This window comes from Diabrotica undecimpunctata, chromosome 3, assembly GCF_040954645.1.
Source record: "Diabrotica undecimpunctata isolate CICGRU chromosome 3, icDiaUnde3, whole genome shotgun sequence".
Lineage (NCBI taxonomy): Eukaryota > Metazoa > Arthropoda > Insecta > Coleoptera > Chrysomelidae > Diabrotica > Diabrotica undecimpunctata.
In genome coordinates this window covers 101,339,762-101,397,641 of record NC_092805.1, presented here as the reverse complement: position 1 = coordinate 101,397,641, position 57,880 = coordinate 101,339,762, and the positions used below count along the sequence as shown (strand labels likewise).

At 32.8% G+C, this 57,880-nt stretch overlaps 1 long non-coding RNA gene across 1 annotated transcript; it reads left to right on the top strand.

Moving 5' to 3' along the window:
• The first annotated feature begins 9,643 nt into the window (after nucleotides 1–9,643).
• Nucleotides 9,644–44,888, top strand: LOC140435924 (uncharacterized). Its single transcript, XR_011950239.1, has 3 exons — nucleotides 9,644–9,685; nucleotides 26,257–26,298; nucleotides 44,766–44,888. It is a non-coding gene; the product is annotated as an uncharacterized lncRNA (long non-coding RNA).
• Nucleotides 44,889–57,880: the final 12,992 nt, after the last annotated feature.

Sequence of the window (57,880 nt, the reverse complement as noted above, 5' to 3'; positions counted from 1 at the left end):
TTCTCTAAATGACGGAACACCTACTAGAATCGTCCCGAGTGGAAATCATTCTGCCGTTGATTTGATCATCACCTCAGCTACATTAACAAATCGTATAAACTGGTCAGTATAACCCATGATACTATGACTAACAAGATAGGATCTTCCCGTAGCACAAAATCGGTCGTGTTCGCGCATGCCGTCATTGGAGATCAGATTTGAATTCTTGTTAAAGTTAAATGGGATTTTTATGCATTCTGTGATGAAATTATTTAATTAGCAAAATAATAATATTAAATAAAAGTTTAATAATTACAATAATCGTACACAAAATGATATCTCCAAACTATTTAATAAAGATTATTTATTGACACATACAAAAAACTGACATTACGAACGTGCAAGTCTCTAATTACGTCACGACTTATGCGCAATATCTTATCTTCTTAATCATAGTATCATGGTATAACCTAAAATTAATCCTTCTTCATTCCTAATTAATCCATCAACAAAATGGAACGATTGCGCGCTGACTGGAAGTAATTTCAGAAAGATTTATAGAAACAATAATTATCTACTTTTTTATCATCTAATAATCATTCTAACGATGAGAAGACAGCCCTACTCTTTCAGACTGTCTCTCTAGCTACTTCCAAATCCATACCCATAAAAAACCTTTTTCGCTTTCAACACTAAGACCTTATTGGTGGGATGAGGAATGTACATATAAAATAAAAACGATCAAAAGCCTTAAAAGTGTGTTGAATGCAAAGTAACCATAATAATTACATAAACTATAAAAATTTAGCAGCCCAAACCAGACGATTAATAAAAATAAAGAAAACAAGTAGTTGGATACATTTTTTAATAGTCTGAACAAAAGCACACCTCTCTTAAAAATATGGACAACCGACAGATCAATTTCCAATAACTATCAGTGTAACAAAAAAACCTCAACTTTCTGAAGATCTTATTAAACAGATACTATAAAGACCAACTTGCACCTTCATCTGCCTCTGGTAATGTTGTTGGTAGGAATAAAGGAATTTTTCGTTTTAATACTAGTATAGAATTCATGTCAAAACCTTTTACTCCTTTAGAACTAGATTTTGCACTAAAAAAAGTAGAAATACAGCCCCCGGTTTAGATGGTTTTACTTATAAGATATTGGACAAATTTCCGTCAAATGCCAAAGACGTTCTCTTACAAATTTTTTAAATGTTGGTGGTTGAAACAAGAATATTGCGATACTTTAAAAAATATTACCATATGCCCTTTACTCAAATTTAACTTAAACCCAGAACTTCCATCATCTTATAGACCCACTTCTTCATTATCATGTGTGACAAAATCCTTTGAAAGGCTAAGAAAATTTAGATTAGAACATTTTATTGAAAGTATTTCAGTTTTTCCCTACTCATAATATGAATTTAATAGAGGTCGAGCTATTATTGATGGTCTCATACAGTTAGTTACGGATATTCAACTCTGTTTCTCAAAAAACGAATTTATGCTGTTTGTTTCTAGATTTAAAGGGTGCATGACGTGGTTGATTTGAATATATTATATTCAAGAATGGTGGCGTGTGGTATTGATAAAAGATTATCTGTAAATATAATGAATTTGTATGTGAAGAGAAAAATATACTTACGAGACCATAGAAATGTATTACACGGTCCAAGAATATTATTTAACGGTCTCCCGCAAGGCTCAATTCCAAGTCCTTTATTATTTAATATTTATACTACAGATCTGCATGCAAAATTTGCCTAGGAGCTATGATGTCTTCACTAAACCAAGCTGTTCTAGCAGAAGCCCAAGAACCACATTTATCATACGTTGGCAAATGTTGGCCAACAAACGTCTAATAACATACAGATCGTTTAATATAACTATGGTTCGCAAATAGGTTTACTTTTGACAGAAAATTTAACAAATTCGTAATGGAAAATAAAAAATTTTCCTCCTCTTACAGAATATTTTATTGATACTAATGCATTTCAATCTTATATATTCCAGCTACCAAAATTTCCTTTTTACGAACAAGACCTTTAAGTTGTGATAGACAAACCAACCATTATGTTTTCCTCTTATTTAGACTTGCCAATTTTAACTAATCTGATATTTAAATCCATATTAAGCAAATTATGAAAAGATTTAACAATAATTTATACAAATGGATCAAAAACTGTTGAAAGTGATGGTTTCGCATTTTTTTTTTCAAACAGCAATTATGTTAAGAAATATCGAATTTCTGAATGTTGTTCTAGTTTTACAGCCGAGGCTGCTGCTATACAGAAAGCACTAACTTGGTGTGTTACTAATTATTGTGAGAACATCGTAATAGTATCAGATTCTTAGGCAGTATTACAAGCTATTCGTAGCCATCCATTGGATAGTTTTCAAAACTCCATTATACTTGATATCAAAAAATTATTACATGAACTAAAATTCATAAAAAAAGAGTTACTTTACTTTGGGTTAAAGGACACAATGGAGTAATTGGAAACAAATTAGTGGACAGTTTGACTTTTACTAATTTAACCCTTATCCGGGCAAGGTTTATCATAAACTGATAAAAAAAAGTTTATTGAATTTTATGCATCATTGAATTTGTTTACAAGTATGTTAACTGTTAATTTGATTACAGGTAATTAACCAGTCTTAACAATTTCATTAACCCTTATCCGGGCAAGGTGGGTCCAACGGGTCCGAGATGCCAATTCTTTTGTCATAAACTGATAAAAAATTTTTTATTGAATTTTATGCATCACTAAATTTGTTTAGAAATATGTTTCCTTCAACATAGTCATGAGCTATTCAAAATATTCATTATCATTTTTAAAATTATTGGGTCGAAAGAATTTTGTTACGTAAAGGGGAAACACGGGCTCGTCGGACCCTGTTTGTATTTTTACCTAAATTCTAAATCTTTGTTACAGAAGTTAATCTGGCAGTCAGGTAATATTTTTGAGGATTATCTAAACGACTTTTATGATTCCGGAAATCCAATAATAAAGTCTAAACGTGTAATAAACAATGTAAATATCTCTTTGATGTGAATATCAAAGAGATACTTACAATAGGTGTTATATCTATTCTAAATGAATTTTAAAAACTGATAAACATTGTTGGAATGCAATAATATTGTTAGGTAGGTACCTATATATTTTTTGAAATAAATAATGCATCTGCTATCAGTCGTTTGATATCGATGTTAGTGTCGACAACTAAGCTCCTAAAATTAGATTGAATTACAGTGAAAGTAGATAGTGCGAATAAGATATATGCGATATGTGCGAATAAGTCCCGAAAACCATTATCAGCTGCAGAAATGCAAGATATTGCTAATAATTTATGGGATTCCGAAGATGAAGAATCTCCTGAAGTAAGTGGCATTAAAAGTGACTCTAAAATTGAAGATCGTCTTTCAAAAGCAAGTGAAGCGGATGATCCACAAGTAGTATTTAGTGATAATGAAGAAGAATGTATAGCTACAAGTTCCCAGATTTCAGAGTGTGTAATTTTTGAAACTAAGGATGGAATTAGCTGGAAGAGTCAAACACAACCGACAGGACGTATGCGATCCTGTGACATAATAAAAACCAAATTAATTACTATTTAAATGGGAATAAGCCACAATTAAAGGTTAAAATACGTTTATTGACGTTTCAATTTCCACTTCAGAAATCGTTCTCAAAATACAAACATTAGTAAATTAAACAAATTTTGTTTTTTGTTACTTAGTGAAAAATCCTAAGATCCTAATAATTTAATTTTATCTGACTCATCTATATTGACAATTCAGACATACATTATACATTTTAAAGTAGACGACTTTAAAATGATATTGCCAATATTGTTGAGTTGCGTTCCTGGGACGACTTTACTTATAAGATAGTTCATTCGATTACATGAAATCAACTTTAACTTGAGAATATCCGTCAGGATCATAACATGTAATTCGTCTTTAAAAAGACAAATACATGCCATGATGACAGTAAAATTCTCCTGTTAGTGATTCCATAGTAAATTATGAGGGAAAAACCAGGAAAAAACCTTATAATACTATCCCGACATGGTAAGTATTTGATCGTGCATTTAGTTTACCTTCAATAAACACCAAATTCCGATTTTATATGTTTGTTATTTAAAAAATATAAATGATGTATTCTCTATATATTACTGACTTACCAATACTGGTATTTTCCTTTTAATAACTTCCTCTTTCAATATGGGTAACCAGATCCTACTACTATCCTACTAAAGTGCACAAAGTAATGTTAGCCCCTGGTCAAAGTGTAGATGATCCTGTTGATTCCTTTTGTTTGTTAAACGTTGTGAACGAAATGTGTACAAATAAAAAAGTCGAAAAAGTCCTGGGGTTAGAAAACTGGAAATATTGTGACTCTACAGAGCTGTATGCCTTTATTAGACTACTTCTAACTGCAGGGCACGTGAGTGCCAACATCCATAATGTAGATATACTTTGGAGTTAGTTTTATTGACCTACTATATTTGAAGCTGTCATGGGGTTAAAACGATTCAAAAATTTTGCTAAGATTTGTTCGATTTGACGATAAGGGTAAGAGATCTGGACGAAGAAGGAACGACAAATTAGCAGCAATACGCGATGTGTGGAATCAACTCCACTACAACTTCCAGAAATACTATTTACCAGGAAAAAATATAACGGTAGATGAGCAACTTGTTCCGTATCGAGGTAGGTGTCCTTTCAAGTAGTATATGCCTTCAAAACCAGATAAGTATAGCATGAAAATATGGTGGGCCTGTGACTTGGAAATATATTACCCTTTAGGTGGAATACTATATACAGAAAAAAACGGAAATACAGTAGCCAAAGGTTTTGCATCTCAAGTTGTAAAGCAACACGTTGAGCCTTATTATAATTCCAAGAGGAATGTGACTTGCGATAACTATTTCACTGATATTGCTCTTGCACATGAATTACTGACAAATTCACTAACTCTTGTGGCACAGTAAAAAAAAACTAATTTGTTCCTCGGGAATTTCTATTAAACAATAACTGTTTAGAGAAATCTTAAATTTTTCGGATGCACTCCAAAAGCATCTCTTGTTTCTTACGTTCCGAAAAAACAAAGAAGTGTCCTAGTGCTTTTTACCATGCATCACAGTGCTTACTGTACAGATTATGTTGTTAAAAAAACCAGATATGATACTCTATTATAACAGTACAAAATGTGGTGTCGATACGCTAAACCAAATGGTTCATAAATATATGTGCAAAAGACGAACTAACCGTTGGCATTTTGTATTTTTTATGAATATTTTATACGTGGCTGGGGTAGCCTCATTTATTACTTGGACAAATTTATATCCAAAATGGAACGAAAACAAAAATGAAAAGCGAAGATTGTTTCTTACAACGACAACAGAACAATTAGTGTTGCCTCAAATTTTGAAAAGAAAATCAAGGGGACTACAATGAGAAACAAAACAGTATATTGAAAAATGCTTACAGGAAGTTGAACCACATAATAAAAAGCAAAAATTAGAAACACCTCCAGTTTTAATAAGGAAAAGGTGTCACATGTGCACAACAAAAAAGGACAGGAAACAAAAACAAATTTGTGAAATATGCAGTAGAAATGTGTTTTTTTTATTTTTATTGTTTTTTTAACCTAATACTTAATATTAATTTAATTTGTCATATCAATTTGCTATTCTAGTTAGAAATAAGCTAATCTTGTGGCTTAGTCCCAACTAAAATAGTAAATTGATATGACAAAGTATTAATTTCTAAAATTCAAATAGTAGTAGTGTTTTTATTAGTCTAATTTATTGTTTTGATTTATTATTAAAGGTTCTATATTTATAACACTTACAAATTTATTAAAGTCTTACACTAATAATTATATAATTTATTATAATACGTGCGTTACATTTTAAAAAGCAACGCGATGTTCAAAAACTAACCGTTTTGTTTACAACAAAATTCCTCTTTAAATATAAAATCCTGTTATTCGAGAATGCGGCGATCCCCCATCGAACAGCCGAGAAAGTCACCCATGCTGGTTTTATTCGGCTTGCCTGGAAATTTCGAATCGTGGCTGACTCATCATAATTCAAGTAAACAAGTCTTTCAACTGAGCGCCGAAATAACTAGAATAGAAAAGATAGTAGTAAATATGTTTACACTTTTGAGTCATATGACACGTCATTATTTATCGTAACAATAGTCTTCTGACTTATGCGTTTTATTCATTTTGTAAAGATTTTTTTTATCGGAATTTTATTCATTAGCTGTTAATTACCATAATCCTTTCTCAGCATGGTTTTCACATTAAAAGGAAAGGCAACAATACCGTAATCTTTTTCCATGGTATGTGTAAACATCAAACACTCTTTTCAAATAAAATGGCCTGGTAGATTTACAAAAGTTCTTATTCATTTATTAATTAATTCTTTATTTGACTATAAATGTTTATTACTTGTGAATAAATATTTTTTCTACAAAAGTTTGCTTGCATTTCATTATTTTGTGCAAATCCTTCAGGTAGATCGCACGCTCGAGGTAGACCCCATACTATATTAGCACCTTTTTATAAATATAAAACAGTGTGTCTTCATTTAAGAACAGTGGTGGGCCCAACGGACCCGAGCTGCCCGGTTACGCAAGTAAAACGTGTTGTCCGGATAAGGGTTAAAGATATTTTTTCTATTATCAGGAGTATCGGCAGGGCATGGTAGATGTCAAAATATAAAGAGGCTCAGAAGACTTCAAGAAACCATTACTTTTCTATTCATCCATGCTTACCGAAGAATATTTCCCATTTTAATTTTAACTATAATAAAGTACATTCCTCGTTGATAACCCGGCGAAAATTTAACCATGGCCTCTGTCCAGAGCATCTGCATAGGATTGGAATTTATGAAATTCCCTTCTGTCCGTGTAATAACAAAATCTATTGGAAATTTAAACCACTTATTTTTCAATTATCCTAATCGTAGATTCAGGAACAGACTCGGAGCCTATATTTAGGCTTAATCGATCTCAACATTAGCCTCCCAGTTAACATCAGCAATCCGTTAACCTACGAGGTCTGGCTATTAAATAAGGAGACTGCGCGCGCAGAAGGCTTCTTAGAGGGGAAGAGTGGGAAACGAATGCAGCATTGGATAGCTGAAAGTCTACTCTTTCTTGAACTATCTACTAAATTGAACATGAAGAAAGTCTGTGCGAAGTTGGTCCCACAAAATTTGAAGCTCGACCAAAAGCTCGTCCGTCAACAGATCTGCTCAGATTTTCTTTAGAGGTTACATGAAGAGCCTGAATTAATGGAAAACATCATCACTTGCGATGAAACCTGTATATTCAAACACGATGTTGAAATTAAGCGACAATCGCAATGGAAAACTCCTGCATCGCCAAGAATAAAAAAGCAAGGATGTCGAAATCAAAATTTCAAGCCATGCTAATCGTTTTTTTTTTAACATTAACGGCATCTTGATAACTGAATGGGTTCCAGAGGGTCCAACTGTAAACCGAACATACTATTTGAAAGTTTTGGCAAGCTGCGAGAGCGAGTTCGTAAGAAACGGAAGTGGAAATACAAGCCATGGATTTTGCACTAGGACAACGCACCTGCCCATAACGCGCTGTCTGTGAAGCGTTATTTGGCCGCTAGAGGCATTTCAGTGCTCGAACACCCGGCTTACTCGCCTGATTTAGCACCCTGTGACTTTTTCCCGTTCCCGAGGATCAAGTCTGCCTTAAAAGGAATCCGGTTCGAGTCGATGGAAAAAATGAAGCGAAAAAACGGCGGAGCTCCTAAAAGCTCTAACAAAAATAGACTTCCAGCATTGTTTTGACCAATGGAAAAAACGAATAGAACGATGTGTGACACACACACACACAAACACACACACGCATACACGTACACACACACACACACACACAACCACACACACCCACACACGCACACACGCACACACACACCCACACACGCACACACGCACACACGCACACACGCACACACGCACACACACGCGCACACACACACACGCAAACGCACATACACATGCACACACACGCACACACACGCACACACGCACACACACACACGCACACACGCACACACACACACGCACACACACACACGCACACACGCACACACACACACACGCACACACAGAGAGAGAGAGAGAGAGAGAGAGAGAGAGAGAGAGAGAGAGAGAGAGAGAGAGAGAGAGAGAGAGAGAGAGAGAGAGAGAGAGAGAGAGAGAGAGAGAGAGAGAGAGAGAGAGAGAGAGAGAGAGAGAGAGAGAGAGAGAGAGAGAGAGAGAGAGAGAGAGAGAGAGAGAGAGAGAGAGAGAGAGAGGTCGCCCAAACGAAAAATTGTTGAAATTGTTAAATAATGTTTTTACACAAATTGTAAAAATCAATTTTTTGGCCCAGACAAATTTTTACGGAATTTAAAACTGAAAAAAAACGCACAATTGCGATTTTCAAATACAAGTAAAAAATATTATTTTTGAATTCATCAAGGACCTAAATACAATCAAACCTTGTTTTATGATTTCCCGATAAATATTTTGGGCTTAATTCATTTTAAAATATTATTTGTTAGTCGTTAATGAAGCGCTTATGCCATAGGCATTAATAATTATTAAAAACAATGTTTTGAAATAAGATAAGTCCAGAATTTTCAATAAGAGCTGATAGAAGAAGGCTTGAACTTGAATTTAGGCATTTAACAATTTCAAAAATAATATTTTTTACTTGTGTTTTTGATCATTAAAAACCGTCATTTTACGTTTTTTTTCAATTTTAAATTATTTACAACTCGAAAACGATCAACTTAGTAAACCTTCTTTGTTCATAATGATCCAGGAATATAAGAAATAGAGAAGATAATGATAAGAAACATTTTCCGGACCAAAAAATTAATTGTTACAATTTGTTTAAAAAAAAAATTGAACAACTTTTCGTCTAAACGACCTCTTGAACCTTATTTTTGAGTATCTCATGAAAGTGATTATGCAAAAAAATCTCATTGGGAATATTTTTCTGAACGCACCCGAGCTGTTCGCCTTGTCTATGTGTTAAATTATAGCTATCTATCATAACTAAAATATTAATGGTCAAAATAAATTTTTTATACTTTTATATAATAATTTTGTTAGAAAATATTTTGACACTATTATTTTCCATTATAAAATATGTAAAACTAAAGCTAATCAAATTTTATTTTATATATTTTATTTTATAAATATATAAATTTCACGTTTTTTAGTTTTTGTGTTAACTAAAATACTTTGATTGTAAGGATATACAAATATTTAGAGCTATATACAAACTAGATATTATGGAACTACTTCTTATGGAAATCAAGATTTGTCGATTTAAAAAAGTTAAACATTAACATTAACATAAAAGTTAAAACAAAAAGATATTTCTCAAAAAAAAAATGTCTGGTCCCATTAAGTCTCATTATATTAATCCATTAAGGTAAATATTTTTGATAAAAATAGATATCGCCTGATATTTAACCATTATTCATCGAATTAACGTTACTGCGATCAGCGATGAGATATTAACGAGCTATAATTATATTTAATATATTAACATTAATTACCTCTAATATAAAAAGATTATAGTTTTTACTTTCAAGTTATTTAGCTTCATAGACGATAACGAGCTTAAACCAACGAAGAAAGCTAGGTAAGAATAAATAAAAAATTGAGTATTTAAAATTGTCATTATTTTGTAATAGTTATTAATTATTTGTCGTTAATAATAATAATAGTTATTAATATTGATACAAGAATAATAACTTATGCCGAAATTAAATAAAGTGATACTTTTTTACACGAATGTGAAATCAAAATAGATAAAAGAAATCGAAAAATATATTTCTATATTTATCTCCAAAAACAAAATTGGAATAAATAATCGTTTATTAAAACATTATGAAAGATCAAGTAAGTCACGTATTTCGGTTATACATCGGTATTTTGCAATACGTTTGTTATTAAAAACAAAATTTTTTGGTTGAATATTATAAATTTTGGTTCCAATTAGGTTAGTTTTTTAGTCTAGTGCGTGTTCCTGTCTAATCGTTAATGTTTTTTAGTGACGGCAAATACTCCTTACAATTCCTCTGCGACTTTCGACTTTATTTTAATTTATGGGGTAAAGTATTTTGTATCAGAATTCTCTAAGAATATATCCTAGAAATATCTTTCTATTAATCTACTCTATTCTCTATTTAACACCGATTCGTTGGTGTTCATATCTGTCCAGAAAATTCGAAGTATTCTTCTATGAAACCATATTTAGAATGGTTCTAGACTGTTGACCGTATTAGCCTTTAGAGTTCAGGTCTCAGTTCCGTAAAATAATAAACTAAATATAACATTGGATTATCCTTTGACGCAATTAGAGGTGGATGTTCCTAGATGGTAGAAGGATCCTTTCATTATTAGAAACGTTCGAGCTGTTAATTCTGCACTTAATCTCTTTATTTAGATCTAGTTGTTTCGCGATATAAAATCACGATCAAGTTTGGTTGATCTACGATCTACCTCTAAGGAAGCACCAACGTGCGGTTCGTAGTTGAATACTATAAATGTTGACAATGTCGTCAGAATACAGAATAGTATTAATAAATTTGCCTATGATCCTTACTATAAGGTTTTTATCTTACCAAGCCTGATTGAATGATAGCGGATATATAATTCATTCCTGCCTGATGCCTCATTGAATATAGCATTGGTCGGTTAGTATTAAATCGATTCAAACCCCTGCTTTCTGCTTTTATAAGTTTTCTATGATACGCAAATTTGGCGCCAATGTGTAACAATCTAACGACCCATCAAAAAAAAAGGTCGCGCTAATGTGTAACCATTCGAACGATCCATCAGAAACGGTGAGCGTCAATGTGTAACAATTTAACTACTCTCTGAAAGTTACAAACAATAAAATGGGTTATATATCAGGCTACCAGAACCAGAGTGGTCCAAGTGATAGAAATAAAAACTAGAGATATGAGACAAAATAGTTTAGTGAAATTTTCGAGTTAATGTAGAAAATTAAGTAAATATTAAACACATTGCTTAGTTCTCAGCATAATACTTTAAAAATTACTAAGATTGTAATGGGCTATAACCTGTCTCTTCCATAGAGACTCCCATAGATAGGCTTAGTAACATTGTCTACAACATTCCATGTCTCTCTTGCAACAATTCCTACATCGGTCAAACATCTCAGTTATTGAAATCACGTATTACACTACACAAAAGTGATTCTCGACTTCACCTTGACCGTTGTGCATTAGCCAAACATGTCCATTCCACTGGTCATCTCATGGACTATACGAACACTACAATTCTCCACCGTGAGAACAATAAATCTAAAAGAGAGTTCATCGAAATGTCTTATATTTTCCTTAACGACTTCTCCATTAATGTTAAGAGTGACATTAAGAATCCAAGCGATATATACCACTTCTTACTTAAATCAGATACCAAGAACAATACAACATTACAGATAACTTACTTATACTGATATATCCATTAACAACTAACCTACCTTTATAATTAATTTTCATTAACTAAAAAAGATAACTTTTCCTTGCTTTTCTTAGATACATCTCAATAAGATATAATAATGCATGAACAATAGAATATAATTAAATAAAGAAAATCAAAATAATATTTTCCTGTACTGGGATTTAATTTCATTCGTTTTTTACCAATGAACCTTAACGACATAAAGATTCATAAGAACTACTGAATTTGTCAGCGCTTGCTTTCTGGCTAAAACAGAACCTCACTTTTAAACTTTCTAAAAATCAAAAATTTAGTTATTGCCGACAATTCAAAAAATTACCTTCTTTTAAATGAAGTTACATTGGGTTTTTCGATTAACCTTGGGTATACCTTTGCGTGTTAAGTTCAAAGCTACCATACATTTCAAACCTTAAAAAAAACTTTTTTTGCACATAGTTACAAAACTAGATACATAGTGACACCACTATGTACTACTACCATTGTTTAAATAGGACTAGTTAGCCAACGCAATGTGTAAATTTGTTTGATTCTAATTGAGACAGTCACTAGATGTCACCACTCTTTCTGTCTCAATAGATTTTAATATACCATTGTTTGTTTGATATACATTATACTAGATGGTGCTATGTGAAAAAGTTAAGGACTAAACTAAACGTCCATTTTTGATCCACTGAATTAAATTCACCAGCGTTGCAATATTTCACTGACATAGTAGCAACAGGTGTACTTACAAATGTTACAAAAAACAGACCTTGAATCACTTAAGATATTCATTTAAAATAGAGTTATTACTATCAACTAGTAAATATCGTGTCAACTAAAATTGTACATAAACGTACATAAATAAGTTTAAAGAATTTAAATATTTTATTTTATTTGGAAGTGTATTACAAAAATTTGGTCCGAGGTAAGTAAAACATTTTAATTATATGTGTTTAAAACATAAAAAAAACATTGTATGAGAAAACAAATTAGGTATTTAGAAATAAATAAATGGTTTTTTACAGATGGCCGGAAATATTTGTTGTTATTACAAATGTGGTTTATCACCATACAATATTCATGGATTAAGAATGTTCAGATTTCCGACAAAAATCCTTCGGCTTGTCAAAGATGGATATTACACTCTGGTAAGTAAATAGAAACTTTTTTTATATTCTTTTATTTTACACCGTTTCCGTTACGTAATTAACTTGAAAAAATGTTTAATTTTTTTTTTCATTCATCATTTTTTATTATCGCCAGGGTGCACGCGTCATATTCGAGATGCATTAATTTGAATTTTACGTTTTCGTTGGTATTATAATTATGATATAATAAACTTCGGAAAAACAAATTAGTGAATAAATATCAAGTTAATAAACAAACAAAGTATTAGATATTTAAATATGTATTTCTTTAGCTATTTTTAGTTATTGTATTGAAAAGTAGAAATAAGTTCATCTTTATCGGAGAACTAATTTATACAAAGGTCCATCTGGGAAAAAATTATTGGTTTCACGTAAAAATTTTATACAGATATTTGAAGGTTCTAAAAGATATATGAGGGTTAGTTAATAATAAATCTGTGAAGACATACAGGCGATTTTGGCTATAAATGTTTTTTATCCAGTTAGAGAAAAATAGTTAAAATAAAAATTGTAGATTCAAAAAGTTCTTCCATTTGTGAGTTTCTAAATTAAAATATATAAAGAATTCACCAAAATAGTTGCAAAAAACCCTTGATTTTGCAGAAATTTATAAATTTTAATAACTTTGTTTTTGCATAATGGTATGTAATGTAACTAATAAAAATAGTAAGGATTTGTTTATCGTAGAAAGCGATTATGTAAACAACTTTTTGTTGACCTATCCCAGTTTAAAAAAAAATTATGTTTTACGTGCCACAGAAGCCAAGATATTGCAAATTCTGCAATCGCGCTTCATTTTGAAAAAGTTCAAATCTAAAAAAAAACCGAGCTCAAATGGAGAACCATTCTACTTTTCCGAAGCGGAATTTTACGAATACCATCATTTTAACGGGTTATAAATTTTTACTTCTTTACCGCATATACCATTATGTAAGTTGGAACGCACAATTCAGATCTTCATTTAGGGTCCCTTCAATTTTCAGCTCTTACTGTTAATAGACAATGGAAGTATGATTTTAAGAATAAAATTCTTTTTTTTTAACCCTTAACTACTGACGTGGATGTTTCAGGACGTAGACTCTGACATGCGGTATGTCATACCGTTGCCTATTTTCCTTTGTTTTTAATATGAATTTATCTTATATCACTGTATTTGTTTTTTATATCAACTACGGAATGATTCTTCAAATTGCTGTAGCATAATATACTGCTACAAGTAAAATAAACTTTACTTTTTCAAGAATATTATGAATGCATGCATAATATTTAAAAAAAATGGTGGACGTTACTACAAAATCGTTTATAAACTAAATTACAAGAAAAATTGATTACTTGTGACTAACAAATGGTAAAATAATGTTAAAAGAAATAGACCAATGATTTAAATTTAATGAGAAACTAAAATACAAAATTCTGACTATAACCAAAAATTACAATAAAATAACTAGTCATTTTGCGCGCAAGGTCCGCAATTTTTCTTTGTACACTGTAAGCACCCTGGTTTTCCACAAGAAAAGCACACATAAAAAGTCTTTCGCTTTAATGCACTTAGGCATAAGTAACACGTCTTCTTTTTCTCTAGCCTTTCTTCAAAATCTGCTTCTTTTTGGCGTTTTTGTCCTAGTATTCGTTCAATACCACATAATAATTCTCTCGGGATTCTGGGATTTTCGAGTCTTCTTTGTAGATGAGGTAAAACTAATTGTTTCGCCAACTCCTTTGTGTAGTTTAGCCTTTCCATATTATCTTCTTGTAGTGATTGGTACACAACAAGCGAATTAACAGCAGCTATATCAATGATGCGGTAAAAAATAGTAAGTGGCCATCGGCGAGAACGACGTTTTACAGAATATTTGGCACACTTGGCATCTAAAGTATCGACACCTCCTTTTGTACGAATATAATGAGCTATAATTTCTGGTTTTCCAGTAATCTGATCCGTGCCTATTGAATGGTGCATCGAAGAAATAAGTAAAACAGCCCTCGATTTTTTTGGCACATGGGAAATTAGGGATAAACTTTTCGTAAATCCGTAAGTAGTTGAATTTACTTGCCTACATCGGTGTGGCTGGAATTCCGGAGGGATTTCCCGTTTATTTTTCTTAAGGGTTCCCACATACGTTAACTTCTTTACTTCTAACTGCTTTACTAATTCTATAGAACTAAACCAATTATCAGCTGTGATATTACGGTTAGTTCCATAAATAGGTTTAGCAAGCCAAAGAACAGATTGAGTTGGTTTATTCATCTTCTTTTCTTCCTCAGATAACCCAGTTCCGTCAGTGTCCTTGCCTCCATATATATAGGCATTGTATAAGTAACTTGTTCGTGCATCAGTCAGGCACATTATTTTAATGCCATATTTCACAGGCTTATTAGGCATATACATTTTAAACCTACACCTTCCCCTAAAGCCGACCAACATTTCATCAATACAAACACATGTGCCTACGGAATACAGTTTTTGACAATTTGATATGAATATATTAAATATGTTACTAATGACTGCTGTTGGATCTATCTTTTTTCTTTCTTCTCTATCCAGAGGGTTATCAAAACGTAAACATTTTAGAAATATTGCAAATCTTTCTTTTGACATAGCACATCTGAATATATCTCTACCAGTACCATCTGTAGCAAATATAGAATTTATATCTTCGTCATTGGATTTGAAAGCTGATGAGTATAAAAGCAATCCCAAAAAGGCTCTTAGTTCTATTTCATCAATTTCATTTAGTTCTGGTCTATTCATTCTTTTATAGTTTTCACGAATTGCACGTAATTTATTATTTGTCCATTTACGTATTTCTTGTATTATATCCTCAGAAATAAGAAAATTAAAAAAATATGATGAAGTTTCGTTTCTTACATCTCTGGACCGCACAGCTGGTACTTTTGTTACAAGGTTGTGTAACGGAGTTCTTACATTTTTTGAGGGTGCTGTAGTAGACCACTTAAAACGATTTTTGCCATAAAAATATGACTTACCATTATCATTTAAATGATATTCGTCTTCAGAACTTTCCGACTGCTCACTTCCGGTGTCGTGTGAACTTTCAATACATACTTCTTCGCTTACATCCTCAACATCACTATCACTAAAATATTCTAAATCACTAGGTACTTCGTCAGCCCATTGAAATAAAACAGCCTCAAAATCATCATCTGAAAGCTTTACAGTTTTGCGGCTAAATTTAGAACAACTGGATGAACTTGCTGCCATACTAACAGCAAAAGAATACACTACACTGCTTTTAACTATAGAAACGTAAATACTGACATGCGGTACTTGATACCGCAAGAAAACTTTATGTCAACGTAGCTCAAAGACTAAACGTGTACTAAAACTGCAGCAGTTGAGAGCAGGTACAAATAAACCAAACTTGAAGGTACACAGATGGTGTTCTAAGAATCTTTTATAAAACACGTTTTACAACAAAATATATTTTCGGCTCGGTATGGCATACCGCATGTCAGTGGTTAAAGGTTAAATATAAAATGCTCTCTTGCCTAGTAATGGTCATAGAAGATTCTGTTTTTTTTAGAAAGTGTGTTTTTCACCAGTTTTTCATAAGCCTCTAAATAAGTTTGTGGCATAAACGATATCAACGTTATTATAAATGTTTATAAACAGATTAAATAACCTATAAACTATTTGCTCTGATTGATATTTAGCGCACTTTAATAACTTATTAATTTCCATAATTTCAAGGAGCTATGTTACATGTCCTTGCCCAAAAAAGAGTTATTATAATTTATAAATAACTGCAAAAATAAGGTTTTTTTTTGCAACTATTTCGGTTAATAGTTTTATGTATTTTAATTTGGATACTCTCAAAAATTACATAACTTTTTATGATCTACAACTCTAAAAAAGCTGAAAAAATCTTAAACAGGTATAAGTCTCTAAAAGGTATATGAGGGGTAGCTGATGACCATTATGTGAAGACTTCAGCTAATTTTGCTTTGCTTTTTTATTAAACAATCGTAAAAAGTGAAAAAAGTTTATGCGCATAAAACGTTTCTTATTCATGTTAGAGATATATGGTTAAAATAAAAGTTATAGATCATAAAATGTTCTCTAATATTGATATTTTTATAATTAAAATACATAAAGAATTTACCGAGATAATTTAAAAACCCTTATTTTTAAAGTAAAATTTAAAAATGTTAATATAAATATAAATAATATAAATATAAATAACTTTCTTTTCTGCATAACGATATGTAATAACTATTTAAAATTATGGCAGTTAATGAGTTTTTAAAGTGTGCTAAATATCATACAGAACGACCATACAGTTTATGAGTTATTCAATTTAGACCGATTATTTAAACAACTGTACTTGACCAAACAGTCACTCTAGGGTTATTTTGTAAATAGATATCGATTTTTATGGCTTCGTTTTAAATTATTAAAAAAAAAACATCAAGATTATATTAAATTTGTTTTTAAAAATGAGTTTGAAGAATAACAAATTTTTAGCATATAAAAATTTCTAATAACTTTGACTTTTTTATGTCATACACTTGTATGTAGGCTCAATATAAAGCTAATAAAAAAAAAACATTTAAAAAAAAACCAAAACCTTCTATGGCCCAGAGGAAATCAAATAGCATTTTTTTTCTTATTTAAGAAATTGCCAATATTTTCATTGTTTATTAACATTAAGAGCTGAAAATTGAACACATTGTAAAATAATATCTAAATTTTATAATTCGATTTATAAATGGCATACACACTGAAGAAGTAAATTAGTTTTGAAACATTAAAATAATGGTACTCGTAAAATATCGCCACAGAAAAATGCAAGGGAGATCTGTCCGCTGCAATTTCTCAGCTTGTTTCTTGTTATTGGTTATGGAAATTTCTGTTTTTTTTTTAAAGTGCTTTTACACCAGCTTTTCATTGAGCCTACGTACAGCCGTATGACATGAAAAATATCAAAAGTAGTATAAATGTTTAGAAGCTAAAAAGCACTTTTTCAAACTGTTTTTTTTTAATAAAATGTTGAAGTTTATAAAATAAAGCTTCAAATAATCGATTCAAAAAACGTCAAATAACTGTCAAAGGTTAAACACCCTTTTTAAAGTTCCTCACGGATTTTAAAGATTTAAAAAGTGTTAAACAGATAAAGTAATTCATCGACGAGTTAACAATACGAAGCGAAGTTCTTTAATCACAATGTGATAAGAAAACGAGTATCAAATTTGGTTTTATATTTCAATAGTCGAATTTAATTGCGGCTATATTGGTGTAATTAAAGAAAACCAGTGAAAATCCCAAGAAATAGGTGAGATCCTTTTTTTCTTTCTTTCCAGTTTGGAAGAGGGTCCATTAGGTACTCACATTTAGGTATTGTGTTACGGTCTGGGTAACCAGGACTACACATCATGAACAGCAATTAAATATTTACATTTACAGAAAACAACTTCAATTCCAACCCAAAATCATATGTCGTTGACGCAGTCTCTAGACCTCCTTCCCGTTCGTTTTCTAAAAGGGAACAAGTTATTGTCATGCACTCCATTTTGAATACTGTTTTATTTAAATATATTAAAGAAATTGGTGAAATAGTTTATCCAAAAAATATTACTTTTACATCTCGCATTTCGAATAATCGAATCTGCATTTTCCTCACTTCTACCGCCATCGTTGATCAACTAATACACCGAACGTCATAATTAATTCCACCGTCATCTTTATCTGCAGGCTTCTTTCTGCGACCAAAAGAATCCCTATTTCAAATGTATCTCCTTTCATCCCGCATTCCTAATCGAGCAGTCCCTAAAAAATACGGAACATCAGATGATCAATAGGCATATATCATGAGTTTTCCTAGGGTAACATTTGAAATAGCTGACAAGGTGAACTTCGAAGTTCAATCTTCTGTGTTAATTAACCATGAAAATACATCCTTTAAAATATTTATATTCTCTGACAGACTATAGTGTTTTCTTTGTAAGCTTACGGGTCGTACCGTGGAGTCTGATTGCAAAGTCTCCAGTTGACCAGATCAGACACTCATTGCAGCTAATGCTCCTCCCTCTTCTTCATTTTCAGCTGACTCTAAGGAGTCCTTAATCCTGAATCCTTAACTTCATCAAAAGAATTTCTATCTTCGGAAATTGAGTCCATCTCCGTTAACTGCATACCCATCCTGGCTGCCATTATGGATTTATCCATCTCTCGTCGTACTAATTCAAAGCCCATGTTGGCAGTAGGACAAAAAAGGGGACACTTCAATGACAGTTCTCATGATACTCCTACCATCTATCTTCATCCGGTATTCTTGCTCTATTAAGTTCTTTTCCTCCTTCGACATTTTCAATGCCACCGAAACCAGCCAAAAAATGTCCAAATTTAATCTTTGATTGGATTACTCGATGAAACCTTATTATATTTCCGCTATAGAAATGATTTACAAAGATAATCCGACTAATTTTACACTCAATTCCACGCAACTTATTACATTTCTTGAGAACTCTTTTGTATGTATCACCCCACTACAAAAAGCTTAAAAATCCTCCAACATAGATGGTATTCAAAAGGACTTATTGCAGCTCTACATAGGTACAAGGAAAAGATCACTAAAAAACCGTATCACTAGAATCTTAAAAAAGTTAAAAGAACAGCCTATCTCCGACTTACAAGAGTATATATAAGTGCATCCTCTGATAAATCTTCTGATGTCAAATCTAATCACAGCATACATGATGAATAGAATTTCTCTCTTTCTCTCGCATTTATTCATTTTTTCTGCTCTCTGTATATTTTTAATTCATCTTTTGCCAAATTTAGACACGATATTTTAAGTAAGAAAACTTTATGTACATCAAATACTAGCCCAAGTCCAGTTTGGAAAAAAAATTGTTAACAAAAAATAACCTTAAAATATCCAATCTCTTTTTTAATCGAAAGGTTATCCTTGACAATTAAGAGACAGCCAAGATTCTGGCAGAAAATTTAAAATAAAAGTTTTGCAACAAATCTGGACCTAACTATATATACTCTTTTCTTCCTTCGCCCTTTCATTATTCATCCTCAGTTTCACAACAAGATACCAATCATTCGAACTCTCTTATAAACTATTTCGAACTAAAAGCTGCACTCAAATCCTATAAAAACACAAAAATTAGGGTTTTCTAGAATTATCTTGAAAAATTTCTCGAAAATTCCTTAGGCACCAACGAACCTCTAAATGAAGCCAGTAAATTTACCACTGACATACCGCTGACAATCGTTAATGAAAGATCTTGCCCTAATCTATACTAAGATAAAAGAAAAATCATTACAAAAAAAATTTTTGTTAAAATCCTTTATAAAAGGTACATAAATTAAAAAACCCAAACGGGCTATGTCATGAAGACAAATTGTTTTCGGAATCCATATTCCATCATCAGTGTCTAGGTGTACATTTTTTGAGCCACTAAATATCTGGGTAAAAACCCGATAAAAGTTATATGTTACAATTTAGTTTACATTATTTAGTTTTTAGTATATTAGGATGTTAAAGTTACCAGTGGATATGATAACTCCACTCTCATTTATAAAAAAAACTGTTTCACAAATCCAAGGCAATAAAACTAACCTTCATCCTATGAATTTAGTCATCCTTCATTCCTATATCCTAACTGTTTCTCCTATCATCTTCTTCAACAACACAGTTATCTCTGACAGTCAATTCATTTCTGACACACTCGCTAATGGGGTTGAAGACAGATTCAATAAAAGTAATTTAGCTTTTACTCCCAGTTCTTTACGCGCTCAATCTTTCTCCACCATCTCGTCAACTCCACACGATGTCAAGTTTATGAACGGCTTGTTTACCCTAAATAAACTAAAATTTACCTTGTTTTCATTTACAAAATCTGCTGATGATCCCGATGATATCCCTTATATATTTTGAAAAAATCTCTCTAATACATCTCTCTCCAAACTTCTCGAAATTTATAACCTTATCTAGAACACACAAAAATTCCCAGATGTTTGGCGCAATTCTATAATCATTCCAATTAAAAAACCTGACCAGCCCTCTATAACTCCAATATCTTTCGTCTGATTTCTCTTACTTGTATTACCTGCAAACTTCTTGAAACAATGATCAATGAAATACTCACGTGGTTCGTTAAACAGTATAATATTATTCCCGACGCTCAATCCGGCTTCCGACGTAATCGGTCTACTATTGATAACTTTTTTATTTTTCAAACACACATTTCTTAAGCAATCTATAATCAACAAGATGTCGTAGCAACTATATTTAACGTTGAAGGGGCATTTTATTCAATCTCCAGAAAAGCAATCATTGACAAAAACTCCCACTATAATTTAAATGGTAATATTTTCTCATTTGTAAAAAAATATCTAATTGAAAGAATCTTTAAAGTCCTTGCCAAGGGTAAACTTTTTCGATCTCTTCCTCAAAATTAAGGTGTCCCTTTAGAATCTGCATTAAGTTTAACTTTATTCATTCTTGCCATCAACGAAATTTGCCTCCCATCAAATATGTTCAATACGCTGATGACCTAATCATTTACTGCCATCTTAAATATGTCCCATCCTCATATAAACTTATACAAAGTGTAGTAAATCTACTTCAAGATAGATTTAACAAACTAGGATTATCACTCTCTGAGAGCAAAACCAAATTAATAAAATTTTCCATAGGGATTTTCACTCCCTTACCCCAAATTTTATTTAACAATTCTCTACTTTCTGGTGTTAATTATTGTAAAATTCTCGGTTTTATGTTTGACTCCAGATTAAATTGAAAAAATCGAATCTCTGAACTTAAAATCAATTGTTTTAAAAGGTTGAACATTTTTAAACCCTCAGTCATCTTCAATGGGGTGCCAATAAAACTACTTCTAGGTCTGAGCGCTTTTCGCTTTAGTCCTATTGAGAGTGTATACCGTGAATCTAATGAACTTTCTCCTACCCTAAGACGATAATCACTTCTACTTTCGTATGCTGCATCAACATCTGCAAATCCATGTAATCTTGTTCATTCCCTAATTGCCACAATGCCGTCTTCTTCCACTAACAATAACCAACACCTTATCATAAAACCTATACCTCAATTAATTTGTCCACTACTTAAAAATATTGACCTTTTTCTGACTAGTTTATTTCCTCTACCTTTACTTCCCCTCTGGGCTAAAGATATCCCTTCAATATATACCTCACTCACTATTTTTAACAAACTTGAATCTTCTAACCTTCTTATAAAGAAAGCATTTTTAGAATTTAATTCTCTATACAGATGCTTCTAAAACTACCACTGGTATTGGTTGTGCAGTAACCACTAAACATGAACTTGTAAGATCATCTCGGTTACCCTTAATATGCAACGTTTGCACAGGTGAACTATATAGTATTGTGTTGGCTTTTAAATGCATCTCACATCAAAACAGACATATTGCCATTTGTTCAGATTATCTTTCATATATCCATTTAGTCAATACAATTTTCACTGAGCACCTATTAGTTCAAAACATTCATGACATATACCAAAATCTCTCTGCTTACGATGTAACAGTCTCTCTCATATGGCTGCCTTCTCACACCGGAATTACTGGTAATAAAACAGCAGATCATTTTGCCAAAGAAGCTACCAACCATGGGGTGACTGAAGTCACTCCAATTCAACTAGCTAACGAATCTCGAAATTCGTTTTTAAAAAGTCGGTAGAGGATACTTGACAAAACTTAGAGCAAAAGAGCAAAACAACTTTTCATAAACTTCAATCTTTTATTGGTCATCTCTCCCTAGACTTCATAACTAGAAGAGACTATTAAAACTACGAATCAACCATACCAAACTTACTAACTGCAAACAATTCACCAACCTGTATAAAGCACTGGATTTGAAACCTACTCTAAGGAACTAGAGAATTGTCTACCTCTTCCTCAACTGTAAATTGTATATGTTGATTATGATACTTGAAAATGTTGACTATTTCAATAATTTTGTGTTTAGGAAGTGCCAAAACTAAATCATCTACATATCTTTAAAAAAAGGAATGAAAAAAGTGCAATTGTTGATACAATCACTGATAACATCATCCTTGATATAGCTACTTAGAATGGGTGAAAGACTAGATCCCATACCCATACCCATACTACCAAAAAAATTAAAAATATGTTGGCATAACTGCCAAGTTATTTATATTTTGAATACAGAACTTAAATTGTTTTTTTACTTTATTGTGCAGAAAATTGCCTTTTTTTTCAGTTGTGTTAATAATAATATTGTTGTAGGTAATGCTGCATTGGAAAGTCTGGAGCTACCCGATTTAAAAAAAAATTTCTATGCAGTAAGCATTTTGACCAAAACTATCTAAATGCAAACCAAAAAAATATAGTGAGGTAGAAGAGGAAGGTTTGTTAACGACACCACGCGTTTTTCATACGTTTTCGATAGCAAAACAACCATCCACGGTGCCAATAGTGTTTCGCACTACATACATTGCTTATTTTAGTTCATGAAATCAATGTTACAATCAATTTTTATCACTAATTGTATCTCTATCACTTTGTAATTTAAAATTATTTCATTAATAAACAGCTCATTCATTTAAACTTCTCATTCATATAAACAGAAATACAAAACTGGTGTTTATTATATAAAATACATAAATAAATAAAATAAAGGATACTATTTATTAAAGTGTTGTTAATTATTTTTCCTTTTATCCCAACACATAGATTAATTTGTCCCTAAATATGTGTTGCCTCTTGTTGTGGCATATCGATGTGTTTTTTTTATATTTACTATATTTTCAAACGTCATTTTAAAGATTAAAAGATTGAAAATTTAATTTTCTCAAAACATACATAAAACCATTGTTTAAAAAGATTTTCTTTTTTAAACAATGATAAAACTTAAATCTTGACTAAAAAATAAACCTCCGCATGAGTGTTCTAAGACGATAGCAATCGAGTGTATTTCAATTAAATATTTAATCCTTTTCTAGCAAATCATATAACCAAAATAAATATTTGATAAACTAATAAAAATTAAAAAAAAGTCAGCATTTACCTACTTTATTTAAATAGATTACTAACCGATTTAGATTTAGCAAGTCTCAAAGTATAAAAACAATTTGAAATATTCTCTCGAAATAGTCAAGTTATCTTTCAGTAGACGCATACAACGATAATGACAATAAGCATTTTATTAAAGTCTTATATTTTCTTCACAATCTGGCATCCGTGTACAGGTTTGCCTTAGTCATGAAACAGGTAAAAATATACTCGAATAGAATCCTGCCGAGAATTAAGTTTCTGTTAATAGTTTTTTAAATTTATGACTAGAGGCCGCCATATGACGGCAGAGTAAAAGTCAAACGTTTGTTCCATAAGGATTGTCTAACTAGTCCTATTTAAACAATGCTACTACATAGTAACACCACTATGTTACTAGCAAAGTTTTTTAATATTCTAACTACGGTAAGATCAATAATGTTTTAATAGATAATATATGGTAGCTAATTATAATTTATTCTCTTTTAGCCCTGAAGAAGCCAAATTAATTCTCTTTGGCGAAAACGTTCGGCGAAACAATTGATACTCATTAGAGTCTTTCTTGCAGATTTCCCCAATATTTAAGAGTTTACTATTTAACTTATCTGCAAAGATTAAATTTCTTTTCTATATATATATATATATATATATATATATATATATATATATATATATATATATATATATATATATATATAAATATATAAAATTTGGAAAATAGTACTCTTTGTATTTCAGGGTCGATCTTCTCGTGGCATTTTTCTTTACAGGGACATCGATATTGTGTATTTATCGTTTTAGCGAGAACGAGAACACCTTTAGTGTTAGTGTATTCCTCACCTTTAAATCGTTTGGTTTTTCTCATATTTTTTTTTCACGTATTTTTCTTGTAAATGCGTTTCCTTGCCGTCTTTGTAGAAACTGACGACTGGTCTTCTTCATTAGACAAATTATCAAGAATATGTTGCAAATTTGGCGAAGAGCTTCTGCTGCGGTGATCTGGAACATACTCGGAATCTGAATCGTGATATAACTCCTCTGGGCTTGATCCAAGTATATCTCGTAATTCATTTTCGATGTTATCAGTAGTTTTAGCTCCACTTCCTCCATCATGTGCAGTTGCTACAGCTCCAGGAACATCTGCAGCAAACAAACACAACAATAATTACTATTTATGTAAGATGTAAGCTTTGAAAAAATTAAAACAATACAATTAATGTTTTTTGTAGGTTATGTTAGCTTGACAAAGGTTATAACAGTTGAATTATTGGTTAAATAACAGAGAAACTCACCTTTTACGTTACATGCAGTGCCTTCCGCGCCTTCGTCTTCACTTTCATTCATGTTGTTATTGATTTTCTAATTAAAACACTGTTATAAAATGAGAAACACGCGAATAGCGTCTCAATAATAATCACAATGACAGTTAAGCGTTGCCAATGCCAGAGTGGCCCAAGTCACCTGGGTCACTATGATTTTTAAAATGGAGTATAAAATTACAATGCCAAAACAATACTAGTGTCGCCATCTGTTATTTTCGGAGAAAACTAATCTTGGGCCACTGTGGCTTTGAAAATATTATTATTTCACATCGTTTTGTGATAAAGTCTATATATGAAAAAATTTCCTTGGGCCATTCTGGTTCTGGTGGACTCATATTAGGATTTCTAAGGGATAAATCACCTGGAAAAATTAGGATATAAGATTAGACGAAAAAATATCTAAATATAAATCATGTGTAAGACCAATAATCACATATGCAATAAAGATGAGAGTCCATCAGCAAAAACAAAAAGAATACTTAAAACATCAAAAGTAAGAATCTTGAGATTAATTTCTGGGCAAAAATTAAGAGACAAAATACCAAATAGCCAAATAAGAGGATATTGTACGATACTTGAGAAGACAGTAACGAGTCCAGCATGCATTGCAACATTATTTTTCTTCTTCTTTTTATGTAGACATGACTCTGTCTGTTTTTTAATGTGCCTCCAGTAAGTTGTAGTTTCATCGTTTACGTGGTCTTCATACTGATCGTCTTTCTATTGGGAACCGTCTCTTACCATCTTTGCTACTCTATTTGATGTCTTTCGGGTTATATGCATTGCACCATTGTGTGGGCATATTATTGAAGCAAAACTTCTATACTGGCATTGTATTTCTTTTTTGTCTCTACAGTAAAACGCTGATTTGACAGATTTGTCATAAGTAAACAACGTATGCTTTGTTAATACGTTATCAGGTGGCGTTAGAAGCAAACATAATAATTTATTGAATTTGTTTAAAATATAAAAAATAGATAAACAATAAAAGTACTTAATTAAATTTTAAATATATTATTTAAATTTTAAAAATACAGAAAACATAGTACGAATCTCCGAGCTAGTCTACAGTACCGACTAATGTGCCACTTTTTTCTATCCCATCTAAAGGAACTAAAAAAGGTCAACACACGTATCCTCATTCGCACCTGAGCTAGATGCTTAATAGTTAATGCCTAAGCCTAAAATTAAGACTTAATATTGCGTATTATAAAACATTAATTTATTTTCTTTTTTCACAGTGTCATTAACAATGAAAAATCTCAGCGCAAGGTATAGGAGGAGTAAGAAAACATTTTTATTCCCTTAATTATTGGTCTTTAATACTTTGTTTTACCCCCAAAATTCATTTTTGAATTTGCGAACTACAAAATTATTATTATATATCTTATATTTTCCATAATACACTCTCATTATTTTTCTTTTCCTAATCAGCTAAATGAGTTACCCAACAAGAATTCCCATACAAACACGCCTGTGTAATAGATATATAAATAGTTTATATTTTATGTATAGTAAAACATTGGTGAGTTTAAATCCTACTTAAAAATCTCATTTAAAAAATTCTTTACAATCGATTCCACAATTCCTCCGAATCAGAAATAACTCTGTAACTTCATATAAATTCCATCCGGGAACCTACGCCATAGAGTCTACAGAACGGGATGAAGATTTAGTAATGACAAGAAAGTTCTTCAATGGTGATTGAATCGACTATTCACGAACAATGGAAATGTTGGAGATACATTCAAGGGTTTATCGTGACACGAAAAAATTATGAAACAATTCGACGAAACTTTACGAATTATCAAAGAAACGTTGAAACTTAACTAGAAGTAACGATGAGAAAATGTTTGCAGAAAAATTGACGAATCTTCTGAGAAAAACTGGGGGAAAATTACGCAAAGTTTTAATAAATATCGATGATGAATTTTTAGGAGCTTTTAAAACTCTTTTTTTTTTTAATAAAAATTGGAAGACATTTCTACAACCCTTAATAACATGTAGATATATGTAGATGATCTAGAGAGATTAAAAAAGAAAATTAAACAAGGTAGGTGCTCTAAATATTGCCACTGTTTCTAATACTGCCACCCCTTATATTAAATATATAGTATTGACGCTGCAATTAAGGTGCCAACAGTGTCAAGTCTCTTTGTCTATCAGCAACTATCAGAATAGATATTCATTAGATGTAGGAGCTCACTATTTATTATTCGTGTCCGCGTTATAATAATAATAAGAGTAGGTAATGTCCCATAGGAATGGCTATTGTCAACATTTGTAACACTACCAAAAAAACGATCTGCGAAAACGTGCGAAGATTTCCGAACTATCAGCCTTACGAGTCATGCACTTAAGATTTTTCTTAAAATCATTCATGCCAGAATTTACAAGAAATGCGAGGAAAATGTCGGTGAAATGCAATTTGGATTCCGCAATTCCATGAGTACACGTGAAGCACTTTTCACCTTACAAGCCCTACTTCAGAGATGCCGCGATGTCATTCGTGATATGTATTTGTTTTATTGACTACGCCAAGGCATTTGACCGTTGTCAGCACCAGAAAATGGTCGCCGCCCTACAAAGAGTAGGATTGTAGGAGAAGGACATTCGAATCATCATGAATTTATACTGGAACCAGCGAGCTCAAGTCAAGGTCGAAGGCCAGCTGACAGACCAAGTGAAGATCATGCGAGGAGTAAGGCAAGGATGTGTGCTCTCGTCGACTCTTTTCAATATATACTATGAGAAAATTTTTACTGAAGCCCCCACAAACCTAGAGCGGTGAGCGGTGAACGGTGAATACATCAATAATATCCGCTACGCCGATTACACTGTGTCACTAGCAACCAGCCTAAATGATCGATAAGCCTTACTAGACCGAGTGAGAACTGTCAGCCGTGCAAATTTAAATCCCGGGGCACTAATGACAGGTAGCGAAGAGATTCAGAGAGTCGACAGATTCACTTACCTCGGAATTATCCTCAACTCACAATGGGACTACGCTCAAGAGATTAGATCCAGAATTGAAATTGCACTGTCTACATTTATCAAGTTGAGATTCTTGCTGTGCTGCAGTGATCTCAGTTTGGAAACCAAGATGCGGATAGTGCACAGAAAAGCGGATTGAAGCATTCGAGATGTGGATCTACAGGAGGATACTAAAAATATCGTGTGTGGACCATGTCACCAACGTTGAGGTCCTACAGCGCATAACAAAAGAAAAAGAAGTGATAAATTTAGTGAAACAACGTAAGTTTGAGTACCTCGGCCACGTGATGCGGAACGAAGAAAAATATCGAATTCTTCAACTCGTTATGCAGGGTAAAGTATTTGGCAGGAAAGGACCGGGATACCAACAAAACCACGATAGCTGCCTTGACGATCGCCAACATCCGGATCCGATAAGGCACTGAAGAAGTTATAAATAAACCTGTTTTTCTCGTTGATCCTACGGAAGATATATTAAAATTTTCTGGATTTTTGTAGTTTAGTTTAGGTAAGTACACTACAATGGTTCTTATTTTATGAATTGCATGAATTATTTCAATTGCAACTTTAAGTTACGGATTTTTCTTCTGCACGTCATTTGTTCCTAATATTGCCATCGCTAATAATTCCTAATACCTATTGCCAGTGGCAATATTAAGGACAAAATATTAAACTCTTTTGCAGAATGCCTAGAAAACGAGATGAGTGGTCAGAAGAAGATTTAAGCTCGGCGCTGCAAGCCATGGTGAACGGAACGGCCAACAAAGATGCTGCCAAGCGTTACAACATTCCTCGTTTAACGCTAGGTCTTCATCACAGAATACAAAATCCCTTAAGAAAGCTTGGAAGATCTCTGGTGTTGTCTGCAGCACAAGACAATGATCTTGTCAAAAGAATTTACAAATTAGCTAAGGTAGGAATGCCTAATTATCATAAACACCATCAGATTTGCAGATGACACGGTAATTATGGCTGAGAATATAGAAGAACTACAAACTTTACTAGATGCAATAAATAGTGAATGCATTCAAATGGGACTTGACATCAACACGGATAAGACCAAATTTATGATAGTATCAAAAGAGTCCAATAAATAATGAACAACTAACTCTTGGTGGACAGCAAATAGAGAGAGTGACAAAATATAAATATCTGGGAGCTTACATCAACACAGAATTAGATCCAGACCAAGAGATCCGGGTACGAATAGAAATGGCAAGGGCAGCGTTCTTAAAATTCAAGCAATTGTTCTGTGACAAAAATCTGAATACTGCGCTGAGACTGAGGTTTGTTGAATGTTACGTCTGGTCGCAACTATTGTACGGGGTAGAAACATGGACACTAAAAGCGCAAATAGTTAAGAAGATTGAAGCCTTTGAACTTTGGATATACCGGAGAATGTTGAGAATTCCATGGACTGCCAGGGTCACCAATGAGGAAGTGCTGAGAAGGATGGGTCGAGACAAAAAATTGTTGAGAACGATAAAAGTACACAAGACTACATACCTTGGGCACATGCTGAGAAATAATAAATATAGTCTTCTGCAGGTCATCATGCACGGTAGAGTCGATGGCAAAAAGGGAATAGGTAGAAAGAGGAAGTCATGGCTGCGAAATATTCGAGACTGGACAAACATGACTGCAGACGAATTATTCCATGTTGCAAAAGACAGAGAAGCTTTTAAAAATGTGGTCGCCAACCTCCGTTAATGGGGACGGCATAGGAAGAAGAAGAAGGAATACCTATTCCAAGCAAGGTTATAATGAAAAGTATGTTTTCTGACACTAAAACAAATCACATACCAAATCCATTTTCTAAAGAATCGAATAAAGCTGGTAACAAATGGCTTAAGTTATTCTTGCCCAGGCATCGAGACGTAGCCAGACGAAAAACTCAACAAATGAATATGGCTCGAGCCCAAAAAATAAATAAAACAATCGTCGATGACTACTTTCATAAATTGAGAGATACCATAGAGAAGCTAAACATATTTGACAAATCTGGTTGCATATATAATATGAACGAAAAAGGATGCAGATTAAAAATTCTTAAGCAACAAATTGTTTTTGCTAAATGGGGAGCAGAATTTAACCACATCCAAACACGGAGAAAACGTGTCAATTGTAGGTTGCGGAAATGCTGTTGGTCAACCCGTATCGTCTTTTGTGCTTTTTAAAGGTCAAAGGTTTAAACCTAAATGGTCTGATCAATTACCCCATGGCTCAAAAGCTATTGTCAAAAATAAAGGTAGTATAACATGCGAAGCTTGACCATTTCTCTTTATTCAGCAACCCTGGTCCTACCCTACTAATATTTGGAGGAGTGTTAAACGTTACCTAGATATTTCCATAGTTAAGATAGCTAACCGCATGGACATAAAGTTATTTTGTCTTCATAACAATACGTCACATGAGTTGCAACCTATGGATAAATCAGTGTTTAAAAGCTTTGAGACGTTTTGGGGCCCAGAACTTATACAGTTTTTAACAACAAACCCTGGCAAGGCTGTTATCAAAATTAGGTTTGGAGAAATTTTTCAGTTAGACTAAAAATAATAATACCATGAAACATTACGTCTGGTTTTGCCGCCTGCGGTGTTTATCCGTTTAGATCAGACGCTGTACCTGAAGCTTTGCACCAAGTTTAATCGCCCACAGAGAAAGAGACGAAGTAAACCACAGTAGCTCCCAAGATTTATCAGATGTCAATAGAAGTTCTAGCAAGTCGATTAAAACTGCAGCTGTTACTGTCTTCATTAGTTTAACCAGTTTTCTGTCAAATTATTCATTTAATTTACTTACTAAATAGGTTTTAAAACTTTTTTTAGTGAAATATCCAAGTTTATATGGGATTAAGCCTTCTTCTTCTGCTAGTGCCAAATCCACTAATGAAGGCTGTCTATAACCATTGCAAATTCATCTGTATCTTATGCTTTTCTTAAAAACGTAAATGACACCTAGTTTCCTGTTGCAGATACTACGAAGTACCTGGGTATGTACCTTGATGCAAGACTTTATTGAAAAGTCCATACAAAAAAAACGAGAGGAACTTGAACTGACATACATAAATTCTACTGGTTGCTTGGAAAAAACTCAAAGCTTATAATTTTTTTATCTATAAACGGTGCTCAGATCTTGAGTTGTGCTAGTAAGAATAATATTTTAAAGATACGACGCTTTCACATTCACGCAGCTACATTCACCGAGACTTACAGATGAAGACTGTTGAAGGGATAATACAGAGTTAGTAAGAAGACTGAAGAGGATGAAGCCCTTCGAGTTATTGTAGTTATTAGTTCAAAAGTAGAGTCTAGTCCTACTTAGAGTACATGAGTACTTGTGTAAATAATTACTGTAAGTAAAAAAGACCCTGTAGATACATTATTGAATGTAACTATAGTTTTAAGATTTAATAATATTAATTTAGGATGAAACAGAACTGCTCATTAATCTTTCTGATCAGATTTCAGTGTAAAAGACACCTCTTAAGGATGATTTTATTAATAAAAAAAAATTGGGATATTTGTCTTCTACCAGAACCGCTTTTTTAGAAAGGGTATAAAAGCGTTTAATTACTGTCTCAAGTAGCTAATCATTATCAGATTTTAGTCTTCACGATGACTCACTTGACGATGTCTCTAGTGAAGATAAACCTATGAAAAGAACTAAGAGGAGCAGCAGATCTGAAGATGACAGTCCACTAATTGAATTAAAATTTAAACAGAAAGGCAATACGGTTACAAAAGAAACAACAAAATGTAATCGGGGGTCTAATCGAGTAACAACAAATGCTTAAACAGTTCTTTTAAAAAGACAGGATTGCTGAATACACCAGAAATTAAATTACCGACCGCGAAGAGGAAGACAGCTTTAAACAGTAAAGCCCAGCAAGTTATCAAAGATTTGTTCGCACCAATACCAAAACTGAATAATCCAATCAAAGTTGTCAAAAAAGCAACGGGCAGTACGACAAGGAAATCAAGGAAAGAAGAATTGTGGTATTGTTTCCTTCGTAACATCTCCAGTAAAGAAGATATGCGCTTGTGCATAGTGTGCTATCGATATATTCACGAGACCTATGCTATGTAAGACTGACTAAAGATGAAATATAAAAGTTAACTGACCCTTAATGTTCTGAAGTTATATTTTTCAAAAATGTTTGTTACTTTTATACTACTTAATTGCCTTTATTTTTTCAGAAAAATATATTACTTTTAACTGTAGTGCCTAATATTGACATGGGTGGCAATAATAGCAGAGCTGTAATCCTAATATTGCCATTCGCAACGTCAATGAATTTTTCTTTATTTAGTTTCTGTTTAGTCTTTGATATAATTAAAATATATTGTTAATGACAATACATTTCTTTACTAACAGTCAAATTTGTTTTAATTTATTAATAAAAGTTACAAGTTTACTTACAACCAAACGTTAAGGTGGCAATATTTGACTCACTTACTAATCACTAATTTAACTTCGGAAATGATTAACGCAAAGTAAAGTAAAATTGACACAACTTCTAGAAAAACTGAAGAACAATTAAAACAAATTTAGAGAGCAAATATAGAGCAAAAATAGAGAGCAAATTGCAGAAAACTTATCAAAACTAATACATGATGCAGTTACTTCGTAACATGAAACCTCGTTACCGAAACCTAGTTAAATCTCACGAAACCATCAAGTTTGAACCATTGAAGCTGATAAACAAAACAAGGAATTTCTGGAAGAAATTGTCTTTTTTATTCCAGGTCGGAAGAAAAATCTCTAAAAAGTAATTCGTGAAACTGTGATGAATGACTGTCGAAAGAACCAAAGTGGTTATAAGAATATAATAATGACAGGGAACATCGAGTATGAGAAGAGAGAAGTCACTTAAAAGCCATTGAATTGCGGCCACTGTTCAAAAGTAAAGTAATGCTTTCCGCTTGTAAAAAACCACCTTGGTAAATAATAAATGGCAACCTCAACAGTTGCAAGATGCAAAAGAAAATGATTAATTTCTAAACCGTGTCTAAGGTTGAAAGCATTCAAGTGAAAGATCATTCTGGCAAAACATGCCAGAACAAGTTAATGCTCTACAAAAATATATACTATTGGAGGTAATGGAATTACCTGGTGCTGAAAAAAGTTCTTCTGTACAGAACTTTTGAAAATAAATGGTAATGGTATAGAATCTAAACTAAAATTGGTGATATCTAAAAGTAAAGCATTAAAACTAGTACGTTAGTTATATGGATGTTTATTAGATAGACACTTTGATATTACGTTAAAAACATTCGAGAATGGTCCTATTAGATAAACAGCAAATAAGAAATAAGAAGATATTACCGAATATGCAAACTGTGTGCAACGGGTAATAGTTTAGTCTATAAAAAGAGTACCCATCACATAATGTTGGAATTTCTATGCAAAGAGTGTAGGTTATGCATAATTTTAGATAATGAACTAAGCGTATAGAATATTTAATCCTAAACCAGGGGCTTCGAAAGTTGCAGATACATTGGTTAAAAGAAGTATGTAGCCATTTTGGTATTTCTCTAAAAGTACAGGCAGAGCAACGAAAAATGTTGAATTAGTACTTTCTCTAAAATGGTGACCGATTGATTGTACTGATCGACGGTATTGAAACTAGTCGTTAAACACCGCATTGACAAATCCGTCTACCGTATGATCTTAAGTTAAACTTTGTACCTTGAGATAAAACATCTCTGGTGAAGAATACATTCACCAAATGAAGTTTTGATAAACGTCCTTGTCCTTATCCAAATTTACAAATTTCGGACATATCGGATTAAGAAGCTGTCAAACCAAAACTAGAAAGGAATGCCAAAAGTGTTGTTCAAATAGATCGGTTTTCAAAAACACTTTAGGCTACTGAGAAATTAGACAGGATTGAGAACCATCTAGATAGAAGAATGGGGAGCATGGAACTATTGGAAGGAAAGGTAGAAGGCCGACGACCAAGAGGAAGATCTCCAGCACGATGGGCAGAACAAATGGAGACTCTGGTGAGAAAATCCCTACATGACGCCGTACATATGGTACAGGGTCGCAGCCAATGAAGACAGCAAGCCATGCCCTGATTAGGGGCCGAGAAATAAGGAGGAGAGAACTCTTTAATAACATCACATCAAATCAAAATAAATAAATAGTTCAAAGAGTTTATGTGAAATTATGCAAACAAAAGAAGATAAACAAAGATCTTTCTGCCACTACCATCTTATATCTTCCATAATATCTTCTAATATATCTTCCATAACAACTAATGTCATCTAATTCCACAATATGACCAAAATAATCTTGTCGGTTGTCAACAAAAAGTTCGTGTGGAAGGATTAAATAATCCGCAGCCTAGATTTGATAAAAAAAATTAGAATTTGGAACATAGCAATCGATCGTGATGGTACATGATGATAAAGAGATTTCTTAACGAAATGGCAAACTGTAGGGATATATACGCGCATTAACTGATTTGGAAAACTTTTGTGCTACTACGATTAATTTGGGTTTATCAAAAATAAGCCATGGGTTGGAAAACCTGGATTGCAAGATCTGAAGAAACATGATATAAATAATCGTTCGAGAGACTTACTTATTATCCCGTTTTCATAGAAATTGATTTAGAGCTGGAAATACATGTCGATTTCGCTACCAAGAAGGTATGCCGATAATTAGTAATCAAAATGGTCAGCGCTAAAAGGGGGTCAGTGTAGCTTAGCCTCAAATATCCAATATTTCTATATTTAGCCGTTAATAATGCTACTAATAGCCGAAATTAAAAACAATAAAGCGCCAGAGACGACGGAATTTCGGCAGAAATATTAAAATATCGAGAAACCGAACTATGGGAAATAATTCAGTATCTAATAATATTAATATGAATCAAGCAGTAAATGCCGAAGGAATGGACAGTTGTCCTTATACAGCCAACATATAAAAAGAAAAAGAGGGAATGTTAGAATTATAGGCCAATTATATTGCTAAATGTACTATACAACATTCTTTCTATTAATATCTATAATAGATTGTAAGAATCAGTGATTATCAAAATGGATTCACACCAAACAGAGCCACTACAGACAGTATATTCAAGTAGAAGGACAACGTTTGTATCACTAGAGAGAGAAGAACCTTTTAGTGATTTATTTATTTTATTTATCGTATGGCATACAATAAGAACACATATTTAAAAAGCAATATAAAACATTACATGTAGTATTACAAACGAACATCTAACGCATTAATATAGTCTAAAACATTTTCGGTCGCATTCAGGAACTCGTCAAAAACTCCAGGGAACCGCCTTCGGGGGCATTCTTTAACAGTGTAACGGACGGTCTGTCGTTGCGCACCACAGTCACACTCCGGAGTAAGGGCTTTTCCCCATTTATGTAAGCTGTCAGCACATCTACCGCTTCTTGTTCTTATTCTGTTTAGCGTTGTCCATGTACTCCGGGTCAGTTCAAAGCCTGGCGGTTTCTGATCGATACAGGCCATTTGCTGTGCTTCCTGTGGTGAGTCGCGCTCCCATTGTCTTCTCCAAGCGTTGGTGAGGTCGAAATGTTCCTGATGTAAGGAGGTGGCCCTTAACATGACAGGATATCTGGAGCGTAGTCTGTTCATTTCGATATCACGCCTATCATGGTGGATGGGTAGTTGATGGTTAGACTGGATTTTTCGATATTCTCTGAGAAGGGAGTGACTTCTTCGTAGTTTCGGCGGTGGAATGTGACTCAGGATGGGAAGCCAATAGTTGGGTGTTGGTCTTATTGTACCTGAAATCATTCGCATTGTCTGGTTTAATTGGGTGTCAATAATCTTCGTGTATTTGCTATTGAGCCATACTGGGGAAGCATATTCAGCTGTCGAGTATACAAGTCCGATAGCAGATGATCTGAGTACGGAGGCTGAGGACCCCCATGTGGTACCACATAGCTTTTGGATTATATTATTTCGCGTTTTCAGTTTTGCTGCCGTTCTTTGTAGGTGTTCTTTAAAACTTAAAGTTCTGTCAAGAGTCGCTCCAAGATATTTTGGTGTTGAGTTATGAGTTAGTAGTCTGTCTTCAAAGTGAACGGACAGTTTTTTGTTGGCTTGTTTTAGTGAGTAAGAGTGAGATAGATGTTGACGTCACAGACATTATGTCGAAGGAATCTCCTACTACCATAATTCAACTATTGTCAGCTAGTTGGCGCTATTTTTAAATTAAAATATTAAATAAATAAATAAATTATTATAAAAATAAAATAACTAAAACAAATATATGTAGATTGTAGATATGTAGTGCCTAAGAACGCTCTTCTTCTTTTTGTCAACTGTCTATTCTTCTTCTTATTCTTTCCGCAACTGCCAATTCTTCTTCTTTTTCTGTAGAGTCATGTACAATACAGATTGTAGGTATGTAGTGCCTAAGTGGTTTAAAGTAGAGAGACATGGACAATAAAGGTTGTATGTATGTAGTATCTGAACAGTTTAACGTAGAGAGATATGCGAAGTATCATGTGACAAGTCGGCATCAGTAATTCGCCATTTTTACTTCAAATTAAATTTATAAAATATTTTTGTAGTTTAACTATTATTCAAATTAATATAATTATAAATTTTCGATCATAATGTATGAGGGGTCAATAATGTAGAAGAATGAAATAAAGCGATGAACCATAAAGGCCTTAGATGGGTAGTGCCTAAACAACTTAACGTACCGAGATGTGCAAGGTATCATGTAACAGGGTTAAGTAAATAGATTTAGATAGGAAATATTATAGGATATACTATAGGAAAATTAAACATAACATCATGCCATAAAGTCTTTAGATATGTATCTACACGCTTATTAGTCCGATCGTAATGTATGAGGGGTCGTTGGAAAGGAGAGAAATCGAGAGGTATAATCGTGTAAAAAATTAAACATAGCAATGAACCATAAAGGCCTTAGCTATGAAGTACCTATATGACTTAAAATAGAGGGATGTGCGACGTATCATGAGATAGGGTTTAACGAACAGAATTTATTGATATAGAAAAATCTACCATAACATTATGTTATAAAGGCATTGAATACGTATATAACGAATATATTTAGATGGAAAAACAATCAAGGTGACTACAAAAAGGCAGTAGGAAAAAATAATAGATTAACTATATGATAAATGTTGATTTGTTTACTTAAATTTGGAATCTGGCTCAGCACCAAATAAACAACTGATCGAATCCTAACATGCAACCTAGCAAATGAATGGGGAGAATATAACAAATATATTAGGATAAAAAAAACAAATAAGTCGACTACCAAAATGGCACTACATCCGTGTTTCAACTACCATTCCAAAGATCACAAGCTAACGTACGTACGCAAGCGTTAATATTGTAAATCGAAATTTATATTTAGGAGAGGAGTGAAAAACCAAAGATTCTGGTTTAAAGAATATATTTTTAATAAATAAGTACAGACTTAAATATAAAACGTTATTTTTTAATATGAATGCTACTAAATATAAAATACATCTCGTTCCTTATTTTTACTCGGCGTTGTACTGAGTTTGTCTAGTTTTATTTTAATTCTATTATGTAGACTTATATATAAATCATTTATTTAGTTTTCCAACCAGTAGTTGGATAAATAACGTATAGCGACCTACGATATTTCATAAGGCACTATGGATAAAAATAGATTTACTATGAGACAATTTTTTATTGATTACTTAAAAAAGCCTTTGGTTGAGCACAAAATAAACAATTGATCAAATGCTAACATGAGACTCAGCAAAATGAAAGGGAAGGATGTAAGGAATATTATTATGGTGTTAAAGCAAATCATAACAAAGTCAAAGCTATCTCTGAGTTCTCTATTCCGAAAAATAGTAAATAAATTAAATAATTCTTGAAAAAATGTGCAGAATTCAATTGGACCAGTCTCCAACAGGAGTTCTTCTAGAAAAAGAACTTCTAGTCATAGTTTGGAGTATAAGACATTTTTATTCATTCAACTGTTCTAACTCTGTCATATTTACAGACGACAAGCCTTTAACATGGTTATTTTAAGAGGTACAATTAGAAAAATTAAACATATCATGATAGTATATAAGCATTAGATATCTATCACGTAATAGAATAAAAAAAATAATAAATTTTTTATTTGTTAAATATTATATATCTTTATAAAATTTCTCTCCTTGGAGGAATTCTTGGTGTTGGTCATGATAATTGACTCCGAGCACAACGTTCTGGACCATCCAAAAGGTAATTTCTAGTCACATTCTGTTCGTCGCCGACTAGAGTTTCATATAATATTCATGGGTATTGCTTAGCAAACGAGACATATTCCAGTGCTGCAAAATAGAGAAATACCGAAATAAGCTGTTCCTTGATATGAATTAATGTAGGATTTATGACTTTCATAATGAAAAATTTTTAGAACAATCTGTAAATAAAGAAAATTCAAAAATCACATCATATTTGTACTGTAAATTTGCAGTCTTTATACGCAGACGACTTGATTATCTACCACAAAAGCAGAAGTGTGGAATGTGCAGCTGAAGTAATACAGAAGTTTTTACACACGCTGGAAAAATGGTCACTTAAAACTGGTTTTAACTTTTCTCCTGAAAAAACACAGTACATAATATTTAGCAAACGGAAAAATATAAAGAACGTTAATCTAACTTTAAATGGACATATTCTAAAAGAAACAAACGAAATAAATTGCTTGGGGTTAACTCTAGATTGCACCCTAAACTGGAAAAGTCATATACATACCTTACAAAAACAATGTCAACCTAAAATTAATCTCCTGAAAATTCTCTCAAACCGTACGTGGGGAGCAGATACATGAACCCTATTAAACTTATACCAATCACTTATACGTAGTAAATTAGACTACGGCTCAATATGTTATGGTATTGCCAAAAAAACTACATTAAAAAAACTAAACTCAATTCAATCAACGTCACTAAGAATTGCTCTATGCGCAATTAGAACTAGCCCAACCAATAGCCTTCAAGTATTAGCTAACGAATTACCTTTACACTTACGAAGGCAACAATTGTCACTAAATTATGCAACTCGTGTATCATCAAATCATCAAAATCTCATGCATTCAAATATCTTAAAACCTAAATGTATCAATAATTACAAAAATAAACCTATGAATACACTCCCTTTTCATGAAAGAATTAAATTCAGTGGTTACGACCGTGAGCAGTTTAGTGCCATCATAAATCCAACCCAAAACTTTCCCTCTTGGTCAACTAGTCCACCAATTGTAAATACATCTCTTACTCGCTATCCCAAAACATCCACTAACCCAACAGTAATACATCAATTATACCATGAAATAATATCCCTATATCCAAATTCTGAACATATCTACACTGATGCATCAAAAACTCAATCAGGACTAACAGCGGCTTACATACATGGAGCAGACTATTTTAAAATACGACTCCCTCCGAGTTGTAGCATATTTACTGGAGAAGCATTGGTTATTTTAGAGGCACTGAAAGTTTGCAGAAGAAAATCCGCACCTCATTATATTATAATATCTGACTCATTAAGTACACTAAAAGCTTTACAGCAATTGTATCCATCAAATGAAATTATAATGTTAATAAAAATGAACTCATACTACTATCAACAAACAACATAGAAATAACTTTTATATGGGTGCCATCACATGTGGGAATCAAGGGAAACGAAGCAGTGGACCAACTTGCGAATGAAGCTGCACTAGATGAAAGCATCCCTGTATCACACATGCTAACAAGAAACGACCACAAAACCTCCATTAAAAGACATATTAACAACTTATGGCAGAGTAACTGGAATTCCACATCCAACAAATTAAAAGATGTCATAGAAACTACCGGCACCACCTTACCACTCCCACCCAAACGTTCTGAACAAGTGATAATAACTCGACTACGAATAGGCCATACTATACCAACCCATATTCACTTAATAAATAAAGAAGCCATCCTTTTCTGCCACAACTGCAAGACACAAATCACTGTGAAACATATTCTGTTAGAATGCAAAACATACACCCAAGAAAGAAGAAAAAATAACCTCTCTACCAACATGAAGGATCTACTAAGCTGCCAGTTCAACCAAGTGCTGAAATATTTGAAAGACATTAAATTTTACAATATTGAATAGAATATATTTAAGTTATATATACATTGTAAGAAATTGAATACTTGTAATTTGTGTTTATACCCCCTGCTAATAACTCTTAGTAGTGGATGCAGGGTCATTTTTGTTTAAAAAAAAAATTTGCAGTCACATATTTATTAATTCCTACAAAACATCAAACTTTCGCAAGATTGAAAATAGTCACAAGAAAACTAAAGTCTAACAATCCATGCTACAAGACTCAGGATAAAACATGGTATTCCAGAATCCATCGTGACATATCAACGATTAGACTTTATGACCAATTCTGTCAAAAATATAAGAATTGTTTTAAAATAAAGAAACTAAACTGTTCATCAGCCACAGTCTAATGGTGGACTGGAAAGATCGCAGACTATCTTAGTAGACTATCTAAAGCACTATATAAAAGACAATCAGATCGATTGGGATGATTTGATTACTTTCGCAATATTTTTCTAATAAAACGACAATATATTGGCATTGGTCAACCCAATTCCGTCCATTCGAACTACTCTTACAAGAAAATCATGCTAATCCTATTTCTGGTCATTGAGAATTTAATCGTTCATATAAGAGAATTAAAGAAAAATACAAATGTCTCCCATAATGAAATTGTTGTTAGCACAAGGCTCATATGTATGAGTACAACAAAAAAATCAAAATAAAATTTAAAAAAATAAATGAGTCTGGTGCAACGAGACTCTGAGTAAAACAGAAACAAAGACTTCAAAGAAAAGGTCTTTTTAGTTTAATAAGAGTAATTCAACTGAAAAAATTACATATATACAAGCAAAAATATAACGAGATATTAGAAAAGAACTATGTATGAATAAAAGAAAAATAGTAATAAAACTAAAAAAAATATGTCTCTGGTGAGTAATTACTATTTAAATGGAAATAAGCCACAATTAAAGGTTAAAGTATGTTTATTGACGTTTCAATTTCCACTTCGGAAATCGTTCTCCAAAGTGAGGTCTTTTAGTTTAGAGTAGTTCGACTAAGAATATTTATACAAGTTACGGATATAAGCAGCAAAAAATAGAACGAAATCGAAATTAAACTAAAAATGTGTGTATCTGGTGCGGGACTGATGCAACGCTACAAGACTTTGAAACGAAAAATCGAGACATACAGCCGAAAATATATCAACAGCAAACATAGAACCATAAACTGTAACATAAATTAAAACATAAAAGTTAAAATCAGTTTCTAAAGAATCGCTCACCTATATTTACTGTAAAATACTTAACTGATTAGGAACTGTTTTTCTTGCTTTGAAATTGGAGTAATAATATTTAATTCTCCAAATTTCAATATTTATTTTAATGTCTAGTAGTAATAGTTTCCTATCATTCAAATGGATGAGATTATATAAAGATTATCAAGAGATATTAAAAATCATATTAGAATCAGTAGATATCAAATTCAAATTAAATGAATTTACTTTTACAACAAAAAAATAATTCAAGAAATATAACTATTGTGATATGTAAGAACAATTATTGGGAAACAATCTAATACTCTGAGCTGATAGATTTACTAGTCCTCCCGACAAAGATCTCCCATTAAAGTTAAATACATTGGTGTCCAAACAGCTTAACATATTGTAGAAAAACTAGCGACACTTTTCATCATTAAAAGCATTGTCAAAATATAATTTTCGCTCTGTTCGTATGCATATTATATCTTTCCCCAAGAAATTTGTCCATCTAAACAAACCAAAAATGACTGTATTGGATAAGGAATAGTTAGTTAAGAAATTACCACCAGAATAGTACAAGACAAAAAATTTATTATTATTTTTTTTATATTATAATACATGATACATATCTAATGTTTTTATACCATCATGATATGTTTAATTTTTCAAATTGTACCTCTTAAAATACCCATGTTAAAGGCTTGTCGTCTGTAAATATGACCAAGTTAAAATAGTGGTATGAATAAAAATGTTTTATACTCCAAACTATGGCTAGAAGTTCTTTTTCTAGAAGAACTCCTGTTGGAGACTGGTCCAATTAAATTCGGCACATTTTTTCAATAATTTAGTGAGAGGATGTGCTATCGTGGAAAAGTTTTAAATGAATCGGCGATAGTAGCCTGCTAAACCAAGGAATTGTTTAATTTATTTACTATTTTTCAGAATAGAGAACTCAGAGATAGCTTTGACTTTGTTATGATTTGGTTTAACACCATAATAATATTCCTTATATCCTTCCCTTTCATTTTGCTGACATTTGTCTCATGTTAGCATTTGATCAATTGTTTATTTTGTGCTCATCCAAAGGCCTTTTTTAAGTCAATAAATAAAAATTTGTCTTATAGTATATCCTTTTTTATCCATAGTGCCTTATGAAATATCGTATGTCGCTATACGTTATTTAACTAACTACTGCTTGGAAAAATAAATAAATGATTTATATATGTCTACATAATAGAATTAAAATAAAACTTGACAAACTCAGTACAACGCCGAGTAAAAATAAGAAACAAGCTGTTATTTATATTTAGAACTGTAGCATTCATATTAAAAAATAATGTTCTATATTTAAGTATGTACTTATTTATTAAAAATATATTCTTTAAACCAGAATCTTTGGTTTTTCACTCCTCTCCTAAATATAAATTTCCATTTACAATATTAACGCTTGCGTACGTACGTTAGCTTGTGACCTTTGGAATGGTAGTTGAAACACGGATGTAGTGCCATTTTGGTAATTGCCTTACTTGTATTTATCCTGATATATTCGTTATATCCTACACATTCGTTTGCTATGTTACATGTTAGGATTCGATCAGTTGTTTATTTGGTGCTGAGTCAGATTCCAAATTTAAGTAAATAAATCAAAATTTGTCATATAGTTAATCTATTTTTTTATAGTGTCTTTTGTAGTCACTTTGATTGTTTTTCTATCTAATATATTCGTTATTTACGTATTTAATGCCTTTATCGCATAATGTTATGTTTAATTTGTTTAATTCTTCTACATGATTTACCCCTCATACATTACGATCGAAAATTTATAATTATATTAATTTGAATAATCGTTAAACTACAAAAATATTTTATAAATTTAAGTTGAAGTAAAAATGGCGAATTACTGATGCCGACTTGTCACATGATACTTCGCATATCTCTCTACGTTAAACTGTTCAGATACTACATACCTACAACCTTTATTGTCCATGTCTCTCTATGTTAAGCCGCTTGGGCACTACATACCTACAATGTGTATTGTCCATGACTCTACAGAAAAAGAAGAAGTTGGCAGTTGCGGAAAGAATAAGAAGAAGAATAGACAGTTGACAAAAAGAAGAAGAGCGTTCTTAGGCACTACATACCTACAATCTGTATTTGTTTTAGTTATTTTATTTTTATAATAATTTATTTATTTATTTAATATTTTAATTTAAAAATAGCGTCAACTAGCGGACAATTGTTGAATTATGGTAGTAGGAGATTCCTTCGACATAATGTCTGTGACGTCAACATCTATCTCACTCTTACTCACTAAAAGGTACTTCTCGCTCTAACGCATTGATTTTCCTATCTCTATAGTGATACAAATGTTGTCCTTCTACTTATTCATATTAAGAACCATTCGAGAATAAGCTAAAGAATACAAGTAAGACATAGAACTATATAATATGTATATAGACTTTAAACAAGTTTTTCATAGTGTGAAAAGAAACAAAATACTGGAAGAGATTCATAATCTATAAGTATACTATAAGTAGACTAAGATAGCTCGGGCACGTAGCTAGAATGCAGGTAGGAAGAGTCTTCAAAGAATTAATAAATATTAAAGCTGACACAAAAAATGCAAGAGGACGACCACGAAGAAAACCATTGAAGGCTTGTACATATTATGCTAATTAATGATTGATGACATCAAAATTATTAGACAAAAGAACCAAAATGACTATCGACAGAACATTAATTAGATCCGTAGTAACGTATGGTTGTAAGACCTGGGTAATGACAAAAAAAGATAAAACGCAACTTATATATTCAAAAGAAAGATACTGAGAAATATATACGGCCCGGCGCAAGAGAAAGACAGCACCTGGAAAATCAGGAAAAAGGACAAGATCAATGAATTGAATGAAGGACACTGTATTGTAAGATTTGTTAAAAGTTAGAGACTGTCATGGCTGGGACATGTCCAGAGACAAGAAGATACAGAATCAACAAAGAAAATAGTACAATGGAAAGCGATAGGAAGATGAAACATAGAAAGACCCAGAACGAGATGGTTACATGACATAGAACATGAGCTGAAAACTATGAATGTATGACAGTGGAGGGAAGGTCGGAAGAGAGGTCTATATAGAAGGACATTTATCAAGACCAATCCAGGGTTGTAATGTCAAATGAAGAAGTAGAAAAATTCTGTCATCGATTCGCCTATTTCCTCTATGAGAGCGCACATAGTGAATAGAATATCCTTTAGTCTAATTGTCACAGACCACTTCGAGAATATTCCCAAATAGTTTTCTGTTGTATAAAAAATTTCAGTGTGATATAAAACTGTGATACTTGCAAATTAATGTAATACTATTTTCTGTACCGTACTTAAATTAATTTATTTATTAAATTTTATAGGTGATAACTTACAAATTATCCAAACACTTTTATCATTCTTGGTCACCAAAGAACGCAGTTGGAAAAGAGCCTTTTGTTTTTTATCTATATTAGCATTGATACAAGGGCAAATGTTTGCAGGAGGAATTTTATTGTACTCTAAGTATGGCACTTTAAAAGCTCTGGTTCCTTATATTACAACATTTACTATATCAATACCGGTAATTTCATTATTACTTTGTATTTTTTTCAAGACATATATTTTATATTATACAGGGTGTTTCACGACGAGCTTACATTATCTCTATATCGGAAACTACTTAAACAATATTTATAAAAATTGGATTATGGGGATTACAAGCTATGACGAACTTAAAGAAAATATTTTGGCAGTCATGCCACTTCCGATTATAGCGGAAGTGAGCAGCAACTTTGTTATTTTAAATAGAACACCCTGTATAATATTGCATTTCTAAATTCTGCGTAAGATCCTAGACAAAATTTGAGTAAAGTACAATAGGTCAAAACTTTATATTTTTTGAGTTATTCATCTTTTTTCAAAAATTTTGACAGATAGAGACAAACGTTTCAAAGTTAATAGCCCATCCATTTATAAACATAGACTAAAGTTCTTTCAGGAATTTACATCGAAATTGAATTTGTAAATACAGTGTGTTCACAAATGATACGCCATTTCTTTAAACTTAGAAGCATAGTAAGTCAATACTTTTAAATAAAACACCCTGCATTTTGTAATTTTAGTGAAAAAGGAAATCAATTGTCTTTTAAGTAGTTTTAGGGTTTCCCCTTTATTACTATATTATTTAGGGTAGTTAATAGTTTTGGAGATAATTGTGATTTAATGTTAAAGATAAGATATTTATTGTTTTATTCTAGCAGGCCGTGTATGAATATGTCATATTTGTCATTTTTCATGTCATATTTGTCATTATATTTGTGGTTATTGGCCATAGATAAATAATATTATTTATTAAATTCACTTTAAATGTAAATTTACTTTAAATGCATGGAGAATGTGACAGAGTTATTACTAGAACATACTTTATTTGCTAAAAGATATCCAGATCAATTACGAAGTGACTGTGATACTGAAGAGATTACTTAAAAATTTAACACATTTTGGTTGTTTTCAACAAAAAGTTAACAAAGTGAAGCCTATTTTTGAAGAATATTATATGGTGTGACGAATGAAAATTTACAAAAACGGATGTTTGATTCGCACAGGCACAATTCGCATTACTGGAGCGAAGTAAATCAACATTTAACCGTGGTTCTAAGGAACGATGGTAGTTTAATGTCTTATTGATAAGAGATAACCAGGTTGTAGCTTTCACGTTTATTATGGTAACTTAAACTACTTTTTTTAGGTGAAAGATATCTCAATATATTTAAAGTAAATTAAAAAAACACAATCTTCATTGTTTAATTCTAAACGAGCCACTTGTATCACTTTGTAAAAGTGCTCATAATCAAAAATAAAGGCAATTATGACATCTTCATACACTACCTACTAAAATAAAGCAATACATATCTTACCCTTTTCATTAAACCTCAATTATCTTCAAAATTATTAACTTTAGCTATAGATGGTGGTATGGCTCAGATATTTCGCACAAAGACAACTTTACAGTGTACCATTCCGGTAGCGACGCCACAGATAATTACCACAGGCATGGAGTTGCAATAGTGTTTGATAATAGAATTGTGATGTCTGTTATAGATTACATACCCGTTTCAAACAGAGTAATCATAGTGAAGTTACCCGGTCAACCTATTAATATAAATCTAATCCAAGTTTACGCACCCACATCTGATAAACCTGAAACTGAAGTTTTAGATTTCTATAAAGACATAAAGGAAGCATTAAAGGTCACGAAGAAAAACGATATCAACATCATAATGGGCGATTTTAATGCCAAAATCGGTAGGGGTAGATGTGGTAATGCGGTTGGTGATTTCGGTCTGGGTAACAAAAAAGAGCGAGGAGAGTTACTAATTGAATTTTGTAATGACCACGATTTCGTCATATCTAATACGTGGTATCAACTTCCATCAAGAAGATTGTATAGGAGATCGTCGAGGTCATATGATACGAAATCAAATTGATTACGTCTTGATAAACAAAAGATTCCGCAACTATATAAAAGAGTGGCCGCTTACCCTGGTGCGGACTTTTCGTTTGACCACAACCCCCTAATCGCGAATGTAAGGCTTCGATTGGCAAAGGTTAAAAAGCCATCTAATAAAAAATACACAAACACTAGAGAATTAATGAGAGATGAAGAGCTTAGATCTACATACAGTAAACACATCAACGAGAACTTGAGAAACATACAAGAAAATTGCATAGAGGAAACCAGTGAGAAAATAAAAATAGCTATAGTCGAGGCTGACGAAGTAGTCGCAAGTAAAATAAAAAGAAATCACAAAAACGAGTGGAAGACAGAAGAGATACTTGATCTAATGGAGCAACGCAGACAGTACAAAATACATCAGAATCAACAGGAATACAAGAAAATCCAACGTACGGTAAGGGCAAGAATTAAAAACGCAAAGAAAAGCTGAATGTAAGAACGTTGTGAAGAATTGGAATCACTACAAGAAAAGGGAGACAGCTTTGGACTACATAAAAAGGTCAAAGAAATTGAAAAGTATATACAAGAAAATCAATAATCGATTATATTGTAACAAAACAAAAAACCCGACTAAGAGTACAAGATGTAAGAGTTCAGAGAAGCTCAACATGCGGTAGCGATCACTATTTATTACGTTCAAAAATACACTTCCCAATCCGAAGACCACAGAGAGAAACACGCATAGACATAAACACAACAGAAAAGATACAGGAACGAAGATACAACATCAGAAGCCTAGATGAAGAAAGTACCCAAGACTTATTTAAAAATAGATTGGATAAGAAGCTACAAATTCCCGCCCCCAAGAATATCGACCAGCTATATAAACATATAAAAAACTGTTTACACGAAGCAGCATTTGAAGCAATGGGATACTACATAAAACCCAAGGTAAACAAACCATACTGGTGGGATAACGAAATAGAGGAAGAAATAAAATGTAAAAGACAACTATACCAACAATATTTAAGTTCTAAATCATTACAAGACAAAATAAAATATAAGGAAAAACAAGCAGAAGTACGAAGGAAAATCTCTAAGAAGAAGAACGAGTCTTGGGAAAGAAACTGCCAACGAATAAATACTTATCTAGGAGAAACCAGAAGCACAGAAAGCTGGAAACTGATAAAAAAATTGAGAAAAGAAAAGAATAAAGAAGTAATACAGAGCATAAAACCTGAAGACTGGGAAGAGTATTTCAAAGGACTTTTGGTAGAGAATAGAGTCGAATTTCAGGAACGTAGAAATCAAAACTAAGATAGAATTTCAATAGTTGGCTCGCCAATAAGATTAACAACAGAGGAAATTAAAAATGTATGTAAACAGCTGAAGAGGAACAAAGCACCCGGACCAGGAGATATACCCGGAGAATTGTTTAAGTACGGAACGAACAAATTGTACGAATGTCTTCGACAACTTTTTCAAGAATGCATAAACACAAGCGAAATCCCTACGGAATGGAAGATATCACACCTTAGCACTATACATAAAAAGGGTGATAAAAATAATTGTGAAAATTACCGAGGAATAGCTGTAACCGGATCTATGAGTCGAATATATGGAAAGGTGTTAAAGAACCGAATCGAGAGAGAATACTTGTATTATGAAGCAGAAGAACAAGCAGGATTTCGTACGGGTCGATCCACTATTGACCACATTTTCTCCTTAACCCAGATAATAGAAAAAAAGATGGCAAGGAATCAAGAGATTCATATGTTGTTCGTCGACCTACGGAAAGCCTACGACAGCGTTCCACTGAAGAAGCTGTGGCAATCAATGGAAAGCACGAATATTAATATAGAATTAATAAAAGCCGTCAAAGTGCTATACAACCAACCAATAATAAAGATAAAAGCGGGGACACAAATAACAACAGGATTTATAACATCAAAAGGATTAAAGCAAGGATGTTTTGCTTGTCTCCCACTTTATTTAAAATATACCTCGAAAGTGCTTTAAAAAGATGGAAACAAAAATGCAGGACAATGGGGATACCGCTCACCAATACTATGGTATATACGCTTAACTTTGCAGACGATCAAGTAATAATGGCTCAAGATTATGACGATTTAAACTATATGGCACGAAAATTAATTGAAAAGTATGATATATGGGGTCTAGAAGTAAATAAAAAGAAAACCGAATACCTGTGCATTGGAGCAGAACAAAAAGATCTCATATTAGACGATAACACTACGATAAAGCACTGCTGTGACTACAAATACCTAGGTATCACTATTTCACAAGATGGAACATTAGACAAAGCCATAAGAGAGAGAAATACGTCAGGGAGAAAAGCCATCACAATGTTAAACACCATTTTATGGGACCAATCCATCAGCAAAGAAAATAAAAAGAGGATATATGAGACTATAGTAAAAAGTATCACTTTATACAGCTGTGAGGTATGGCCACTGAAAGAAAGAACACTGTCAACGCTGAAAGCGACGGAAATGGATTTTTGGAGAAGAGCCGCAGGAAGATCTAGAAGAGAAAGGATTACCAACAAACGCATTAGAGAAATAATGGGAATCAAACGAACAATCACAGATGACCTAACAACAAAACAACTTATCTGGTTCGGACACTTACAAAGAATGAACGAACAACGAATGCCAAAAGAAATACTAAAGTGGCAACCAGAAGAAAAGAGAAAACAAGGTAGACCGAGGAAAAGTTGGAGCGAAGGAATAAATAAAGAACTGAGAGAGAGAGCCATAGAAGAAGATCTATGGAACAACCGGTCTAAGTGGCGATTGGAAGTCGGAAAACGGCGGAGAACGTTATAAACCGACAAGTAGTAAGTAGTAGTAGTATATACAAGAAACACCTTGAGACTCGACTGAAGAATGATCAATCATACCCAGGATCATACCCAGGAAGAACTAGCTAAAATTTGGGCAAACTATTCTTCGTCCCTCTTGGCGGATAATAGTCCGAATCTGCCAACTAGTAACTTACCTACGGAAAATTTATCCGGCCCTCCCAATATTCAAGCCGAGGTGGAGTACGCTATAAAAGTAGTAAAATAAAGCAAGGCCCCTGGACCAGATGAAATTACTACGGAAGCCATAAAACTGTTAGAAGATGATAACATCGACATGCTGGTAACAATTTTCAATGCCATATATAACACCGGCCACGTTCCAACGGATTGGCTTTATTCAACATTTATAATGATCCCTAAATCACAAAGAGCGACAAAATGTAAAGACCACAGACTGATAAGTTTAATGAGCCATTTGCTTAAGGTATTTCTTCGTATCCTTCACACAAGAATGTTCAGAAAGCTAGAAGATCTAAGCGGTGAGACACAATTTTGTTTCATTCTGTTTAAATGAAGATTTTCAATTGTAATAAGGCCTTTATCATCTAGATCCGTAAGATGGCAACTAACACCAATTAGTATACTGCCAAAGATATGAAATTAAAAAATTAGAAAACTGTTTAGTGTCAACTATTTTTAAAAGAAAAATAGTAAAACAAAACAGATTATCAGAAGAAAAATAACAAACATAAAACATTTGTAACGCTAGACGGCATTATCTGACAAATGTATTAATTGGAATACGCGACACAGAAATTATTTCTTCCAGCAAACTTCTCGTTTGCTGCAGGCAGGTACATTGCGACCGCATCAAGTGGTAATAATATTCGCCCAAAAATGTTCAAGGGTTCATTATCATCATCATCATTATCTAGTTTTTATGTTGTCTTCTTAAATCGTCAGCCCCTCATGAAGGTGGTCTACAGACGCTTCTCCCTTGGTCTCCATCGCCTATCCGTCATTTTAACTATGTGTGCTACCCATCTCCATTTTAGCCTGGCTATTCTTTCGATGACGTCAGCCACCTTGGTTCTTCTCCTGATCTCTTCGTTTTTTATTTTGTCCCGTAGAGTTATTCCTAACATGGATAGCTCCATTCTTTTCTGTGTGACTCTTAGTTTGGTAGCCGAGGTTTTTGATAAAGTAAGTGTTTCTGCTCCATATGCCAACACTGGGAGGACGCATTGATCAAATACTTTTCTCTTCAGGCATGTAGGCAGCTTACTTTTAAAAGTTTATCTTAGTTTTCCATATGCTGCATATCCAAGACAGATTCGTCTCTTAAGTTCATGGGTCTGATTATCCCTGCCAATTATAATTTCATGTCCTAGGTAATTATAATTATCTACAAGTTCTATTTCTTGCCCACCAATACTGATGTTCTGGTTGGGTAGCAAATTTGTCAATATTTTTGTTTTGGAGATGTTTATATTTAAACCTACATTTTCTGTATGCACAAACAGTTCCTATATTATCTTTCTTGCCATTCCTAAGTGTTCAGCTATTATGACTATATCATCGGCGAAACGTAGGTTTTTTAGATATTCTTCATCTATTTTTATTCCCTTTGTCAGCCAATCCAAATTCATAAAAGCATGTTCCAGCATTGTTCCATGTTCAATACTGATACATAGCTGTAGGTATACAGAGACGAAAATTGTCCAATAGATAATAAAAGCAAAAAAACAGTGTTGTCTTCAAAAATCTATGACTATCCACAAGAATCAAGATTCATAAGAGCGCAGTGAGGTCGGTTATGACCTATAATTTAGTAACAAAATGTGATACCATGAAAACAAGATTAGTAGAAACGTGTGAAATGAAGATAGTGAGAGATATTACAGGAAAAACCCTTCGGGGTAGATAAACTACTGGAGATCTCAAGAAAATGTGCCTACAGTATCTTCAAAAGGCAAGCTATATATTTAGTATGGAAGAAAACAGACTTTCAAAAAAACTGTTAAATGCAAGAATGCAGGAGAAGAGATATATTGGAAGACCGAGAAAGCGATGGGAGGATGATGCGGATGCGGATGTGGAAAGAATGGCTACAGACTGTAACGAATGGAGGGGTTTACTGAGGAAGACCAGGGCTTGAAATGGGCTGTAGAGCCATAGAATGGATGAATAAAAAGTTTTTGTAATGTGAAAAACGGACTAAATTGATGGACTTATATTGATTATTGATCTCTCAGAGCGCTTTTGTCGAAGTTTATATATTTTTTTTTTGTCGGTCAGATAGCCAAGCGGGTCAGGCGACCGACTCATTCGTTTCACTGTCGAATGGTTAATGGATGTGCTCTGGCTCGGTGTACAGAAAAATAAAAATAGCTAACGCCGCAGTTTAAAATTCTAAAACGAATCTGCGACTTATAACTATCTTGTGTGGCTAGTTCTTTGTTCTGTGTGAGCTAATGATATATTCATTATTTTCCAGTGCTATAATTTGATATAATTTTTCTCCTCTCTTTGTGGGTAACAGTCGTTTGCTTCTTTTTTTTACTGATTCACCTTTTGTTTTATTTGTGTTTCTTTATCCTCAAATTTTTGATTTTGGCTTTTAGGCGGTCTATTGTTTCTTTATGTACTTTCTATAGTCTGTAATAGTCATAACTATATGTTCATCTAGTCTAGTTGGTCTGTCTACTATTCTTTGCTAAAAGGGCGTTGCAATCGTCTATGATTTTGTTGTATTCTTCGTCTAGCTCCTTAAATTGTATTTGACATATGTTGGCTTATTTGACACTGTATAGGTTTTCTTACATTTCTTAATATTCTTACATTAAAAAGTTTTTGTAATTTGAGAAATGGACTATTACTATTGAAGCGGTACATATTACCACAGGACTTGTCAATCACTCCTACAACTATTAACTTTTTCTGTTTTATTCATTTCGTTTGTCATTTAACAGTTGATCTTCTCAATTTGGCTAATAAACTTTTCCCATGATATAGCTGACATTAGTTAAAAGAGTAGTAAACAGTCGGTAAAAGTTAAATACCTAGTTCACACGTTTTTCATTCCACTTTTTTTATCACCTAAAATCCGTCAACTGTTGGCAGTGTGAGATTTCTACTCAATTAACGTTCGGTTTTTAAGAATGCGCATGATTAAAAACTTGTTCGGTAGTATTACTAGATTTGCGATCAACTTGACTCGCGAGAAGGCACATTTAAGAACACGTATTTTTATTTTTAAGAAACTATTATATTTATTAGGTAACTGACACATTTTAAAAAGTATAATAATTTGCAGGGTTCTGGGTTTTTATCTATACTTGCCTTCTCTCATCACAAAATTTACAACATCCTTCATTCTACATCCATAGCAAGTAGAAAGCTTTCTGTACAAGATAATTTATTCGAAAGTATAACTACGAAAGAGGCAAGAATAATGAAAATATTTTCTTTATTAGTAATAAGTATGTGTTTTTCGGCCCACTTGCTCTTTGTGTTACCAACGGTCTTCAACGACTATGACATAACTTTAAGTTACTGGTTTATACGCGAATATTATGGAACATCATTGTCTGCATCGACACTGGCATGGTTATTTAGAGCAGGAGTACTTGCAGGTAACTACCCTATTTACATATACAATTATACCATTTATATAATACTATTTACATATATTTTCCCAAGAAATTTCCATGTTTTTGCGATAACACATTTTTTAGGTCTGTTTAAAATAAGTCATGATGTATCTCGACAAATAGGTATGGTTCACACGGAATTTCACAGGAAAATCTACAGATACATATTTTAGACCTTAATACTACTATTCCAAAGTGTCAATTTTATGTAGTCAGGATGTTGGGTCCAATTTAAATTAAACAAAATCTTTTGTGGTAAAGTAGAATATAAAGGGCATTATATTTAATAGGTATATGAAAACGGTTATTATTAAATAACTATATTATTACACTATAGTTTATTTTTATGAACGAGAGAGTAATTAGCATAATTTTAACTGGTAGCTCCGACCACTCCATGGGCGTGCTCAAGATTAATTGAAAAATTACTTTGAATAATTGTAAAAAATAAATGAATTATTTCAGTGTTATAAAGTGTTATGTGTATGTAAACAAAAGTGACCTCTTTTATCACACACTATATTAGAACTGACTGGCCTACATTAAAAAGGGTTTTAAAAAATTCACATTTTTTTTAATTTTTAAAAATTACAAAAGTGAAAAAGAGTTTTTATTACCGTCTAAGGTATGTTAAATAGATGAATAAAAATATTAATATAAAACTTACAGCTACTTGTTACAAATCCAAATCAGATTCGGAAGATGAACTTTCAGAACCAAGATTTATAATAACTGGCTCGATCATTTTATCAGTAATATTGTCCAGCTTCCACATTTTTTCCTCTTCTTTAATAGTGTGATTTACTGCCTTTTCCCAGTTTTCAGGTTTTACATTATTTACGGCCTCCAAAAACAACTGTTTAACATCATGAATTTTAAAAGTGGTATTTTTTCTTGAAACTTCACTCTTTATCTGTGCCCATACCAGTTCAATCGGGTTTAATTCACAATGATATGGTGGGGATCTAAGTACTATCATTCCACGATTTTTGGCAATTTCATTAATTTCGTATTTTTTAAATTTTTCTTTATGAAGGGCACACAACGAATAAAGTTCCTTTCTTATAGATCCGGGATGGTACGTAATATTTTTTGAACTCAGCCAATTCTGCAAGTCTTTTTTTAACCACTTGGTTGTGGGCAGTCCTTCTGTAAGTCTGGAGTGATAACTTGCATTATCCATTACTATTACACAGTTCTTAGGAAGAAGATCTATCATTTGTTCGAACCATTCTTGAAAGACATCAGCGTTCATGTCTTCATGGTAGTCACCGGTACGAGTTGATTCAAAAGTTAATAAACCACCTTCAATAAAACCGTCTGAACTGCCAATGTGTACTATTATCAGCCTGCGTCCCTTTCCTGATGGTGGGTTTAAACCAGTAGATAAGTTATTTACAAAAGCGTGCCTTTGACTTGTAACAGTTTCATCCTGCCAAAATTTATTTGGTGTATGACCCTCGTTGATCCATGTTTCATCAAGATAAAATATTTTTCTTTTTTGGTTTCTCATTTCCTTTATGGTTCTTAGAAAATGTCTTCTCCATATGACAATATCGCTTCTTTCTAATAAAATAGACTTTCTGGGATTCTTTTTCCAGCGGAAGCCTATTTCTTTTAAAAGTTTCCATAACGTACTTCGACTCATTTCTGGGTAATCCTTATCATCTCGAACTGAGACAAGAACTTTATCCAATGTTGGAAATTCTTGTCTAAAGAAGAATTCATGCACTTTCCGTCGAAGTCCTTCTTTAAAATGATATTCTATTTGAAATTTTGGTTTCCCTGGAGCATTACGTGGCATTTGAAAACTACCACATTTCTCTTCTTTAATAACTCTGTAAATCGTAGATTTCCCAACACCAAGTGTACTGCTAACTAACTCAACGGTCTCATCAACACTTTCACATAAACGTTTGTCTGTAAATGATTTAAAACAATTAAATATTAATGTTTTTTCATTAACTGTTAGAGGACCAATTTTTCGGCGTTTACACGGCACTTCCAAATTTTCCATAACACTAGTATACACAATAAACTGCACCTTGCAACTGAAGTACCTACTTTTAGTGAACTGTTAAGAATTTTGAATACGCCACTTGGACCTTCCTATATACAAAATGGAAAAACCCACTATCACATTTTCTGTGGAATAAGTTTAGAAGGTAATTATCTAGTCAATTACTGTCGTAGATTCCTGGAATTAAAGAATTAAATGAGTGCACGAGATGCAAAACTGGCTAATCGACAAAAATTGAAAAAAGTAGTTAAGCACGCCATCTTGTTCGTACAATATTTAATTATTATTTTACACAAGTATTTGGAGCAAAACTAGATTTTTAACACACGAAAATCCGTCCCAAAAATCATGACTTGATGCAAAACTCGCTTTATGCATTGATGCGTGCGATGCAAAACTCTCTATTTGTACGGCGTTCAATCAAAGCATCGGATTTTACTCACGTGGTTAGGGAAGGGCATCATGCATATTGTCCTGGTGTGGTTTGACCGTTTGACTCAGTCGCGTTATAGCGGTATTCTGAATTGTTTGTTTAACTTTAAGTTTCCCGTTTTTAAAATGCAAATAGACAGTGAAATTTCTGAAGCCAATGACAGTGTTAGTTCTGCAATACAAGCTACTCCAAAGAACATGTGTAGAACGAAAATTACGACGGAAAGTAAAAGACAAAAGCTCAAAAGATTAAGGTAATAAAAGCGATATCAATTTGTTAAAATATTTTTTTAAAACTGTGTTATTTTAGGCAGACTCCGACACATTTACCGGAGTACCCGACCTGTGGACATAACGGTCAGCCAGGTAAGCCGTACTATTGTGCCACTTTAACAATGAGCGAAATTCAAGATTTTCATAGAAAACTGTATGCTTCTAAGGAAAAATGTAGACAAGATAGTTTTATAATTGCAACTTGTGAAGGCCAGAAGTGCAAAAGATCAAAAGTGGAAAAGGAAAAAATATCCATTTTGTATTATGTAACCACTTCTGCTAAAAAATCCGTGTTTGTAAGACGGCATTCTTAAAAATTACATCCCTTAGTAGAGATCGGATTGAGAGAGTCATGAAAAATTTTGTTTTAAAAGGGAATATACCACGAGAAACAAGAGGAGGTGATCGCATCCTTAATAAAAACGATGATAAAAAGTTAGCAATAAAACATTTCATTGAATCTCTCCAATGCATAGAGAGCCATTACTGTAGAAGTAAAGTCAGTACTCGTGTTTATTTACCATGTGAACTTAATTTTACAAAATTATGGAAAATATACGAATCTAAAGTTCGCGATAACCAACTACATGTTAAATTGGCATTTTTTAGGACATACATAAATTCTAATTACAACATCGGATTTGGCACCCCAAAAACTGATTTATGCTTAACCTTCTTAAGATCCAAGGAAAAGTTAAAAAACAAAAATATTTCTAGTTCAGAAAAGCAAATTATTATCACCGAGCAACGGATACATAGACTTAAAGCATTTTTTGACATTTTTTGCCTTATTAAAGCAGCCGCTAGAAAATACAGCGGTTTGATTGTCAGAAAAAATTTGCCTTTGCCTAAGCTTCCGGATCAAGCTAGTTATTTTAGTCAACAAATTAACTATTACAACTTTACCATCATCAGCATCATTTGCTGATGGATCATCAGCGGCATAGTTGGTTCCAGAAAATGTTTATTCTTATGTTTGGACGGAGGTGGATTTTCCCAAAAATTCTAATTCGATAGCTTCAGCTGTTTGGGATGTACTGAATAAGTTTAACTTTCCCAATGAAATCGATACAATTCGTTTATTTGCTGATGGATGTGGGGGGCAAAATAAGAATATTATAATGATGACCATGCTTTCTGTTTGGTTGATGACGAAAGCTCCCACAAACATAAAGACCATTAACATAATATTCCCCGTAGTGGGACATTCTTTTATACCACCTGATAGATTGTTCGGAATGATTGAAAGAGAGGTAAAAAAGAAATCCATTATTTTAAAAACTTCTGACTACGAAGATATTATAGCAAATAAGTCGACAATTAGAAAATTGGATTTAGATTGGCAGGTGTATGACTGGAAGAATAAAGCACAAGCACAATAAAGGCTAAAAGGTTTGTGCTTACTAAAGGGAAAACCAATGCACTAATACGAGGTGAGCTCAATTATTGTGTTGACGTCGGTGAAGCCAAGTCTGTTGTTAAGAGAGGAATAAAATTGACACGTATCAATCCTACTCAACTGCCTATTGGCTGCAAACTTAAAGGCGATAAATCGACAATAATTTCTCTTCTCAAAAAATATTATGGAAACGCCTGGGAAGAAAATCCTGATTTGGTTTTCTTTAAAGAAAATCTTGTTAACCCTCGAAGGGTGGAAAACCAGACTTCTTTAAACGATGTTGAAGCTGGCTGCAGTGGTTTAAAACCTTGCGATATTAATTTACCAATTTAATTTCATATGTAAATAACTGTTTAATTTCTTTGTGAATAAAATTTGTTCCAAACTATTGATGTAACATTTTTTGGTGCAAAACTCGCTAAATGCATTCTTTTTT